At 48.3% G+C, this 60,948-nt stretch overlaps 1 protein-coding gene and 2 pseudogenes across 1 annotated transcript; 1 reads left to right on the forward strand and 2 right to left on the reverse strand.

Moving 5' to 3' along the window:
• Positions 1 to 29,174: 29,174 nt before the first annotated feature.
• LOC149326228 (uncharacterized) lies at positions 29,175 to 32,520 on the forward strand (annotated as a pseudogene).
• A 1,426-nt stretch (positions 32,521 to 33,946) lies between these two features.
• Positions 33,947 to 34,544, reverse strand: LOC149326229 (uncharacterized; annotated as a pseudogene).
• A 15,205-nt stretch (positions 34,545 to 49,749) lies between these two features.
• LOC149326230 (G2/mitotic-specific cyclin-B-like) lies at positions 49,750 to 58,933 on the reverse strand. The gene is made up of 5 exons (XM_089564507.1): positions 58,803 to 58,933; positions 58,461 to 58,563; positions 57,002 to 57,144; positions 50,214 to 50,322; positions 49,750 to 49,854 (listed from the first exon to the last, which is right to left on the reverse strand). Exons 1-5 carry the CDS (start codon positions 58,931 to 58,933, stop codon positions 49,750 to 49,752), a joined length of 591 nt encoding a protein of 196 aa, XP_089420633.1.
• Between the last annotated feature and the right edge of the window lie 2,015 nt (positions 58,934 to 60,948).

Below are 60,948 nucleotides of genomic sequence, written 5' to 3' on the forward strand. Positions count from 1 at the left end.
TGCCCAACATCCATAAGCTGTACGCATGCAGCAGCGATGATGCATGTCTGCTACTGCACGAGTGACAGCTCCTCCCAGTGACATGGCTGACGATGGCAACACAATGCAAAATGCACCAGTGCAGCAACACGTTCCCATTGTAAGTATCCAACTTTTGGTTTCATTGCTCAAGTAAGTAAAAGGGAAATATGTTATTGCCTGTGCTAATTGTAACAATTTTGCCCTGTACTGGATAAGTTCCCCTGTTGATTGAGGCAGTGAATAGAAACATGCTTTATTGTGGTTGTTTACACAGGAAAATAGTGAAATGGGAAACGGGTATAAAAGCACAAAAAGAAACAAAAATATTGCTAAACACATCCCAACACATTTACTGTTTAAGATGACTGTGCCCTAAAAAAGTGCATTTTACAATCAGAATGATAATGATGCATGTTTCCAGCCCAATGCTAGTAGAAGTAAAGAATCATGCCACATTAAACGTCATGTACGGAGGGGCATTCCTGCAGGTCAGCATTGCTTGCTTCTAGAAGAATCTATTGAAGGAAGACTTGGCACAGCACAGATTTGTACGCTGTTACAAATGGGAGAACTACACAGTGATATCGCGTTTCAGTGAAAGAAAAACTTGTGCTATAACTACTGCTTTATATATGACTACTTGTGAAAAGCGCATGAATACACAAAATATTGAATAGAATTTCATTTAAGGTTGTTAGTCTTTGACACAAGAAGTGATCGAGCCTAAAGATTTTCCTCTTTAGGCTTAGATTGGTGCATATAGCCCAAACGGTACAAGTTAAAGTAACGAACAATGGCACACGAAAGGATCTCATGCATGCAGAGGAAACCCGCTCACTTAAGTGCGGCAGGCTGTTTAACAAGGCTCAGTGGTATGGTATTACACTGACGTGAAATCTACTCAATGACATCATGTTCTAGAGAAAGACAAAACTGTGCTGTAATTTCTTTGCGGATAAACGGCTACAAAATAAGCCTATAAACGCATCGATTTTCGGCGTTTTATGTCAGCTAACCATTGGTGCTAAAAATGATGGACAGTTTCCCTCTTCCTTCAGGTGGTAGATTTCACATCAGTTCAATAGCACCTAGTGGTATTGAACTGATGTGAAATTTACATGATGGTGTCACATTTTAGAAACAGGCAAAATTGTTCTTTAACTTCATTGTACATAAACAGTAACAAGGTTGGCTTGGTTTATTGGGGTTTAACGTCCCAAAGCAACTTAAGCTATGAGGGACTCCGTAGTGAAGGGCTCTGGAAATTTCGACCACCTGGGGTTCTTTAACGTGCAGTGACATCGCACAGTACACGGGACTCTAGAATTTCGTCTTCATCGAAATTCGGCCGCCGCGGCCGGGATAAAAACGGTAACAAGAAACCTTATAATTACACTTGCTGTTTTGGGCATTTTATGGTTGCTAACCTTTGGTACTAAAAATGATTGTTTCCCCTCTTTCTTCAAGGGCTGTAGATAGTGCGACATACACCGAGTCTTGCCTTTCCTTATGGGAAATGTACCCATTATAGTGGGTGCATTTAGTGAGTACAAAAACACTGAAAATAGAAAAAAGGTGCATCACTTAGATTTACCTTGATGTCCTACTATTCTGATTTATTGCCCTTTTAGCTGCCGCTCAGTCTTGCTGATCTCGAGTTTACGGCATTGTTTTTCAAGCTGGAGCATTTCTTCCTTCAAGTGTGCTTTATGCAGCTCTCTTTTTTGCTGCATGTTGAGCCTTGTGCATGGTTTTGTGCAGACGCCTTAAGTGCATCTGCAGTACAGCGACATTTATCTGTTATATATGTTTCAGTGGCACCGGCACCACTGAGGCCTTTGCAGGAGTTGGTAGTGTCTGCTTCTTTTGCTGATGCGTCTGCACTAGTTGACTCAATGTCTTTAGATCGTTTTGCTCGCAGTAGTGTCTGTTCCAGCTCAACATTGCTCCTGTTGAGCTGAATGGCCTTGTGAAGGCTCGAGGCTGGCTGTGCTGGCCGGGGCGAACATGCAGGCTGAGGCATCACTGCTACTGCTGCTTGCTGCCCCGCTGTGGGCGGAGCTGCTTGATTTGCTGCTGCTGAGGACTGCCCTGCGGTGGCCGTGACTGTTGCTCCTTGCCCCCTCTTTGGCTCTTGAACTGGCGGCGACCGCCCTTCATGCCGGCCTGATGTGTCATCCTGTTCTTGGCTGCCTTAGTTTTCGACTTCTGAGCCCATACTTTGCCATCTAGTTCTCTTGGGTCAAAAAAGTAAAACATCCCTGCATCCACTGCGTCCCGTGGTAGTGCATGATCACTAAAACCTCCATGAGATTGCTGTCTTGCTGCTACTCTGGCTCCTCAGAAGGCCATGATATACACAGGACGCCGCAGCCTTCGAAAGACCTGTGGGAATAATTTGTACTTTCTAGTTGTTGCGTACAGCAACAGGAGAGTTTAGGCTGCTAAGACCACTGGCGGAAACGTATTTCTGCTAGTAGACGAAGCTTCTGTGCGCAGACCAAATTTTTGTGTCTTTAGGTTGAAGATGTGTTATACATGAAGTGGTTTAACACAGTGAGCTTGCGCTTTCATTTATCTTTCTTGATCGCCTGCATCGAATCTCAAAAATGTGGCAGTTTCACAGTTGGTACCTTTTCCTGATAAATTTGCTATTGCTACACAGGATAGCTGCTCATAAGGCACACTTTGAAATGTAAAAAGAAAAATCTGGCTTGTCCCCTTTCTGTGTGCGTGTGTGTATTTGTGTTGTCCAGTGCTGTCCTGTTTTAGCAAAGGTTGCACCACAGCAACATCAACAAAGTATGTAGCACCAATTGGCACACTGCAACACCTCTTTTTAGTCATTGACATGATCTCTGTGGGTAAGTGCGGTTCACTGTGCCGAGGAAGCTATTATGCTCAATTGGCTAGGTTTGCAGCGTCTGGGGTGCCCTCCAGCACGGAAATCCCAAGGGTGATGATGCCTTTGAGAGCCTCTAGCAGGGCTGGCAGCTTGTATTCATCGCGACCTGTCCCTGCACAGATTCTCAAATGTTTCAGGAATTTCACACAAACATACTATTAAACGCTTAGCATTATGAGCCGTAAACTATGAAATCCCTGACTCAGTTGTCACAGCAAATATACTGTACTGTACACTTTATTTATGTACATTAGTATGGCACATGCAACAGCCATACAGAAGTTACTCACCAGTGATGCTAATTATGCATTTGGAACGTCACTTTGTGATTTTTGCTTGCTAACAGTTGCTTGTCTTATGCTGAGTGCCCAATTTTGTTGAGTGCCTTCTGAGTCTTTGAAATTGGTTGTTCCCTATGAGTACTCCTCAACCAAATATTGCTATGTATGTTACTTTTCTACTTTCTTCAAAAAACAAAAATTCGTTTTTCGTCCATTTCTGTTCAATAAACTTTTCCTGTGTATTCTGGAGCTCTAATGTTGTGTTCTGCTTCATGTGCATCGACTGCCTGGAGTGTCAGTCATTGGTCACGCGCTTTCAGTGCATCATGAATTAAGGACAACAATTGGCTTAAAATCTTGCTACCCAAGATCACAAAAAGTAGGTGGTGCAAGTGGAAGAACCGCTCGGAGAGCTTATTATTGTTGCGAGGCGCGCTTTGCTGCCTTTGCTATTTTCTGAGAGATTTACGGAAGGAAAAACAAGACGCTTATTTCTTGCAGTTTACAATAAATAGTAATCATAAGCAAGCACGTCACATCTAAATTTTAAACCTTTGACGTCAGAATCATTGCACTTCGGCAAATAAACAAGAAGTGTAAAGTGTACTTATTCCCACAAATATTTCGTATTTGCCGGAATGCAGGAACGTAACGTAAACGAGAGAAAAGGCTTCCACCGCTCTCTGGATTGCTGGGTTCTCGTTCACGAAACCGGCGTAATTGCATACGTGCGTACGACGCGGCTCCCGTGTAACCGCGGTGTCCAAACGCTGGAGCGATGCATACTCATCTTATTTCAGACTCATGCGAGTGTGTGGAGCTCTAGTCCAGATCGCCCGAACAACGACGAAGCTGCAGGTGCATTCGAAAGGGAGCAATGATTACAACATCGAACGCAACGAATTTTCTGAATGAATCCCTTGAACGCCACTTAAACAAACGCTCGCTTTCTGTCCTGAATGCGGGTTCAGCAAACCGCATGTTCTGCACTCAATCGTAAGCAGTGTCACTATTGCCTAAAACTTCCACGAAATGGGCTGCGGTGATCGCTAATGCCGCAGTAGTTTCACTACAAACAGAACAGATGTCAAGAGCACTTACCGGTTTGCCACTCGTGGCAACGACCGCGCTGAATGGCCGCCTTTGCTTCAGGTTCTGGGACCTTTTATGCGAAGCATATTACTAGAGCTACACTACAGCCCGTCGAGCGCGGCGGTGGAGCTACCATTGACCTTTAGCGTGACCACGTGACACCACGTGACAACATGACATCACAGCAGCGGAGAGATGGGCTGCCGGCTCGCGCGGTCGGCCGCGGCGGTGGAGGCTCCACATCAGAGGCGCGGCGGCTGACCACGTGACAACATGACGTCACAGCAGAGGAGAGATGGGCTGCCGGCTCGCGCGGTCGGCCGCGGCGGTGGAGGCTCCACATCAGAGGCGCTGCAGCTGACCACGTGACGCTACAGCAGCGGTATAAAGCTGAGCTTGCCTCGCTCTCCGGGCACTTACGAGGCGGCCAGGTGTTGGGATGCCGCCTAGAAGCAGGGCTGATTTGAACGAGAAGCGAAAGCTTCAGCGTGCCACAGAGACCGATGAAGAGCGGGATGAACGTCTGGCTAAGCGGCGTGCTCAATATACGGCTCGGCGACAACGTTCTACAAAAGGAAAACCATGTATTACCAAGCCTAGCCATCAATATGCTTCGCATCTGACTAGGCTTAACCTTAGCTAAGCCTCAGCCATTTTTTTTAGTTATTTTGCTTTCGCCTTTGTTGAATGGTGCGAACTGAGATTTTCGGCAAAGTCTGCACATGCCTGCTCGCGTTTTTTTTTCTTTAGACAGCCGAATTGAATGCACTAAACAAGGCCGTAACTCCAGTGTTTCGTCCTCACTCCAATACTTGCACCTGAGTCGCTTGCGGGGCGGTTGTGAGGCCATGCTTAAACGCTACAATTTTCGCGAGAGCCGCTGCTCAAAAAGCGCGGGCAACGCGGCAGTGCAGCCGAGTGTTGATATTGAATCGGGTTTATCTATTCGACAGCGCGAACGCCTGTCGCAGCAGAAACCTTCTTCCGGCACATTCCCCGTCTCATTCCCTGTCGGCGGCTACGTTTCCCGCCTAGATACTAGAAGTACCTACCGTCTGCAGTAAGTCTGGAGTCTAGTTCAGTTTCATCGATTCGTGCAAGCGCCCTACGTCTGCAGTAAAGTCCGGACAAAGCTTCAAATAAGACGAAATTCGGATATAAGTCTGGACTTAGAGGCTCGCGTTTGTGCAAGCGGCCCCCGCTCCCAGTGTTCCCGGAGGCCCTGCCCTACATGCCCTGGCGCCAGGCCTACCGCCGTGCTGTCCAGGGCTTGGTTAAAATGGATATTCCTCCGCCTGCAACGCGCCCCTCAAAGGCGCAATGCTTCAATGTCAACGTGCCGGAACCCGTTCCGGCGGACGACATCATTGACGCCATCGAAGAGGTCGTCGGTGTCCGGGGCCGCCAGTATCTGCAGCACCGGTTTCAAGGAACCCATTTTTAACTAAAGCAGCCACGTCACACCAGGGCTCGCATGGTGAAGCTCGACATGAAGCGGGTGGCGCCGAACTTCATCACCGTCGCCGCGCACCGCGCTATGTTGGAGTACCGTGGCACGAGGAAGGTGCGAGCCCGTTGCGGCGCGGAGGGTCATCTGGGTGCCGCCTGCACCGCCGCGAGTTCCCGCCGTTGCGCCGCGTACGGCCACTAGACGGACTCGTGCCAGGCGGCCTGCAAGTGGTGCGGCGGAAACCACGTTCCGTAGGACTGCACCGCACCGCATTCCCAAGTGCCCGCTCTCGCAGGCCCGAAGCGGCCATCCAAAGCCCCGCTCGAGGGACCCCGGTTCCTCGCCAAGACGCAGTGGACGACACCGCGTCCAGGACTACCATAGTTGACGACTCGGAGGACTCCGGGTCTCCTGACACTTCAGACAGACGAGGCGGAAAAAAGCCTCCTCCGAGGAGGTCGCGAGGGTTTCACCGTCGTCAACCGCACTGTCCGACGTGGAAAACCTAGAGGCTGCTTTGTTGTGCTCATAGCCAACCCCAGCCCGGAAACCCCAGCCCAGCCCAGGACGGAGACGGAGACGGAGTCGTCGACTATCGAGCCCCCCTCCTTCCCTACAAGGATCCACGCCTGGTCCACTCTATCAGCCAAATAGCGGACCTGCTCAGGGCAGCCAAAGTGCCACAGGGCACCATCCCCGTAGCATTCCCTCCAACGAACACCAGCGCCCCGAAGACACAACGCCTGGGCCCCCGAGCGACCTGTGTATGCCCATTGCAGCAACGGCACGAGGCTAACGAGCCAAACGTCAGCGCTCCTCACCGGTAAGGGTGCTTTCGTCGAAAGTCACCGCTGCTCCAAAGAGGCGAATACAGCGGGAAAGGATGAAGTCCAGATGCACTCCACGGGTTCCGACATGTAGCAACCATGGCTCCGCTCAAACACCCCACCAGCCTGCTCGGCTACCCTATCCTCCTCGTGTGCGCATTTATCGCGGTGGCTGCATTAGTGCCACGCGCCCGGCTCGCGCCGATAGCGACCTGCTCCCGTCAACATCAGCAGCGGTTCGACGTGCCTTCATCGACGTTCGATGGACGCGATAACGGACTGGTACAGTGTGAACGGCGTTGTGGGTTGGTGCATAGACGACCGCGTCGATGTGTTCCTTCGGCATATGTCTCCGTCACACGTGCTTCAACCGTCACACGTGCATAAAGTTGATGAAGGAACGCGCATGTGTGAGTGGCGTGTGCAGTATGTTTTCCATGTACCAGAGTGCATTGCGCTCATTACGGCAAATGCGTGCCACCCGAATTTTTGCGGCGGATTTGTCGAAAGCGGACACTTCGCGAATGAAAAACAAGCCGTTATAGACATGACGGCTACGGGGCTTACCTGCAGCTACCCCCTTGGGTTCTCCCTTGCATTGACCAACGCCCTCCACCCGGGACCATAGCATGCGTCATCACCCCCGACACACCACACGGTTTATGAGTCGGTGGGCACTCACCCTTCACTGCACCTTCGCCCCGCGGATTGGTGGTTTTGTTTCTTTGCCTAAAGATGGCTGAATTTCACTTTGTTACCTTTCATGTCAGAGGTTTTCGACATACGGGCAAACAGCGAGAAGTTCTGCGCCTCCCTCGCTCAGTAGGAATGGACTTGCTTTATGCAAGAATGCACTTTCTGCACCCCAGCAGAAGTGTTATCATTTCTTCGGCAATTTAAAGTCGACGCTTTTCTCTCGTGGACCACCTCTCGATCAGGTGGAATTATTCTGGTATTTATCACAAACACGTACAGCACGAGAGCACATTGCACTTTTGGTCGCTATGAACGCGCCATAATTAAGGATATGTTCTCGGAAAATCGAAAAACTTGTTTTCATGGTCAGGATTCTGGTTCATGCGCCCCTAGTTCACAAATCTGCCACCACGCGCCGCATGAAGTTGAGCTCCTCCTTCTCCTCTTACATTCCTCCTTCCTGGTTTGGGAGAGAGATGCCTTCCCCTTCCCCCATTGTCCACTTTGTGTGTACTCCGCTCACGTGAACTCAGCATTTCGGGGCCCCGGCTGAGATTCTTTTATTCTTTTGTCACTCAGCGTGTTCAAGGCGCGCTGATTGTGTGGCTCCCCTACTGCTGGGGTGAAAGAAAAGAAGCCGGACCGTGGCTAGTGCAGTGTACGCATGCCGTCTTCGTCGAAAAATTGGTCGTGGTTTGGCACTGCTAACTACGAAATGTTTTGCGAAAGCAAGTTTTTGCATGTGGACACCAACGCCGCGTAGCTGTTTTTTTTCGTGACTTGGGCACAGATGAAAGTCGTTGAAGGCGACGAGACGCAAAGCACAGCGTGAGAGTGTGTTACAGTTTAGCACGAGGCGTGATCGGCTGCGGCGAGAGCATAGTGCTCTCGTGTACAGGCCAGCGAGACTGATCTGTTTGCACTGCCGCGGGTTTCAAACTCCGTCGCGTCAATATTTCTTTTGTTTGTTTGTTAATTTGTTTACATAACTACGTTACAGCGCTGCTATATCGCTGCGGTTGCGGATGCTATGTTGCAGTTGCTATGTTCTTGGCACAAACTTACATTTATAGCAAGACCTTGCTCGGGATTTACACACCGGACAGTGCTTTCGTACTAATAATGCAAGTCTGCATACAATACAAGGAATACCCATAAGTTCCAAAAGCCGTTCACAACTTCGAGACAAGGAGAATGCCAAAGCGGCTGATAAAGACAACCTTGTTGCTGCGATAACCAGACAGTGGCGCCCTAAAAGCCCGGCAGTTGCTCTCATTAACACCATCGACAACTTCTCTAAAGTATGAAGAACAAGGTAAATGCGCATACACATTCCGAGAGAAAGCGTATCACTAAAAATTAAGAGCCTGGACAGCCATTAGGTGCACAGTGAATCAAACGAAAAATGGAACCTAAGAAACTTAAGAACCACGCAAACAGATTGCTTTGAGTCGCGGGAAATTGAGGTAGTCTAAACGCACAATTTTGTCCCTAATTGCGTTCAGCACATGTTCTACGTAGTACGAATGATTTTTTGTATTTACAAAATTATTTCCATATCAGTTATTTGGATTTTTCTGTGAGGAAATAATTTCTGCAGATCACTGTCATATCGACTAATCAGAAACACATGTCGTAAGCTTAAAGCCCAGTTACAGCGTGAACACCTCAGCGTACATGAAGTAGTGCGGCGAGCAGGCACGTAGGCGGGAATTTTTTTCGAGAGCGGCCCGGGGTTAATTTTGAGGGGGGGGGGGGGGGAGGGGGCTTCGATAGGTGCCTTGTAGGCAGTTAAAAATATAATACTGCCCTGCCCGCATCGCCTAAAGTACAACGAGCTTGCCTCAAGACGCAGAGGAGGGACTGATTGCCTATAGCAGGACAGATGTTACCGCATGCTATACCCGCCACGCAAAACTGTTAACGAACAAACTAACGGCCGCATAAGCATTAGTGAAAACACGGCATTGCGGATTTGTTTTCACTTTTTTTTTCTTTTTGCTCGAAGAGGCTGCAGTCATATGGGTCCGTCAGTGTACGCTGATCTCGTATGGTGACCGGATACATGCAGCAGGACATGCGGCGAATTTGGGGTATTTCACATCTACGTTTAACCTCAGTCTCCATGTTTTTTTTATTTCTCCGAAACGGAGAAAGACAATATGCATCGCGCCCGTGTCCTGCATGAGTGCAGTATTATGGAGATAGCTCTACTGAAACGTGTATCCATTTTCATGAGATTTGCCGTCGCATATATGATATAGTTTGATGCGCTTACACAGGAATAGCGCTTGCATTCACGCACCTTTTTGTTGACACTCTTCGCTGCCTTTTCTGTGTGTGTGTGCACGCACGCACGCACGCACGCACGCACGCACACACACACACACGCGCGCGCGCGCGCGCACACACACACACACACACACACACACACACACACACACACACACACACACACACACACACACACACACACACACACACACACACACACACACACACACACACACACACACACACACACACACACACACACACACACCTAACAGCTGATATGGGCCTAAGAGCTAGACCACTGATAGGCCTCCACCAGCACTCGTGGAGCCTTACCAGCGGTTAGGTGTTGGATCGGCACAGGACGTGATGCTTTGCAAGTGCAGGCGTCTCTCTTCTGATAGTGTACTCGTAAATAAGAAATTCGAGAACGCAACACGCAACCAGATCCTCCGGCTGTGTCGCTTTCGTCATCTACAAATGATCTGTAGAGAAGTGGACACCCTGCTCCATGCGACTGGTTTCTTGACACACAGGCATAGGACACGTGGTTTCCGAAGCTTCCAGCAATTACGTGGCCGCAGAAAGGTCTCGCTCCACATGGCAGTGGAACAACAGCGACCTGATGCGATCGATTTTTTTTTTCCGGTGGTGAGGCTTTCAATCTTAGTGTTCGCCTAGGTCCGTCTTTATGTCTGGCTAAGTACAGGACAGGCTAAGTACACGCCAGGAGCAAAAACGCAAAAAGGCGTCAGCAAAACCTTGGCCAGCATTCTCGGAAAGGAAGCGGTGGAAACTGGGTACCAGCCGGACATCATTATCAGGCGCCTCCTCCACTGTTCCGAAGACCCGTCGTCCTACAGAAAACTGGTTACTGGTTTCATATAAACACATCACAGTCGGTTCCGGGAGCCGGGGAAGTGAGTCCAGTCAACTCCGCTGCCGGGGGGGGGGGGGGGGTTGACTCGTTCAATCCCAACGGAAAATAGCATGTAAACCGGATAGAGACGAAGAGTCGGGTTAGCGGGAGTGAAGAGGATGTAAACAGTGTGACGCCAAAAAGGTGTGCCCCGATGGGCAAAATCGTCGACTTTCGGTTCTGAACCGGTTTTTCTGGTGCCGAGCGCTCCACCGCCACCTTTGTCGCCCGATTCGAAACGTCGCGCAGCCTTTCTTCTCCCGGTGTGAGCCTTCTCGGTACGCCGCAAGTTTTGCCCATCGGACCAGAAACACGTGCGCTGATGACGTAGGCCGGGAGAGGTCTATTGCGATCCTATTTTTACGCTTGAGCCATCGCGCCTGCGAGACAGCTGTGCCGTGGCGCAATCTTGGAGGCTGCCACTGCCCTCACCGCTGCGCTGCTCGACGCTTGGTGTCGCTGCAGTTGAACCGGTCTCGACTCGCTAAAATCTAGTTATGTAAACACGCAATCGTCGAGTCGGGCTGACCTTACACAACTTGACCCCCCGATTCGATCTACCGCAGTCCGGTTCATGTAAACGAGGCTTAGGCTGGGGACACCAACAATATGACGGAAAGGGTGAAGCAACACAAAGCTTATGTCAAGCAAATGAACAGAAGCGCAGTGGCCGTACTTCCCAGCCATGCCACCACAGGGGCTACTTTGACGGAACTATTGTGCTGGAAACAGAACCAAACTGTGCAGAAGCCTTCTACTTGAGTCATGACGGAGGAGAATGTTGAATGTTCTCTGGGAACCACTCCCTTTTCTACATCCACGGTTTAAGCTCCGTGACCCTGCGGTCGACCTTACGTGGGCTTAAAAAGCCTCCGCAACGCGCCCGCAGTCGCACTTTCAAGAAGTAGTAGTAATGGTTTACTGAAAGAAAAATACAGAAAGAAATCACGAGAGCTGCAGCCGGCGGAACTAAAGTCGCAGGGACAGGATAGCGAGGAAAAGTACGCAGGAAAGCGACCGGCAGAAGAGACAGGGAAGCTTTGTACACAATTTACAAAATACAAAAAAGTATCAAGTTCGCACCGCTCGCGAGCTAGTGCCTAAGCATTGTTGTACACATTTACGACAGGCGTAAATTCACCGCATATTCAAGGCCCCGTGCACGTAGCGTCCTGTCGCTAATGGACAGCGCGAGCGGCGCATTGTGCAAGTGGCCCGGATGGAGCGCCCAGCTGCCGCCTTAAAGCAGAAACAGAGCCAGTTTTTAAACGTCGTGTTATCCTACAAGAACTTATTTGGCTGGCGTTTACTTCTTACTTAAATGGAAATTACAATCATAAAATTTAACTTGGATTTGCCTCTTGGTTGCAGCTTTGGGAAAAGGCGTAGCTTCCTGCACAGCAAATGGCAAATTTGTCAGAATAGTTCACAACATGCCGTTCTATGAACTCTTCTTTATCGCTTCATAGTTTGCACACACTTTTTACATGAATGAGGAAATTAGCAGCGATTACGGCAATGGCAAAGCCCTTAGCGATGGCGAACGATCGAATAATTGGAGGCACTTTAACAACCTAGAAGAAATGTTGTGAATTACCACACTACGAATTGTTACACTGGACAAATTGCCTAATGAGCACAATGAGTTAGTGAAACAAGCACGAAACGGAGCACCAGGTTCCTTGCATTGAAAGCTGCAGTACTTGCAACATGGGCATCTGTATATCTACAGATGACAGGAGTACACTAAGAAACTGAACTAATTCGGCTTGATTGGGCTTGTACCCCTACAGAAATGGCTTTATTGTAATGACGAAGAAGTGCCCGCGCGGTAGCGGGACTGCTCTCGGCGAGCGCGTGCCTCCTGTTGGTGCTGTTGGAACCGCTGACTGTCGGTGAACGCCGTTCCGCGCTTACTGCTTTGTGCCGTGCTGTGTTTTGTGGTATGTGCCCCAAAAAAACCATTACAAGTGGTGGACGTGGACTCTGATCCCGTCCTGGAGCTGAGAAACGGCACCGTTACCACCCAAATGCCGAGGGACACAGCACCACCGCCGCCGCCATCGATACCGCCCGCACCTGTTATCTGCGCTGGCATGCCTCGGCAGCGGGACCCAGATGTCTTCAGCGGCACCGGCGACAATGATGTGGAAGATTGGCTGGCGTCTTACGAGCGGGTAAGCACGCACAACCGCTGGGACGATACCATGAAGCTCAATAACGTCATAATCTACCTCGCTGACGTCGCCAACCTCTGGTTCCGCAACCATGAAACGGACATCACCAACTGGTCGGCTTTCAAAACGAACTTCGCGGAGGTATTTGGCCGTCCTGGTGTGCGCAAGCTCCGCGCTGAACAGCGCTTGCGAGAGCGGGCGCAGCAGCCGGGTGAGACGTTCACCAGCTACGTGGAAGACGTCGTAGACCTGTGCAAGCGCGTGAACTCTGAAATGTCTGAGGCCGACAAAATCAGGCACATTATGAAAGGCATCGACGAGGACGCCTTTCAAATGCTTCTTGCCAGGCAGCCCGACACCGTTGCCTCCGTCATCAGCTTGTGCCAGAGCTACGAGGAGCTCCGCAAGCAACACGTCCTCGCTCGGCGCCCTATACGACAGGCTGAGGTACTATCCGTTGATGCTGTGGTCGCTGGAGAGCCCCAGTTCATGCAGGAAGTGAAACGGTTCATCCGTGAAGAAGTTGCACGTCAACTCGCGCTCGTGCATGGCGCTCCAGCTTAGTCACCAGCACTTCCGCCGGCCTTTCAGCAGACCATCCAGGCACAGGTCGTAGACGCCCTGCAGAGCGCGGATGCCGTGCCACCCGTCCCTCAACAGGCAGTGGCTGCCCCGCTTACCTACGCCGCCGTCCTGTCCCGCCCGGCTCCTCATCCCTCGGGGAATTTCTCCGACGACAGCAGCTCCGCCGCCTTTGGCACCGCGACCTCTTCAGTCGTATCGGGTTCCCGCCCCGGCGCCGCACACGGCGCCCCTTCCCTACGGGCGCCCATGGCGCACTCGCGACAACAGGCCCATTTGTTTTGCCTGTGGCATTGCCGCACATGTCGCCCGCTACTCCGTGTCAGAAAAAGAATGTTTGGTCATTTTGTGGGCAATAACCAAATTTCGACCATATCTCTACGGCCGTCAATTCGACGTATAGTCACCGACCACCATGCTTTATGCTGGCTGTCGTCCTTGAAGGATCCATCAGGCCGACTTGGTCGTTGGGCTCTGCGCCTTCAGGAGTACGACATCAATCAATCAATTAATCAATCAATTAATCAATCAATCAATTTTATTTCCTTAAAGACCCCTTTTCAGGGGCATTACATAAGGGGTGGGTACAACGTATGGTGAGACAAAGTAATCAAGCGTTATGATGATGACAAAAAAGCTGTTAGCTCTGCGTGCTAAGTTCGCGGGACAGGTTATTGTTGCAATGTCAGCGGGAAGGCCATTCCAGTCCGCTGCGGTGCGTGAAAAAAATGAAGCTGCGAAGGTGACGATGCGTGCACGTGGACGGCTGATCTGGAGTTGATGGAGAGTGCGGTGAGATATGCGTGCCGATTGGACCATGTAGAGTGCAGTTCGTAGATGGCTGTAAAATAACTTGTGAAATAATAAAAGACTGGCTGTGCGGCGGCGCAGCTCGAGGGGCTGTATGCCTGAAAGCGATTTCAGATACGTAACGCTCGTGGTGTAATGATATGAAGAATGAATAAATCTGACTGCGCGGTTTTGCAAAACTTCTAATGCGTTGGTTAGATAAGCTTGATGTGGATGCCAAATGGGTGATGCGTATTCTAATTTCGATTTCACAAGTGCTTCGTAAGCTAATAACCTAACATCCATGGGCGCATCGTGGAGATGACGTTTTAGAAAACCAAGGGATTTGTTAGCTGAAGAAATGATGTTAGTTATATGCGTTTTCCAGGAGAGGTCAGCGCACAAGGTTACGCCTAAATATTTGTATGATTCTACTGGCAGCACGGGAACGGAGTCTATGTGATAGAAGGGTACGAGCGGGATACGGCGGCGATGAAAAGAGAGTACGTTGCATTTGTGAGGGTTAAGCTCCATTAGCCAAATTTTACACCAATCCCGAATCTTGTTAAGGTTGTTTTGGAGAGATAATTGATCAAAATTGTTATTAACTGTTTCATAAATAACACAATCGTCAGCAAACATGCGAATTTTACAGGACACATGCGAGGGCAATCATTTATGTATATTAAAAACAAAAGGGGACCTAGTACGGATCCTTGAGGGACGCCAGATGTTACAGGAAGGAAGCTGGAAGTGTGTTCATTTGCAAAGACGAACTGAGTGCGGTTAGTTAGGAATTCTTTAATCCATGCAACAACATTAGGATCGATATTAATGTTAGATAACTTGTACAACAGGCCTTTGTGGGGAACTTTATCGAAAGCTTTTTTAAAATCAAGAAATATAGCGTCAGTTTGCAGGTTAAGATCTAGGTTGGCATGCAAGTCATGAATAAAAAGGGCTAGTTGAGTGTCGCAAGAAAAGCCTTTCCGGAACCCGTGCTGCGCAGGATGAAAAAAATTGTTCGAATCCAAGAAGGCAATGACATGGGAGAATATGACGTGTTCCATTAGCTTGCAAGGCACGCTTGTTAAAGAAAATGGGGCGATAATTTAATGGAGAATTTGTGTTACCGGATTTGAAGACTGGAATGACCTTCCCATTTTTCCAGTCACGAGGAAGTTGGCCAGAAGAGAGTGACTGCCGGAATAGCAAACATAAGTAACTGGCACTGGTGAGTTTCGTATTCTTAAGAAATTTGGCGTTGACATTATCGAAACCGGCCGAAGATGAAAGTTTCATTTTATCGATTAGTGACAGAATTCCCGACGCGTTAAATTCAACAGGTGACATAACATTATAAAGAAAAGTGTTTGGCACAGAAAAGGGGGCATCGTATTCATTAGTGAACACTGATTGAAAGGCAACATTGAACATGTGAGCACACTCTGCATGACTAAGCACGTCTCCCGCTTCATTTGTGACACTGATATCGCCTTTGTGTTTTGGGTTGATGGTGTCCCAGAATTTTCGAGGATTAGTGTGTAGTATTCTGGGCAAGTCTTTGTTAAAAAAGGAACGTTTGGCGTTCCGAGCAGATGAATTATATGCCTTTTCGGCTGTGTAATACTTATCCGTAGATGTTTCTGTTAAGTTATTCGCAGACGACTGTGTTGTGTTTAAACAAATTTCATCCGAATATGACCACAGCTCTGTACAAAAAGCAGTTTCTGCCATTGAAGAATGGTGTCTTAAATGGGCTATGGAACTTAATAGTGAAAAAACTGTTGTCTTACGTATAACTAGAAAAAAGCCTCCAAGTTTGCTGCCTTACCTTATTCGCGGTAATAGGATTTTGGAAGTTGAGAAATATAAATATTTAGGTGTAACACTCGACAGTAAGTTAAAATGGTCGTCACACATTACTAATATTTCTACAGCCGCATTGAGAAAGCTATGGGTTTTACGAAGAAAGCTAAAAACTGCCCAAGCACACATGAAAAAATTGGCTTACGAAACTTGTGTGAGGTCTTTACTTGAATATGCTTCAGTCGTTTGGGACCCGTACTCGAAAAAGGACATAATGGTCCTTGAAAAAGTAAATAGGAAAGCGGTTAGGTTTATATACGGAAAATACAAAAGGGAAGACTCTCCATTGCAGTTAATAATGTCAAATAACATTCCTACACTAGAAGTCCGCCGAAAGATTAATAGATTGGTATTCTTGTTTAATAGTTTAACAGGTAAAAATAAACTGAAGCTTCCGGAGTGCATTAAGCGTCCTCTAGTGAGAAGGACTCGGAACGTTCGTGAACAGTCACTTACTCCCCTTTTCGCCAAAACTAACAGTTTTAAATACAGTTTTTTCCCTAGAACAGTGCAAGATTGGAATTCGTTACCGGAATCTGTTTTTTCCTCGCAAAATTTTTCTGATGCGTTAAATCGTCTACTTACCTGCTAATATTGATTATATGTATGTTTTGTATCCGTGTGCTGCTGATATTGTATAAGTTTATTCGTTTGGTTTTATTCTTTTGGTATCCGTGCGCTGCTAACATTGTATAAGTTTATTCTTTTGGTTTTATTCTTTTGGTTTCCGTGTGCTGCTAATATTGAATAACTTTATTCTTTTGGTTATGTAACATTGTATGTTCACTCCTGCTTGGGCCAAGCAGTGGCCTGCAGTATTATGAAATAAATGAAATAAATAAATAAATCCCAGGCCGCCTGGATAGTTTTTGCTTTGGCTGCGCGAAAAAGACGCTTCTTTCTATTCTCCAAACGTTTTAGCGTTTTAGTGAACCATGGCTTCTGTGAATTCTCTCGGAAGGTGAACTGAGGAATGAACTGATCAGTTAGTTCAGTGGTTTTCTTCTTAAATATAGTCCAATTTTCTTCGATAGACCGAATATGAAAATTAGTTTGGAAAGATTGAAAGAAGGCGTCCAGTTCGCGATTAATCTCTGCGTAGTCACCCTTATCGTACAAACGGATCGTCTTTTTGAAAGTTTGGTTCCGAAGCGGAGTTAAGGCTATATCTGTATGAATTACTTCGTGATCGCTTATTCCAGGAAGGATCGTGACTGACTTAACACTTTCGGGATGACTGACGAGTAGTAGGTCTAATATGTTAGCGCTCGTTTGTGTTATTCTTGTTGGTGCCGAGATAACTTGTGTAAGGCCAAAGTTCAGGCACACTTCTATGAAATTTTTGGCTTCCACCGTGCCTGATGCTGAAGCAGTGTTAGTACTCCAGTCAATATCCGGGAAATTAAAATCACCAAAGAGAAGTATATGCGACTTTTGATATTTAGCAGTAAGTTCACACAGCAAGTTATTAAGTTTCTCTGAAAAGTCCGGAGTACAATGCGGGGGCCTGTAACAAACATCGAGAAGAACCGACTGAGGAGGACTACGGCAAAAAAGCCACATTATTTCAAGATCAGACGAAATGGAAATGATGGAAAATAGTAAATCATTAGAAAAACCAATGAGCACTCCTCCGCCACGAGACCCCTGACGGTCCTTACGAAAAAGCTTAAAGTTAGATAAGTCTGCCAGGACCTCATTGTCGTTAATTTCGCTAGTCAGCCACGTTTCAGTTAGTACGAAGATGTTGCTATTGGACGAACGAACAAGACTCGAGATTTCTTCCCGCTTAGAAATGAAACTGCGGACATTAGTAAAAAGTACGGAAAAAGAAAGAGTAGACTGAGGTGATTGCCGGGACGCGGGCGCGGGGTGAGGCTGTGGGGTGCTTTTTCTAGATGGCTACTATGATATTTCCTTAACAGTTTCCGAGGATTCGTCATAAACGTACCATGCGCGACCGATAAACAAGGTTTTGTAGCTCAGTTTATAAGCTGTAGATTTGGTTTTTGCAAAGGTGATAAGCTGTTTTCGGGCCTTCCTAACGGCAGGCGAGAAGTCTTCACCGGCGCTATATGCAGTATCTTTGAATTTTTTTCCATTGGACAGAATTTCCAGCTTAGTCTTGTGGGAGTGAAATTTTACGATTATTGGTCTGGTTTTGCCAGCTGTGTGACGGCCGAGGCGATGGGCGCGCTCAATATCGTTTGAATCAACTGTTATATCTAAGGTAGTGGAACAAAGATGGATTACAGCTTCCTCAGATTGTGTGTAAGTTTCTGCAGGGTCATTATCAGGGATACCATAAAATATTACATTGTTTCGACGTGACGGGTTCTCAGCGTCGTCAACACGAGCCTCAAGGTTTTTTATGGTTTGGTTTGGTTTATGGGGTTTAACGTCCCAAAGCGACTAAGGCTATGAGAGACGCCGTAGTGGAGGGCTCCGGAAATTTCGACCACCTGGGGTTCTTTAACGTGCACTGACATCGCACAGTACACGGGCCTCTAGAATTTCTCCTCCAAAGAAATTCTAGCCGCCGCGGCCGGGATCGAACCCGCGTCTTTTGGGTCAGCAGCCGAGCACCATAACCGCTGAGCCACCGCGGCGGTCAAGGTTTTTTATATGAGCACACATTTCTGTTGTCGCTGTCTCCATCGAGTCTAGTCGCGACTGCAGCTCAATAATAAGTTGGTTTCGTGCCTCAAGGATACACATGCGTGCTGTTAAGTCTGCGATTGCCGTGTCAGTAGATTGCCCTGAGAGAACACTCTGAGAGAAGTGTAGATTGCCCGGAAGACAGTTTCTTTAGCTCAGCAAGCACGGTTTCAAAATCAGGTCCCGGGTTTGTTTCAATATCCCCAGCCAAAAGTAACAAGGATCGAACAACCTGAACGCATTCAACACCAATACAGACACAGCTCTGTGGGCTCGGTAGCTGTAGTAAGAGATAATTGCTAGTTTTCTTAGCAAATAGACTGTAGAAATTACCAACCTGCATGAGGAAGGCGAAAGGGTTAGACTGTGCGGTTGCACAGCCACCGAGCCCACAGAGTTGAGCGGACGGGCGTTGCTCCTTTATAGCTTCCGCTGTTGATGTCGCTCGCAGTTCCGCTTGCCAGGGGTAAGGCAGTGTCCAGTGCTGCCCGAGGGGCGCTCCGGGAAATGGAGAGATGATGGCTGCGGTGTTGCAGCAGGGGCTGTTGTTGTTTCTGGCGTCGGCATGCGTGGAAAGCACTGCGGTTCCAGGGCGCGCAGACAGCACGGCGGGGATGGCCACGCGAACGATGAACAGAAAAAAATCGGATGTGAACCTTGACTGAAACCTACAAACTGACGCAATATTCCTGAACTTCGCGAAAGCATTTGACAAAGTACCCCACAAACGCTTACTACTAAAACTGTCCTGATTAAACCTTCATCCTAACATATTACAGTGGATAAGCGAATTCCTGGCTAACCGCACCCAGTTTGTTAACGTTAATAATCAAGCCTCTAGCTCTGTTCCGGTAACATAAGGTGTCCCGCAAGGATCAGTCCTTGGTCCGCTATTATTTTTAATATACATTAATGACCTTCCAACGCATGTCTCTTGTAACGTCCGTATTTTTGCCGATGACTGTGTCATCTATCGCACCATCAACAACGCCTCTGATCAGTTCGCCCTCCAGAATGACTTAATCAGCGTACAGGACTGGTGTAACAACTGGCTCATGGAACTAAACCCCAATAAATGCAAAGTCGTGTCATTTCCCCGAAAACGTAATCCTGTCCTCTTCTCCTATAAAATCTCGCACGTCACGGTAGAATTAGCTCAGACTTACAAATACCTCGGAGTAACATTGTCCGATGATCTAACCTGGAACCCGCATGTCACTAAAATCATATCATCCGCTAACAGAAGCCTTGGATTCTTGAAACGACATCTACGTCATGCGCCACAAAACCTAAAATTGCTTGCCTACAAATCACTTGTCCGTTCTAAATTAGAATACGCCTCTGGTATTTGGAGCCCTAACCAAAATTATCTAATAAATTCCCTAGAATCAGTACAAAATCAAGCCACAAGATTCATACATTCGTGCTATTCATATAATGTCAGTATATCAGCACTAAAAGCAGAGGCAGGATTAACATCCCTGGCTTGTAGGCGTCGTATTACTAGTATGTGCTTGTTTCACAAATTTTATTTCAGCTCACTTCGTCGTCCTCCCTGCATCAATCCGCCGGCACGCATTTCCCTCCGCATTGGTCATCCCCTTCAAGTAGCCCGGCCATGTACGCGTACAACTACATTTGCATCGTCATTCTTTCCACGCTCAGCCAAGGACTGGAACAGCCTTCCACACGACATCGCCGCAATCACCTGTCCATCAACATTTGCGAACTGTTTAACTGCTACCTTTAACAGCAAATAATATTTGTATCTTACGTTTTTTCTTTGTTTATTTAATGGGATTTTTTAATGTAACCCACCCCCTATGTAATACCCCCAATCCTGGGGGCCTTTAAGGTAATAAAGTGAAGTGAAGTGAAGTGAAAGGGTTAGACTGTGCAGTTGCACAGCCACCGAGCCCACCTCCAAGTCATCCAAGTCATCTACCGTTCCGGACGCAAGCACTCTGATGCCGACGCCCTCTCCCGGTCACCGCTACTTGCCGACGATGCGACCGTCTCTAGCATTGAACCCGTGGTCTCTTCGTTACGCCCTCCAAACATGCATCTGGAGCAGCGCAAAGATGCCTGGATAACCTCTCTCGTGCATCTCCTTTGCGACCGCACTTCACATGCGCACTCCCGCTGCCTTCGTCGTCAAGCCCGCCACTTCTCTCTGCAAGACGGTCTTCTTTATCGCCGGAATTACATGCCAGATGGTCGAAGATGGCTACTTGTCATATCTCGCCACTTACGCACTGAAGTCTGCGCATCTTTTCATGCCGAACCCCAGAACGCTCATGCTGGTCTCTTAAAAACCTACACGCGACTTCGGCACCGGTACTACTGGCGCGTCATGTACACCTTTTTACGAAAGTACATTCGCTCATGCCTCGACTGCCAACGCCGCAAGTCACCATCGCAGCGCCTTTCCGGACCATTGCAGCCTTTACCTTCCCCTGCACGTCCATTTGATCGTGTGGTCATCGACCTTTATGGGCCTCTTCCGCCTTCTACTTCTGGTGACCGTTGGATTGTCGTCGCCGTCGACCATCTTACGGGCTATGCCGAGACGTCCGCTCTTTCGGCGGCTACAGCCAGGGACGTAGCGTTTTTCATTCTGCGCAATCTCGTTCTTCGCCACGGTGCTCCTCGCGAGCTTCTTAGCGACCGTGGCCGCGTGTTTTTATTAGATGTTGTCCAGGCGCTCTTACAAGAATGCCGCGTAGTTCACAGAACAAACACGGCGTACCATCCTCAGACGAATGGGCTGACCGCAAGGTTTAACCGGACGCTCGGTGACATGCTCACCATGTATGTCACTCCTGACCACTCCAACTGGGACCTCGTACTCCCATTTGTGACATACGCCTATAATACCGCCGTCCAGTCTACTACTGGCTTTTCGCCATTCTTCCTTCTTTATGGACGCGAACCTACCTGCCTGCTTGACACCATCCTCCCCTACTATCCTGATGCTTCCGACTGCTCCCCTGCTTCTGAAATAGCCCAGTATGCCGAAGAATGCCGCCAACTAGCCCGATCTCTCACGTCCCACGATCAACATCTTCAGAAAGACCGCCGTGATTCAGGTCAACCCTTTGCCTGTTTGGTTGCTTTGCCTGTTGCTCCCTTGTTTGGCTATGGGTCCCTTCTGGTCCTCCTGGCCTGTCGTTCAAGTTCCTCACCAAATATCACGGCCCCTACCGTGTTGTCTGCCAGAGCTCCCCCGTGAACTACGTTGTGGAGCCGTTGACACCCTCCTCTGACCACCGCCGCCGTGGCCGTGAAACCGTTCACATCAGCCGTCTCAAGCCCTACCACGAACCCGTGATGTGTACCACGCCGTGAGTCGCCAGGATGGCTCCTCCTTCGCCGGGGGCTATTGTAATGACGAAGAAGTGCCCGCGCGGCAGCGGAACTGCTCTCGGCGAGCGCGTGCCTCCTGTTGATGCTGTTGGAACCGCTGACTGTCAGTGAACGCCATTCCGCGCTTATTGTTTTGTGCCGTGCTGTGTTTTGTGTTCTGTGCCCGAAAAACCCATTACATTATATTCAATAAAAAGACTACAGAGGTACACTGATTTCAACGCATCCCTGCTGCATTTTGACCACATCGCCTAAACTTTCGAAGAGCTATTGAGCTTTGAGATGTAGCGATTAATGGGCTAATACCTAAGTATCGTGGCTTTGTATTGTTAATGAGCACGCAATTCCACTATCACTCATCCTCAAATAGCCACTGTATGCGCTTGCAATAGTAAATGTACCTGTCAAGCCCCAAAGTTCCCTTATAATCCTAATACCCATACATGGCGAGCGCTTTCTTGTAGCGGCCAATGTTTGTGTGCTTACATCCGATGGGGACACTTTTGATAAAAGCGCACATTCATACGACATGACTTGATCTCCCTAAAGCAAGCAAGAAAAGCGTAGACGGGCGCCTAGCCAAACGCACCGAGAGAGGGCGCCACTCGTTTCTTGCCGGTGCTGAGGATGCAGGATGAATAGAAAAATAGCCAGGGAAAAACTTTGCCTCTTTCAAATGTAAAATACTTTACATCTATTAAAAGACGGGACATTTCGCTACCTAAAGCTCCTAGAGCTCGCCGATATATTGTAAATCAGGGCAGCGGGAGTGATCAAGTGAGGACAAGTGGGGTTTCTTTCGAGACCTCGTCATACCATATCTCATCGCGCAGGGTAAACGCATTATGCAAGCCACAGTGATGGAACTTTATTAAAAGAAACTTTATGAGGCATTTAACCCTTCAGATTCAGAGCTCGCTTGTAACTGTTATGCGTGACGAGATATTGACTTCTTATTTTTCGTCGCCATTCAGTTACGCGCCGCCGCGCCGCCGGCTGTCGCGAGATGGCACGACCGGTTTTCCGAGGCGCATGGGCCGTAATCCTGGGGACCTTCTAATAGTGGTGCCTTATCAGATTAAAACAACAGGGCGCTGTCACTCAGGGTATGATTCTGTCTAAATTACATCTCCACGGTCGGCTTTTTATCTGCTGGACTCATACACCTCACATCGTCTGCAACTGGCAATGAGCACAGAATGCTTTTTTCTACAGGGTATACTCGGTTGTGGCCTTCATATGCACTAGCTGCACTTAAAGATTTTGCCTCCAAATGTGAGCGAACGCTCTTTCTTTGTTGCCACCCGTTTTCAGATATCCTACTTAGCTCTACAATGTTTTACTCTGCGCTTCAAGGAATCTTCCTTCCATCCCTCCCCCCCCCTCCAATTTGTGGTTTTCCCCAGCACGCCTAATCGCAATCTCCCAAGATCTTTTCTAGTTTGTTCCTAGCCCCCATTTCATTCGTGACCGTAGGGAGTAAAATGCCATTCTCAGGAGGAAATCCAGGAGAACCGTAAAGGGCGGCAATCTTTTGATAAATCTGTAGCAAAGGTCCGAGAACAGGACGGAAAAGCGGCCTTGTTTTTGTGCATCTTCCCTCATTCGGAGACAGTGATGACATTACAATGCAGTTTTGATGATGGTGATAGTTGTTTTTTTTTGTCGCAGGGGCAGCTTCTGCCAAACAGTGAAATGACACAAGGTAGTTTTAATCACACAGGGTGGGGTCAAAGACCCATATCACAAGCATTTCACCCGGGATAAGCCGAACACCACGCAGGGGAAAGCTTGTACCCATTGAATTACAGGTGGGCCCCCGGCGGCACTGGGGACCGAAACCCGCGCCTGTCACACGTGAGGCTAGAGCTCATATATCATCCTAATGCAGACTTACAGGGACCCTGAAAATTTTGATAGCCATGTTGTGTAGTGCAACACATCTGTATAGGTGGTCATTGCTAACATTCAAGTCAAATTTAAAAGCTCTGCTTGTGCTTTTTTAGTTTACAAATAATTTTTTGAAACTTACTACTCATATACTCGGATGCAATTTGAGAACTCCGCTGCTTTTCCCGGTTAAAGGACCTCCTTCGAGCCAACGCCATCGGACGATTCTCATGACGCTGCTATTGTGACAAAGCAGCGAGTGTTAGATGAAGGGGAAAATCTCTTCCCTCTGTGGTCCAGGGATAGAGAGTTCTCTCCATTGTGGCCCAGCTCCCTTTATAGACACGGTAGCAGGATCATGGGAACCAGCCGACGCCATTGGATGGAAGGGGGTCCTCTGACGGGGAAAAGCGCACACCATTGCACCTTTGAGTTCTATCCGACTATAGTAGCTCGAAATGTACTAAAGCGACGCCTCATCGCGCATTAACTTTCCCCTCGCTCGGCGAAGCTTCTCAGTCGGCGTGCCTTGGTGGCGTGGACGGGATGGGAAGGGGCGCGGAGGAGTGCAGTCCTGACCTGCTTCCTCATTTTTTATTGCGTAAGCAATACTGGGCCAGGTTCCGAGCCGTCGCGTAGCGACCGGCGGAGGCCACGGTTGACCTACATTGCGTGTTCACGGTTGACCTTGAAAAGAAAACTGTGTCGAGGCTGGGAATGGAACCAGGGCTTTTGGCGTTTCAGGTGGAGATGCCACAACTCCGTAACGAAGGCTCAGGGTTTGAGCATGAATAAACGCTCATCTAGTGAGTGCATGGGTTTCATAAATAGAACAAAAAATAAAAATAAGAAAAGAAAGAAGCAAAACAAATAAAAGAATAAGAATTAGAAATGAAACAGAATAAAGATAAGGAAAAACAAAGTAAAATATGAAAAATGAAAAAAAAAAACTACTGCGTCAGATTTCGAGCCGTCGCGTAGTTCCCGGCGGTGGCCGAGGTGAAACAGATGGAGCGCCGTTGCGATAGCAACCGCTTCAGCCGCGCTCCACCTGGCTCCACGCTGCCAACGCAACTTGGCCGGTTTAACCAGAGCTAAACCTTAGCTAATTTTTTTCTGGCGCTTCGGCGTGCATGATTTCACGGGGGCTGAAGGAGCATTGTTTTTAATCGTCAATATCTTCGGTTGTAATGAAGCTAGCTCAAAAACTTTGCGGCAAGGTGACGAGGGACGGAGTACATATCGCTCGAAATCTTTTTCTGGCGTCAGTAAATATTATTTAATGATCCCTTGCGAATTCCGATAGCGATTTTGCTTTAAAATACGTTATATTTTGACGCACAAATGGCACCTGAGTGATGCTCGGAGGATAGCTTCTCAGACCACCGCTGCCTTTTGATCCAGCATATTTTAATTTTGCAGTCCCTTTAATATCCTGCATACATGTGCATCACCCATGTCACAAAAGTTCACCAATCAATAGCCTTATGCTGGCGGGACAAGGAAGAGCTCACTTGACAGTGAGATCCGAGGCAAAAATGTTGCAAGTGTTTCAAGATCCTGACCAATCACCATACGAACGACCAAATATTACAGCGAAGAGTTTTCCCTCCTTTGTTTCTACACTTGCTGGTGCTTCTAGCCTGCAGTAGTGCGTTAGCAAGGCTCTTTGAAAATACTGAACGATGCTTACCTCTTGCATGAACATGTTGTAAGAAATGTCTTTCACATATTCAGTGCTAAACAGAGGCTCCTCGTCGCCATCAGCATCAATATCCGGCACCCCCGAGGCAGTGTGGATGTCGCGGTTAACCCGCGCGAAGTGACAGGATGCTTGGACGGTTTCTTCTCCACGGTGATGTGTTCCTCCTTTGCGATCGGGTGCACCGTTTTCGATATTGTGTCGCCATATTTCGACCCCTACTGCATTGTGAGAGGATAAAGAAAAATCACAGCACATGCGCAATTAGTAAACTGCGTAGCACAACAATCTCTTCATTGTACTTGAATCAAGGCGCGTTCTGCTAACCTCATTCGTTTTACAGAGGCCGACTCAAGTGGGCCGACTTACTATTCATCGTTTGGCGGCAAGCGCTTAGCTAAAGCATCTGTAAAATGTGCGATACTCTAAAACAAAAGCATCAGCCAAAATTTAGGCACAATGTTTATCTCACAGTCATACAACACTGAACTAGCTGAGAGTGGTTATATACGACGTCGACAATAAATATTCGCTGGTCCATCTTGTCTGCAATGCAGGCGTTAAAATATTACGAACACTTGTAATCTCCGTGAGCTTAAATAGGCCCTTAAGTAGCAACAAGTGTTTTATGGCATGCAATTAAACTTGGATTATACTGAACTAGATTATACTGAAATGCATAAGAGTAGCCGGCTTCGATGTGCAACGCGGAAATCCCTAAACAGGTTTTCGTAACATGTGCACTGAGAAGGGTAAAGACATTCAAATATAATCAAGCCCAGCTTTCCGGGACATGGCCGTTTAGTTCGGCAGTGCCACCACGGGCCGCTTCGCCCTGACCTCCTCCTCTCTCTTTTATGTTCCCTTTCCTGCCTCGCGTAGCCGCTCGCGGGCACACGGGAGGGAACACCGGGGGGGGGGGGGAGGGGGGGTTGGGCGGTCGGGTGACCCTTTGTTCGGAATACCTTAAACACTGTGGGAGGAGGGGGGAGCAGGAAGGGCTCTGCGGGAGAAAGAAAAGTACCAATGCGGCGTGAAGCCTTCTCTGCGCCTAGCAAATGCATGCTCAGTAGTCGGATACTGAGAAGGACGCCTAGTAGGAAGAGAAAGAGGGGACAGAAAGGGCAAGATGATTGACGGGCTTGTTGAATTGCTTGAGGGGGCGAGGATGCTTTCCCCGATTCTTTGAGACCAGTTGTAAGGTTTCCAAAAGGTGTCTCCATGATGTAGAGAAAAGAAAAAGCTACATCGTGGTAGAAACATGACGCAGTGGTACACAGTGTGCCGTGTCTCTCCGGCGCCGCATTTTTCGCTACACACGCGCTATGCTACACATACGCACGCCCACCCGCACGAACGCAAGCTAGAGCACCGAAAGCACACGTAGCGTGCGTCTGCATATCTGCGCCGTGTCATGTCGCCTATTGAGAAAATATTGCACTGGAAATATGCGCTGAATTTTGAGAAAACAACTGTAATCGCAAAACCAAGAACAAGAATGTAAGAGAAATATTGTTATCCTTATTTATGGTGACAACGACTGAGGAATAAGTGACCACGCTGTCTGCCTCACCGACCAAGTAAAATTATAGTAACAGAAATCAGAGAGTGAAGGAAAACGGGGAATTCGTTTCCTACACTCCGGCCATGCGATGAGGTGATACATTTCGTTTTTGTGCGATGCTGTTCACTTGTGGCCATGAGTGTATTGTTCAAGCGTGTATTAATACAGGCATGCATTTCGAGGCTACACCTTCGACTTGACGCAAGAAGTCACCCGAAAAAAAAGTACATCTGGAATAATTTTAAGTTTCACGTGTTTCTAACCTTTTTTAAGTGCGCAACCGTAAAAGTGTATGGCTTAGTGAACAGCTCGACTATTACCATAAGTCACCAGTGCATGTCTCTAGGAGTTATTTATACTTACAAGAATTAGCGTTCTACCCTGAGCGAGCGGCGGGAAGCGACTGCATCATGGCAGAAAAGCAACACGAAAAGTCTAGAAACGGAGGCAACAGACATAAACACTAAATGGATGACCAAGACTCTACAGTAAAACGGAGTTGGCGACATGAATGTGAACAGAGGAGGAATTAGTAGTCCGAAGAGGCGCACTTTCGCCTGGCTCAGCAAACGCCACGACAAAGCGACAGCGGGCCGGGGCATAAATTTACGCTGTCTGCGTACCATAAGCGTAAGCGTGCTTACGTACGTTAAACGCGGGCGCATTCTCACTTTTAGTTCAGCGTATGCTAGCACAGAGGCAAAACTAAACTCAGCATATAGTGGCGCCATCTGGTTGTCAGGTTGGGAACCATTACTACAGTGAACTAGAATATTGGGTAGTGTGCTTACTGCGCCACGCCTCCATAGGCCGAGGTGAAGCCGCTGGTGTCGACATTTTTTAGTTTCCCGCTTGTCCTCTAGGTACCGCCGCTGTTCGGAACACTGCAAGATTTACAAACTTTGGTTAATTGCTGTGGAGACGAAGGAGACACTCTAGGATTCAGTTTTAGCGCAACTAAATCAGGTGTGATGATTTTTAACGATACAACTGATCAGGCGCTTACAATACAAGGCCACGAAATACCCAAAGTGGCCGAAGGCATTCAGGCCCCGACACAAAAAATTAAGGATTGTAATATGAACGGGAAGCGAACAAACTGAGAACAGTGACAAATTTTTTACATATGTTCAGGCTAACAAAGTAAAAAAACGTCTACGACACCTCAAAACTGTAACGCAGACAAATAATCAAATGGTTGAAATGCCCCAATTACAAAAAGGCCCTGTTTCAGCTAGAGAGTTCAAGGTTATCTTTGAAATATTCTACTGGGAACACTAAAAGATTGGGGAACACTTAAGCTCCGCCTGAAACGAATGACAGGACAGCGTTAAAAGCCAGTAACTACTTCTTTCCTTGCAACTTTAAAATTACAGTCATTAGTATGCATCCGTACGCACACTGTGCCACAAGACACACAATGTCTCCTTTAACTAAGTCGTGCAAACGTGCCTCAGTGGTAGCAAGTCTGACCAGCAACCCAGAGGTCAGGGGATCGATTCCCGAAAAAGTATTCAAATATTCTTTTGAACGTAATTTCGCTTTACGTCCTCACATGTGACAACGGCCTCTCGTTCTTTCGACCAGCGTTCTGCAAACGACGGATGTCAGCCTCACTGCGTTTTTGCAATGAGGCAGCTGCCATAGTTCGTTTGAAAAAAAATGCGAGAAAACAAGGCTAGCAGCCAATTTTGTTGAATATTCACTCGAGCAATACTGCACGCCATGTTTGGCGAAACACGTAGCGCGGGTGGAAGCAGGCTCCAGCTTTTTAGAGGAGGCACGGGAGCAGCAAAAGTTCAATTTTGGAACCGGTTTGGAGCAATTGGTAAGCTATTTCGGTGCACTTTTGGAGCAAACTGGCGACATTTAAATGCGACTGAGAGCAGTTTTGTTTGCAACGGATCCCACAGGCCAGAATTAATTAAAAGAACTGCAATAGTCCATATGAAAAACTGCTTGATCATCTGCCAACATTGGGCACCGGAAGTCCGGTCTCCATCTTGGTTGCGGCGAGAGTTGAGCTCGCAGCCTGTACGCCGTATTGAGAGTTGTTTGCATTTGAGCGAAAGTTTTTACGATGGCAAGTCCTCTCGTCACATACCAGCCGCTATGCATTCCGAGTCGGAGCAGCTCAGGTTGGACGACGGATTTGGCCGTCGTTCCGCATATTTCGGAGCGCACATTAGGATGGCTGTGCGACCAGAAAGTCCCCTCTGCTCGACAACGCAAGAAAGCGTACAGCTTTGCCATCGAGGCCTACTGTTCGCCGTCATCGCTTCGCATGAAGGCTTGTGACTTGGGGTAAGCAACTTTTTGCTGTAGTGTTGCTATAGCGCTCTAGGCGTACTCTGCGAACGGCGTCTGACGGCAGCCTTGCCCCGGCGCTCTGTACTCTTCCATTACACGCGCACGCACATTCGTACCTCGCTCATTTGATATGGAAGTTCCGTCGCAACCGAATAGTGGGGGCTTCTCTTTCTTCGTTTCAAGGAGCGTTTGTGGGCGGAAGCAACAAGCTCGAGTAACGTTATGTTGATAAGATGAGGCCGGTTTCTATATGTTGAAGGGGCGGACGCCGAATCGCCGCAGAAACATTTTGCGAAACAGACGCACCGATACTCGATCGAACGGCCGCGTGCCCAGAGCGGTGCATATTGCCTTGCAAATCGGTTCTCGCAGCTTTCTCTCACCCGTCGCGGCGGGTTAGTCAGCTAAGGCTCTCTGTGGCTATGTGCGAGATTGAGGGATCGAGTCTCGCTCGCGGCGGCTTCGTTTCGATAGAGGCGAAATGCAAAAGCGCCCTTGTACATTTACTTGCGTTCTAGGGCACGTTAAACAACCCCAGGTAGTCTAAATTAATCCGGAGCACTCCACTGCGGCGTGCCTTGGTGGTTGCGACACCCAAAGCCCCAGGATTTGTTTTTTTTTTTTAGTTTCATCTCGTGATTTTTGGTGCGGTTACGTTACCTATACAGAAACACCCAGAAAAGCGTTTGATTGCTAGAACCAGTTTTAATTGCCGCTTTAATCATGAAACAAACAGTGGCCGTAAGGTCTTTATGCAAGAGTTGTATCTTACATGCATTGAGATGTCTTTGTTCTTGGGCACTCTCCCATCAGTGCACATACCAGTGTTATAGGATAAGCTTTGAACTTCATGAGTACCACAGCACTACTCTGGATTTTCTTTTCAGACTTAGTATCGTCCACGTGGATTGCACATGTTTCCGAAGTCAAAAGAAAAGTGGCCGTCCCTACAATGAGCAGCTGTCTTTTCACATTGCCGCTGGCGTGCCTCGTACCACTACCTGCGAGTGCCCAGCAGGAAAGAGTGGAGCCTGCAGCCATGTCCTTGCAGCAGTACGCCTGCTAGCCCTGTTGAAGCAGAAGGGATTTGCAGAGCCACCACCAGAGCTTGCCTGCACAGAGCTGCCTCAGCAGTGGAGACGCCCAAGACAGAAAGGCATCAAGCCTGCCAGTGTCCTTGACGTAGACTGGCGAGCCCCACGGGAAGGCGGTGCGCAGTTGCCAGTGACTGCTCGCCTTTTGGATGCAAGCTTGGACTACCAAGACGAAGCTAGCCAAGTAGCCGCAATCCAGTCACTTGGTACAGAGCTGGAGGCACTGGGCGACCTTCCTTTTGCCGCTGTCTTGCGGGACGTGCAGGTTCCACTGGTGAAGACAAAGGCAGGTCTTGCTCCAGTAGACTCGCCATTGACCTACCAGCAGTCGGACAGTCCGCATGATTTCAAGACTCTGTTGTCATCAACCATAGCCCCTGGTGCAGGCACCAGTTGTGCTGTCCCACGACTGCAGCTTTTCTCTGGTGCAGTGCCGCACACATTTCCTGCTGTTTTCACAGCTGACGAACAACAAATCCTGATGGTTAGCACATTAGTTGTTGCTTTCGTTCACTGCATTTACAGGCTGCTTTTGCAGGTTCGCCATGTGTTTATGGTAGCAAAAGTGTTATTTGTTTGTCCAGCATATAGCGAGTGCTTTTTACATATGACAGTAAGCATGCTTGTTGAAATGCTTCTGCTGTCCTAACTGTGCATTAGTGCTTACTGTCTATTTACATCCAGGTCTGAGTGATTAAAAGCACATATTGAGCACCATGTCTGGTAAATATTTAACATTCGTTGACGAGTCCTTGCTGGCACTTGCACACCATCTACATGCCAGGTCATGGAAAGTGTTGCTATTGATCTTGTCAAAAGGTTTAAAATGTAACCTGCAAAAGTTCACTGGCTGTGATAGCACCATCCAGGCTGCAAGGCCATTTAGTCTGGCGATGGGCATCTGCTGTGATAGTGTTCAAAGCATGCATGTCTGACTATACTATACATTCAGACCTGCTGCTCTTAATCGCTGGGCATAAAGTGCTCTTTATCTCATGAACTGGCTCACGGGAACGATTACTGTTTAAAATATTCTTGTCTCCTATGTGGACAGCTAAAACTGCTCACTTTATTGACTGATTCACAGCCAGCTGCATGTTCTTGCTCTTTTTTTTTGTTGTAGTTTCCGGTTTTTTATTGGTGCAATTTGTCATTCACATAATGTGCATTGAAAGTAATGAACATCGATCAGAGCTCACCTAGCTGCCATATTACTTTCGACGAGTGCCAGGGGCAGTCATACAGGGTAAAGAACCAGCATGGGGACCGGAATTTTAATATGCTTATTTACCAACCATAGTAGTAGCCATGCTAAGCCATGCAATCAGCCCTTTGCTAAATGCACTGTAGCTTCATAATTCACCAAAAATACCAGTTGGTGGTTAAAGTGAACCTACATTTCGTAATGAAGCAGCACTTCTCTTTGACTAGTTGTGGGTGTGTACTTTCCCTTTACAGCCAAGATTGACCATCAGTTCATAGCTCGTGTTTTCTCTCAGAATGAAGTGCTTGAGAATACTAAGCCGTGAAGCATGCCGCATGTTTGCACAGCCAACAGTTCGAACTTTCTGTTGCCATGGTCGTGGCCAAATACTGTACAGTGATAATTACGGTGCCTGAGACACAGGATGTTTTATTTCTCCTGCCCCATCCCTTGTAGATGGTCTAGTGTAAGGTGGTGTCTTGTTAACACTTCATAGAATAGGCCAAAAATTAAAATAACTCTGCAGCATGATATAACAACACAAACAGTTGTGCGGCGGCTCACACAAGGCATGAAAGATGTCTGGCTTGCAGCGAACTGTGAAAATTTCAGTTTGGCCATTGAATCGATCAACATTTTGCATGCTGACATTAGCGTCATCTGATGCACTTTTACGAGTAAAAGTCGAAATAGGCTGGATGTGCACCAAGCAGGATTATTGAGAACTGCTGAAAATCAATAACGTGCAGACTTGCGTGAAATACATAATACTGTTTTTCTTTCCTAGCACCTTCAGCTTGCTCCTGAGGAAGCCCAGGACCTAGAAGCAAATACCAGGAGCAGGCCCTGAGCGACAAGTGGCACTCAGCACGACGACACCGCCTCACAGAATCTACCTTTGGCAAGGTCATGAGGCGAAAAGAATGGACAGAGAAAGGTTTAAGGAATCTCTTGGACCCAAAAGATCTGTCCCGGGTACGGGCTATACAGTATGGAAAATAAACGAGTCTGCTGCAGCGGAGCGGTATGCCACTACAATGAGAGCTGCAGGACACAATGTGACCCTGCAATATTGTGGCCTTGCTGTGCACCCTGGCTCTCCATGGCTGGGTGCAAGCCCGGATAGGTTGGCCTTTGACCCCGAAGAAGGCACCTATGGTGTCATAGAGATTAAATGCCCTTACTCTTTGAAAGACAGTGAAGCTGACACTGTACCTACAAAAAACGTTTGTCTTGAATTTGTTAATGGTGCACCTCAGCTCAAGAGAGATGATGAATATTTTTATCAAGTTTTAGGACAGATGGCTGTCACAGAATGCAAATGGGCATACTTTGTTGTGTTCTCAGAAAAGTGGATGGCTGTGGAGCGCATTTACTTCGAACAAGGGAAGTAGGACAATGTTAAGTCACAGTTGGATGAGTTCTTTTTCAGTACTGCTCTGCGTTACTTCGCTGCTCGCGACGCTGCTGTCGTGTGAGAATTCTGAGAATGTGTTGTACTGAAATTGCATTCATCTATGGTTTGACGATTCGTTTTTCTAAATTGTAGTGATGTACACATCTTGCACCTAGTGATTTTTTGTATGTATGGCTTCCTTTGTATAACTGTCCATTCCTTATCTTGTCTTTTGATCACCCATTGTATATTTTTGCATTTCCTGAATAAATAAAAGAAAGTCACACGAAAGCTAATTTTAAGAAGTAACTCTTGTTGAAAGCAGGTTTTGTGGTATAGAATGAAACGGTTGGTTTTTGGCCTAGTTGGTGAAACATATTGTAGTGCTGAATAGGGGCAAGAAAAAAATTGGAAAGATGCTCACTTATTGATTTCTTGAAATTTCATCAGACTAACAGAGGCATGCCTGCATAGTCTGCAAGCCTACATTTTGTGGCCACTTCCCAAACAAAACAAGCCGAAATTCCTAACACCATGATGGCACCAGCCCTTTTTAAGAATCAAAATTTTTATCATTCATCTCGGTGCTAAGTGATCGCTTTCATGAGTGTGACCCATCAGTAAAGAACGGTAAATTTAGTGCATCACTGTAGTTTCTCTTTATTACACTTGTTTTTTGTACAGGATTGCACAGAATCTGTTGTCAAATTACTCTAGTCCTTGTGCCCTCTCCTGATTGCTGGGGTGAGGGAAGTTTCTGCACCTGTGCTATCTTGCTGCATGGTTTGAGGCAGCATTTATAGAGGTCATCCTCTAAGTTATTCACACATTAGTTATGGTGGAAGTGCCAGCTGTTGCGTGCTTGGTTGTGAAGGTTTGCTCAAAGGGCTTTGAAAGTTTGTGAGAATAGCAGCCACAGTCCAGATTTGATTGATTATGGGAGCCAGTGTGAGTGGGATCGGCCGGTAAAATATATGGAATGATTTGACCCTTCTTATTCTCCTTTCTACACGGATCCTCAATGAAGCAATCTCCTTAGTTTCCCTGACTTGTTGTTCAGACAGGGCATTCCTGTGCAGAAATGGTGGAATGTTCAGCTTCACATTTTTGCTTGCCAAAAGGTCCTCAATCAAGAATCCCTTGTCTGCCATGATGGAATCATTTCTGTCTAACTTGACGTTCAGAAATCCACTTTTCAGTACGGCCTCCCTGTCTGAGATAGAACCTGTGTAGAGCTCTGACACAAAGCTCACTAAGCCGTTTGGTGAAACACCAACGAGGCCTTTAAAAGTATTTGAAGACTTGTAAGTAGAGTAAGAGCTTGATTGGAAAGAAAGTGAGGAGGGCACCTCACACTTTATCTCTGTTGGATCCAAAATAACCCTTGTTGTTGGATACGTCCTGAATGCTGTAGGCATTGTTGCATCTATAACAGCTCTTGACACCCAGAGTGGTAGTTTGCAGAGTCTTATGTACATGAAGTTAATCCATGACACACATATGCGTGACACTGTTGACTGAGTGATCCCAAATCTGTGTGCCAGGTCATGCTCGAAGAGGCCGAGACGAAGCCTTACAAGTACGAGGAAAGGCTCATTCTCTGCTGTCAGCTTCCGCGGTCGGCCTCCGCTGGCTTTGATGCCAGCATTTCTGAAAACATTACTCTCATTCTTTCCGGGGTTGATGTAAGTCATCAATGCCAGGAAGTGCTGGTATGACGGTATTCCTGTGTAAGCAAGAAAGTCCTCATTTGAGTGTTTAAAACAGTCAATGCAAAAGCTTGTTCTAATTTCTTTTTCTTCAAGACGTGCAGCGAGGCGGCGATTTTCTTGCAGACATAGGTGCATATCCGTCTTCGTCTGGGGCAGCTGCTCCTGAAGGACTTCACATTTTTACTACAGACTGCGAGCAGGGCACTTTTTTCTTATTTCTTTTTTTTAAGCCCAAACTAATATCTGTCTGCCTCGGGGAAGCGGCCTCACGGCCGGCCGCAGGCTTAACCGCCTTGCGGGACGCCGGGGGATGGGGGCCTAGCACGACCTCGGAAGAGTCTGGCAAAAACCGTCGATGTTGAGGAGTACCGGTGGAGTAGGCCCGGTTCATCTCACCCTAAGCCATGTTCTCGGTTAGTGGCCCGGTCGCCCGGCCTTGAACACTCTCTCCTCAATAGGAGAAGAGCAAGGTAGGGGAGGAAATAAGTGCATGGATGGATGGTGGGAAGCACAGATGGGTCCCCACGGAGGTGTCAGTTCCGAGGCCGCTGACGATCTGAGCCTCTACTGGCAGGGACTATCACACATACTTCCGGTGTCTGAAAAACCGCGAAAAGCACTCGATGGCGAGTAGCCGGCAGGTTGGAAAATCCTCCTAGTGTCGTGGACGAGCCCCAGATAGCTACTGACCCCGTGTTAGGTTTTCTTGTCTCCGACAGTCGGAGGCCGTTGCGCATGGTGGGTGGTCGGGCATCCCGTGAGTGGGGCCGCACCATTGGGCAATCTCGATGCTCTCCCTGCCCTGGCCAGGCAGGCCAGCAATGGAGTCGAGACAATCGAAGGATCAGAGCAAAAAACTCTCTGTCCCCATTCCCCTCCCATGTCCCTTTTCCCTTTCCGCTACTTCCCAGGGGAGGTCAGGGGAGCCTCCCCGGGCCCGCTCTCTCCGCTGTGGGTCGCTACAGTAGCTTATTCCCTTTTACTTTATTTTTTCACCCAGGGGTGGCGAAATTACAATTTGTCTACGGGCCTATTCTTTTATTTTCCAATTGGGTTAAGCCTGTTGTGCGTACGCGGTGCAGGCAGGGGCGTATTATTTTTATTTCCTTTTGGTTGCCCCAACCTAACAAATGTCTATTTCATTGCCCTGTGTGGCAACCACACCTTTGAGACGTTCCACTTCATTGACAGGCTCACCACTACTTAATAAACAGGTTGTACCAGAAGCAGGTGGACAGCTTTCAGTGCCTCCCTCTTTTTCATGCGCTTCAAACTCTAAAGCTGCTGCAGATGATCGATCAGTAGACTGGTCACCAAAAAATCCTGCTTCACTGTCTTCTACAGCCGGTGCTTGAGCAACAGATGGATCTGAAATCTCACGTGCCTGTGGAGAGGCACTTAGTGTCCGCTTCTTGGGTGACTTGCGAAGCTGTTGCTTGTCGCCAAAGCTGAACACACTGGGGCAGGCTGTATCTCGCAGTAAGTTGTTGCCGCTGAATACACCGGGAATAAAATCTGATGGCAGGAAATGCCTTGAACACACTCTTGTGCATTTTGTAACTTGAAGTGTTTCCCTTCGTCACGCTTGATGGCGATGATCCACTTTTTGTATAATGTGGCATCCCTTGGGAAGCGATGATATGAAACCAAGTTTCAAAAGATTTACATGTAAGTAAAACCTACATCAACAAATAATTCATCAGTAACCCATATGTAACCCAATACATGACTACTGTGACCTGCGCGCGACATTTAAAAATACTTCGGACAACAAACAGTTTTACTGCAATGGTGCAAGTGTTTGTTACCAGGCTGCATATCCGTCAAGCGGGCACCTTCGATCGCGATTTTTCGCGATACGGATATTGCGATCGGCCGCAATCGTAGGCGATCGTGTTGTGCGCTAGAGATCGGCAAACTCAGTGCGGTTCGGTTAGTTGGACCACAGCGATCACGATCGGAAGTCCCCGTGTGCCACCGGCGCGATAATGTGCGCCCATCGCTTTATCCGCACTATCCGGCATCTCTACCGCGGCGCGATTAATGCCGAGCGAAGCATTAATGCAGTCCTTGTAACCACGGGCTTACAAGAGCGAGCGCCATGTCACTAATATTCACAGCATCTGAATTTGCTCCAACGACAAGGCTGCTGCCACGGCCGAGGGTAAACAAAGAAGGTCCGCAGACAAACACCGCAGGGTTGACGTGAGAAAGAAAGGAAGCCTTTCAAAACTTTCACTAACATCAGTTAAGGTACAACACGTTACTTCTCTAACAGGTGAAGTCATTTGTATTTAACTCGAGGTCATCTTTTTTCAATGAGACGACTATCAATAAGGGTACGTCCGATATTTCCCTACCTGTCGCGCACGGATTACGCGTGTGTGAAAGCAAATACCACGCACCTTGTTAATTACCGCCTGGATCCTTGGGTCCTCGCTGTTTACACCAGGGGACACAGCAGTGCGTCGGCATTTTCGCTATATGATGTGGGTCGATCAGCGGATGACCAGCGGTTTGTGAATCCGCGCGGGCCTTGCGCAGTCTCCGCTTACCATAGAGTAATGCCAGTTATGCCACTTCCTCGCCTCAACCAAGATGGCAGACCTAACTCTCAGCTTGTAAACGAGATGGCGCTGCGCATTTCGCGTATGGTCTATTGTTCTGAAGACATTTGCTAGGGTTCATGAAAAAAAAAGACATGTGAAAGCTACTACAAACAGTAGTTGCAGTACATAAGCTGTTATTAATTTCAGTTCAGAAAAAAATAAAACAACAACATAGCGGGGACAGTTTTAATTGTATTAAACCCAGAGCATTTCACTGAAAACACACCATACATGAATATGACACAAGTGGTAAAGCATTAGCCGAGACGATTAACGTAAACTGTTTCAGACTGGTTTACTCCTGGATGTGTAAGAGAAAAGGGAGCAATCGATCAGAGGTGGTAATCGGCATGCAGTAAATATAATGACTGGACACAAAGTGGACTAGAACTGGCTACTGCCATATAAATAAAATACAAAGACCTTGCAGTTAAACATTAAAAGCAAAAGCAGCAACAAGTATCTTCTCGCTCACCACATAAATCGGTCTGATACCGAAATTTGTCCCACTGAATTCAATTAATTGCGTCATTCCAGTGAGAAATATAAAGAAAAATGTCCTGCACTGTTCGCCCGATTCTGCCACTCAACACTGCGCAGATAATTGGAGCGACAGTACTCGCTTAGTAAACTTTAAAGCCTTTCAGTTCTGCATAGCTTTTTAATAGCCACAACCAAGCCGTCAGAAGAGTGAAGCAGAATGTTGAATATGCGATGTCAGCACCAAAAAAAAATAATCAATGCCCGCCAGAAGTTTGTAATTCAATTGTTAAATTAGCTCCGGCAAAGAAAATTATATTCACGCGCTATTTACCCGGCCCACTCGCGCTGGTGGTTGCTTTCCAATACAAGGTGTTCGGAATCCTAAAAAAGCGAACCGCTGGTGGTTCGGTTTGCCGCTAGTCAGCCGGGCCTTTCGCAAGGACGCAGTTTTAGCGCCGTATTATCTCCACTGGCTCCTGACTGCTGGCACTGCGATTGTATCTTTGCGCGATTATTACTTAGTGCGGCGCATGCCATCCCGCGGGGACGGGGGCTACGAGTGGGGGGGTGGACGTATGTGCGACAATGTAGCGCACATACGCTAGTTATGACCTTTAATGAGTTTTTTTAACACGGGTTCGCGAAATCACCGCCTCTCGTTTTGGAACCCTAAATTACCAACCCTAAAGCTTGCTATCTGAGGTGAGTTCACAGTGCCGGCCGCGCTCAAGTTATATTACCAGATAATAGCTGAAAGTACTTACTTTTACTCATGCTTGTACAAGCATTCCATGACAGCCGCGCCGACCACCACGAGCGAACCCAAGTGTCGATGCGAACGCGGTTGCGTCCGTTTCGTAGCGAGCACCCGGTGTTGCCCAAATGACAATGCTAAATTTGGCTCTGTATACTTGCAAATGGCGTAAATTGCCGTCTAGGCGCAGGAGAACAAATTGGCACGGCACTTCAACCCTGCGTGCAGCTGCCATCACGTTGTCGGAAAGGTAGTGCACGTGCTCCAGCCAGTGCCGCTGAAGCAATGCGGTGTCCAAGAATATGCGGCCCACGAGGTCGCGTGGCGACTAAAGTTGGAATGCTGACACCTCCTAAGGTAATGTCAAGTTTCAATGACGCAGTAATTATTAATCCAGTATGCGACATTAAACGTCGAGAGGAAGACATGCACATATTTCTGTAGCCTAGTAATATCTCTCACTGGTGGGCCGGTGGACTCCGCTACTACGTCTTTTGGGGGTTAGAGTATGACGAACAATGATACCAAGGTGCTCACTTGTAATTAAATAGCTCATGCTTTTTTCCGTGGGCTTTATGAGCTGAAACACCTCCAATGCCAACGATAATCAACAAGTATGTGAATGCTTCAAAAACAAAATCGCCGCAGGGCTTCGACCAGCTTTTAGAAATGAACGATATATTCTCGGCCAACAAATCAAAGCTGCAAAATCAAATCACCCAAATCACCGGTAGAAAGAAGGTCTCCGTGTTGCAGGTTCAGCCACGATCCGCCGTTCTTCCACGCCGACTGCGCAGCCGTCGCGAACCGTCTGTTACGAAAGACTTGAAGCCAGCAGCGTTGCTTGAAAACTGCGGACTCCAACGCACGGCAAAGACGTCGCACCTTGGACTGGACTTCACCCCTTAAATTGTCGTCACGTGATGTCGCACTTCCGGTCCCTGTCTGGCCCCGCTATTATGCTGCTGAATTTAGCACAATGGCAGCCAGTAGCAAGCGAAATACCCCACAAATGACTAATCCCCTTATCAACACGTCGCCCATCCTTGGTCCTGCTGGAGAAGATGGCTTCCTCTCGCATTTTTTTTTTTCTGAGAGAACTTCTTTACAATGAGGCCGGAACACCGGAACACAGAGAAGTAGCCTACAAATGACTAATCTTTTCAGGAGGACACAGGAGCGCAATAAAAGACATGGACATAGAAGTAGAGAGGGACGAGCGCTACCGTGTCTTTTATTGCGCTCCTGTGTCCTGTGTGAATTCACACCAATTAGCACAAATGTCTGCTTTGCTACAGTTAATTTCCTGTGTCCTCCTGAAAAGTTATGAACCAACACGCCAAAATACCACTACTACTGAAATGACTAATCCCCTTATCAAGATCCCTTCCATTCTCCCTCGGGCTGGACAAGTTGACTTGCTTGCTGGCACTTTTCTGAGAAGTCCTTTACAATGGGGCCAGTTTACAGCGAAATACCACACCAATGACTAATCTCCTTAACAACACCTGCTCAATTTTCAGGTCTGCTGGACAAGCAGGCTACCTCTATCGCATTTTTTCTGAGAAAAGTTCTTTACAAAGGGGCAGTGGCCTCACTTTGGGCAAATAGTTAACAGCCGTGCTGTGTAGTTAGACCACGTGGGCGAGTCATCTGTGTACAAAGCAGTGCTGTAGGTTGTCAGCGCTGCCGTTATTGCGTTCACTCCTCGACTCAAGGCTGCAGGCGTTGCAGGCCGGATCTCACAGCGCTCTGTTTCTCTTTTTGTCTGATCTTGGCTTCGTGCCGTTGGGCTGCTTCAATTGGTACCGGTCTTTTCGCTTGAGATATACACTGCATTCCTTGGGTTTATCTAATGAAACTTAAACGTCTTCTGTAGCGCAGCAGGTATCGTGACTCGTCCGCTGTTTTCGGCAGGCATGCCTAGCACATGTTCAGATCTTTACTAAAGAATGGCTCATTCGTTGCATTCGCTTTGCTTTTACAATAGCTAATTCAGAGCTCCGTGTTCGTGCCACTTACCTAACTCCCCGTCGGGCTATGCACTGAGATCCGGTGATAAGACAGGGAAGAAAGTATGGAGGGCAGATAGGGTGCCTGGATGGGCCAAGTCAGCGTAAGCGCGGGCATCGATGCACCCTAAGGTCAGCTGCACCCTTTGGGCAGTGATATAAGAGATGTGCTGGTGGCATATCCGAGATAGTCTTAGAGAGCCGTCAACCATTCTAGCACCTGGCACCAAAACAATTAAACGGGAGCTAGTAAAAACAGCGCGGAGACTGACACGATAAATTAATACTCTGTGCAGAAGTGGGCCACCCGGATCCCCCTTGCACTAATAAATAGCATTTCTTTCCACGAATAGTAGGACAACATTTATCAAAGGCTGGAAGGGTGACCTATCGCTTTAAATGAACTATGAATCCCTTGATTTTTCTTAATTAAATGTCGAAAGGAGTGTCAGATGGTGTGGAAATGTGCATTTGTTTCGACACAGCGACGTTTCCGGCCTCAATTTTTTGGATTGACACATTCCTCACCTGTAGTCTTTGTGTTACGCGTATCGGTAGGAATGCTAGAAGCCTGTTATGAAATTATTCTGATTACTAGAGGCACACAGGAGTTTTATCTTTGAAAGTGGGGTCGCCTTTCTTAAGGCTCGGCAATGACTACTACAGGCGACCATCTATAGCTCGGTATTCCGTTCAACTAGAGACCTAACGTGGTTGTATATTTCGAAGGAAAGGTTAGCATTGTGCCAAAGAGACCAAATGTTCCACAGCCTTCCAGTCGGCTTCAGAAATATGACATCGATTGATAGGAATGATCATTGTCAAGCGCCCTCCGCATCTTCCGTGGGGACATCACAAAATAGTAATTGTACAGAAACCACAAAAAAGAAACCTGAGAGAATGGTATGCCACAGGAGTTGCAAGTCTGAGTTCAACGGAACGCTGGTGTTCCTGGGAGTGGTTCTTGGTTTCCCCAAGCGCCTAAAACCACGCATACTTCAACCCCCCACCACTGTTAGAATGTATTTGTTGAATGCAGGCAGTTTAGATGTGCTGCTAAACTGTATTTGGGCATTTTATTGGCGCAGTATATTTCGGAGTTCTTTTTTGGAATGTGGAACAGGCTTAAAGGGGTTAAAATGAATCCTGCTCGTTTCAAGACAGCCCTCGAGGAAGCCATGTCATCTTCATGACTGCCACGCAACAGTCATTGTTAACAGCCGTTTATGCGCCCGCCCCTCATGTCATACGCTGCCTGCGGACCCTTGCAGTTCAAATAAAAACAAAAGGAGATTGCTAACCTTAAATCAGCCATGAAGGAATAATTCATGCAAGCATGGGTTCAGAGTGGCTTTTTGGCCTGGTTTCTTGTTTTCCGGCCTTCATCCTATATATGCTGTAGTCCCTTTATAGAATTCGAGTTGTGAGACAGCACTCATGTGTGTGTTCCGCTTTTGTCTGCATCTTGTTCCAAGCTTAATTTTTCAAAATAACTACATAGGCGCCGTATGTGCGCTGTGCTTGGTACCACTATGATCGTTCATCTGTGGGGCCACGTGGAACGACTGCCCAGGTGTTTCTTAGGAGTCACATGTCGAAGCAAGAGGCATCCCGATAAGGAAATGGCTTGCATCCTGCCTTCTATCGGAACAAATTAAGCCGTGAATCAGTGGACCAGTGCACCAGAGACAGCAAAGCATAGAGATAAGATCTTTCAAGATCGTGGCGACAAAGTTCTTTACGAACTTGATAGCGGTGGCCAGTGTCTTCCATTTATGAAAGACATGAGAGCGCAAAATGGCAACACGGACGAGTAAGGGAACAAGCCGTGCGCTGCACTTTCAACAGGATTTATTCAAGGAAGAACGATTATATAACTTCTGCCCTTATCCATGCTCTTAATCGCAGTTGGCACACAACGTCCTGTTCCCTTACTCGCCCATGTTGCCATTTTGCTCTCTGATCTCTTTCACGAATATGCACCAAAAGCCGAGCTGCAAGTACTTATCTGCCATTTATCTTTTTCCTGCAGCCCCAGATGTTTCCCTAAACACTTCGTCAACGGAGGCAGCTTTGTCTGTCAAAAAGACGTATTATTTTCGGCTACAACTCAAGACCGCAGAGAATATTTTCCTGGTCACCCTTCCAGCCCTTTTCAGCCCATGGCATCGATCGATTCTCATCACTCAGCTACCGTGAGAGTGTAGAGACCGGCGCCACAATGGAGAGAAGGCTCTATCCCCAACCAGAGAGCTAAGAGATTATCCCCTTTTACATTCCACTCCCTGCTTTGTCACATATCAGGGTCGTGAGAATTGCCCAAGGTACTCCAATTATCTGGAAGGGGGATTTTGACGTGGAATAGCCGCTGCGTTCATAAGTTGTATCCTACTATACTCCAGTCCTTCCTGAAATGAACCGATATAGCTGTCGGGGTGAAGGAAGCAAAGCCCTTTCATAACTTGACAGTAACACCGCTCTGTTTTTGCTGTGAAGCCAACACGCGATCTTCTACCCCCTTTCGTGCCTCTTCTCCGTGGTCCAATTAGTCCTCCGCTTTTCCGGACGAAAACTGGTCCTCGCCTTTCACTGCCTATGGAAGAACGCGCCGCTTGCGTTTTTCTTGCACCTTAATTTTTACTTGGCGCCATTTCTCTCCTTAGCATGGTGGAGGGAACTTTCCGCACTGTTCTTTCTGAGCTGTGCGCTAGTGACAGGCCGTTCTTCTGCTCGAATAGCAGCGGCAAGTGGCCTGAAAACGGCTGCGCAGTTTCTATGACGTCACAAAGAAAGCGCGGTGGCTTCCGCAATAGGCAGCGCCTCTACAGCGTTGTCGGCGAGGAAACGCGCATGAACTATTAGTCCTGTTTGTCATATACCTTCATTCAAAAATTTTTCTTCTTCCTTCTCGCTTCTCATTGCTTCTGTGGTGTTGCTGGCGTAAATTGTACATTACATGCTAGACTTGCTCACCTCGCTTTTATTCAGTCACTACAGCAGTATAGACACTGCCTTCTCTTGTGGACGCAGATGCCTGCTACCGATCACACTATTCGTGACTTCGTCAAGATCCATTGCAGAGTATCTCTTCTTTCCAGCTTGCACTTTCATGCGCTCATCGGTAAATGAAATCCGAGAAACACAGGCGTTTAAAAAGCATTTCTGTGAGGATGTGGCTATGCGCTGAACAAAAATTTCTCCATCGTTGTAGCGTGGGGCTAGATTCGTACAGAATGACGATGCAACTAAGCAGTCAGTATTTGAAGTGTATATGAATTATTAATTGTGTTCAATGTCGCGAAACAACACGTGACTACACGCGGTACCGTAGGGGAGGGCTGCCTATTAATTTATGCAATCTGCGGTTCTTTAACACGCGCTGACATCGCAAAGTACAGCGGAGTTTTCGTATTTGGCCTCCACCTAAATACCGTGGGATCAGGAGCCGAACGACAAAGCCACTGAACCACCTTGGCAACCCTATAATGATTAAGATTAGTATTGAATAACGCAGCAATAATGTGCACGCAGTACATTCGATGCATATGCATTGAACGCTTTAGCGACTTCTTGACTTCTCAAGAAGACGCAAAGCAAGCAATACCACGGGCCGTATTCTATAAGCGGGCATTTTGCTGTTGTCCATTTCGCGTCCATTCAGTCCTCCGTAGTAACTCTGATACACCTGCAGCTTTCAGGGGTCTGGGCCAAGTGACCTGTCGTTGGGTGGTTGGCGACCGTATCCTACCATTGCCTGAGGTCCGGTCATCAACTTTGTCATCGGCCGGCTCACTTGCCATAGACGCTTGAAAGCCACAAGTATATCGGAGCGACCATTGACAAAGGACCGAAGAGACGCGAAATGGAGCACGGACCCGCGCGGTGGATAAGGCGCTCATCTACTGATACGAAGTACCCGGGTTCTAACCCGACCGCGGCGGCCGCGTTTCTAGGGAGCAGCGATGCTGTGCCGTGCGATGTCAGTGCCCGTTAGATCCACAGGTGGTCGAAATTATTTCCGAAGTGCTTGGCGTGAAGTCGTAGAGGAATCATGCGGCACCCACTGAAAACCTCTCCCCTCGCAATGTACGGCGCTGGAATAGCAGATGGCGCAAGTGGCGGACAGCACACAGCTTTCGCCTCGCAGTTCTCGTCCTGTGTCCTTGCGCTGTTTTTATTACAAGACAGCTTTCGCGTTTCCGCACGTGAGGAGACTTAAGTGCCCCTGATAATTTCATTACAGTGGGCTTGGAATGGGGTAAATGGACCTGAGAACCAACAATTGCGCAACAATGCACTGCCTGCAAAAGATGTGGCGGCGTACTATCAAGGTAAGAAAGTTGTCACGGAATGCAAGGAAGAACTTCCATTTTTATTTCTTCAGAAAGAAATGTCAGCATCGCTAAAATCGATTACGGTAATTGCACTCTAACGGCTTGTAAATCAACTGAGAAAAGTGAAATGGCATAGTTAATTTCGATTATCTTGAAGTCTTCTAATGGTTCGGTGATCCGGCGACACGTTGCGGAACAGACTGGACACTTCTTCGGGACTATGTGGTTTATTCACGAGCGCTCATCAGCGACTTCTCTCCGAGCCCTCTCTCAGACCTCGCCCGGTCTCCGCTCCGGTGCCGGCCGGTCTCTCCGGAGTCTCTCAAGCTCCGATCTCCAAGTCCCCCTGGTCCGATCTCCGGTCTCTTCGGTCTCTGCCCCGTCTGATCTCCAATCCCCAGCCGGTCTCCGCCGGTCTCCCCCCCGGTCCGATCTCTCCCCAAGTCCCATTTTCGCGCCAAAAACTCGCCCTTAATACACTTTCCCAGCATTCTGGGGACCATTTTTGTAACCAATAGGAAATGCGCTTGTCAGAGCCAATCAGAAGAATTTCGTTCAAACTAAAGGAGCCAATAGCACGCCGGTGCTCGCGGGGTTGTTGTTTACGCGAGCACCGCGCGGATTCCACGAAGACGTTACGCATTTCCGCTTGGTTAGAGCACCGACACACACAAATACAAAAAAACACCAGCGGCGGCACAGGGAAGGCAAACTCAGCCCGAACCGCGCTCTCCCCCCTTCGCTGCTCGTCTTTGGGGCATCCCGTCCGTCACGCGGTCTGCAGTCAAAAGCAATAAATTTGCACGCGACCACCTCTCGAAGCCCCAGGGGTCCGCGCATCGGCCGCTTCTTGCGGCCCGAACGCGGCCTTGCAAGGACGGGCCTCCCCCTTGCGGTTAACCGTCGTGGCCGCCATCTGCCGCGTTTGCCTCAAAACAAACCCATTTCGGCGGCGCCGGGATGGCGGCTGCACAAGGAGCCCCGACAAACAGCCAACACACACAAAACCAAGGGGGCCAGGCTACCGGCTTCGGGGTGCGTGCGCGATGGGTCCCTGAGCCGCAACCCGGCAACTCAACTCCTCGTTACCGAGAATGTTGTGCGTACACTCGCTGTACGCACAACACAAATCACGTTACAACAATAAAAAGTATGCGGAGGAACATACGAATCAAAACATACAGAAAAGCTCAATGATAATACATTCAGCTACGACATCAACAAGAGACACTCGCGTCTTAACAACAGTCCCGACACATCTTGCACCCTCACAAAGGCAATATAAGAGAACAATACTTCCCCCATGCAGCGCTAATGACAAATACATTCCAACTTATAACCAAGACACATCATTTTCAGGGCACTCGAACAGTCTGTAACATGCAAACGACGACAGTTCCAAGCAGTTCATACCACATTGTCTGTAATCACTGAAGCACAACGGAAAAACCTACACAAAGTTTTCGCACAAACATTCGGCCATGTCCATGTCGATAGTCAACAGTGAGTCCTTCCAGCTCTAGATCCTCCACTCCCACCTACTGCATCCGCGCTTACTCGAGCATTTTGTGTCAATTTAGTATGAAGGCTAGGTGTGCAGCATATCTAGCGCATGACACCCGATCACAGCATGCGAAGCAGCTAAGTATGGAGTGGCCCTGGCCAGCGCGGCCGACGATTTCAGCGGTGTCCTCCCGGGTCGAACACACGCACTTGTCTACGAAGAAACATCGGTGTGGCACAGGCAGTTCGCGCAGAGACGATACTCCGTTTTCGCCGTGGTCTACCTGACTCACGATCCTCGCCGGCGGTCAATGCACTCAGACCACGCGCCATCACGATGGACAGAGCCATGTTTTCTTTGGGATTCTTCATGTTTTGCATGCTCAACTGCGGCGGCGTGTTTACGCCAGACGCCTTCCCCTCGAGTTGAATAGGCAAATGCACGCCAGGATCGTGCCGTGATTTGGGATGCGCCGCAAACTTTCGCCGTGTTTCCGTGATCTGCTCACGGTAGATGACACAGACAGTGTCTCCACCAGCTGATCTCCGTTCGTACGGCAATCTCTCCGCTGTAGCATTGCCTGTACCTGTGTCCGCTGTCTCAGAATCAGCTCTAGTCAGCTGCGACACCTGCTCCTCTGGCGACACCGCCACCACTGAGGTCGCTGTTTGAACTGTATCATTGGCGCAACACCCCCGCCACACTGTTTTTACATCGATGCGCAAAGACTGTTCACAGTGGACACTCGCGCCTGGCGATTCGTCCGTATCCGCATGCTCATGCGGTTCGACGCAAATGTCTTCCTTTTCCTCACGCGTGTCGGCAACCTGGACAGTTTCGACAACAACCTGTACGTCACCCGGCACGCTCTCAGGGCTCATCTCAGTACCGGCAGGTAGGGACTGCTGTTCTCTTTCAACCTCGACTGCCGACATAGCAACATCCGGCAACTCAGCGCCTGCAATCTCTGCATTGTTTGCCGGGACTTGCGCTTCGCCTGAAGCGCTCTCATTGCATACCAACTTGAAGCCATAGCAATTACCTAACACCTCTTTAACACCGATCAGACCCTGGCTGTCATCTCCTCTACCTGGAGGGGGTATTCGGCTCTGAACTCGCTCCAGCAGTACCGCCGGCTTCTGCGTAATTCGCTCTTTCTGGAGAGATTCTTGCATTTCCTTGTACTTTTCTTTGGCCACCGCGAGCTGGCACTCGAGAGACTCCAGACTCACATCGTCCAGTTCATTTTTGAGATAACCATCCCGGTTGGACCCAAATGCGCGCCTCTCGCAATGCCCACTCGAACACCTCAGCGCGGCCATCACCTGCCGTTCCGTTGGCACGCTATCAGTTTCAACCGGCCTCATGCCGTCGCAACTTGCCTGTTCATCTGATGCATTGCCCTGCTCCTACCTGGCATCTCCTCTATCTGAAGGGGGTGATCGCCTCTCAGTTCGCTGCGGAAGTACCACCACCTTCTCCGCACTTCGCTCTTCCTGGAGAGATTCTGTCATCTGCCTGTACTTTTCTTTAGCCATTGCGAGTTGGAGCTCGAGAGACTCCAAACTCACACCGTCCAGCTGGTTTTCGAGATAACTACCTCGCCTGGGCCCCAACGTGCGCCCTGCGTAATGCCCACTCGAACACCTCAGCGCGGCCATCACACCTGCTGCTCACTAACCCAGCGGCTCGAGCGCTACGGAGGCAAGCAAAATGGGAAGGGGGACTCACTCTACCGTCGTGTCGGCGGCCATGGCTTCTGCGGCTCCCTCCGAGTCTTCTCACTCAGATGCCACCTCGTCCTTTCCAACGCCTGCAGCACTCTTGCTCGTAGGCCTCTCGTTGCCTCCTCGATGCTCCTCAGAGTTGCAGCGGTCTTCCTCCAAGGACACTCCTCAGCTTCCGTCCCCTCTTCGCCTCCAACAGCTCCAGAGGCCTCGCACCAGGATGTCGCCTCTTTTCGCTCCAAACAGCCTCCAGGGTCTCTCAACAGCAGCCCGCTTACTTTCTCCGCAAAGGGCGCCCAGGTGTCGCGATGATCAGCCGCAGCGCTGGGGACTCTCACCAAGGCGTTGCTCTCCGCTGGTGTCCAATTGTGCCCGTGCCCGTGTCCGCTCCGCAGAAAGCCGCCGGAATCATCCTGTCGACTGCGCCAGTTAATTTTCGATGATCTTGAAGTCTTCTAATGGTTCGGTGATCCGGCGACACGTTGCGGAACAGACTGGACACTTCTTCGGGACTATGTAGTTTATACACGAGCGCTCATCAGCGACTTCTCTCCGAGCCCTCACTCAGACCTCGCCCGGTCTCCGCTCCGGTGCCGGCCGGTCTCTCCGGAGTCTCTCAAGCTCCGATCTCCAAGTCCCCCCCGGTCCGATCTCCGGTCTCTGCCCCGTCTGATCTCCAATCCCCAGCCGGTCTCCGCCGGTCTCCCCCCCCCGGTCCGATCTCTCCCCGAGTCCCCTTTTCGCGCCAAAAACTCGCCTTTAAATACACTTTCCCAGCATTCTGGGGACCATTTTTGTAACCAATAGGAAATGCGCTGTCAGAGCCAATCAGAAGAAATTCGTTCAAACTAAAGGAGCCAATAGCACGCCTGTGCTCGCGGGGTTGTTGTTTACGCGAGCACCGCGCGGATTCCACGAAGACGTTACGCATTTCCGCTTGGTTACAGCACCGACACACACAAATACACAAATACACAAAAACACCAACGGCGGCACAGGGAAGGCAAACTCAGCCCGAACCGCGCTCTCCCCCCTTCGCTGCTCGTCTTTGGGGCATCCCGTCCATCACGCGGTCTGCAGTCAAAAGCAATAAATTTGCACGCGACCCCCTCTCGAAGCCCCAGGGGTCCGCGCATCGGCCGCGTCTTGCGGCCCGAACGCGGCCTTGCAAGGATGGGCCTCCCGCTTGCGGTTAACCGTTGTTGCCGGTATCTGCCGCGTTTGCCTCAAAACAAACCCATTTGGGCGGTGCCGGGATGGCGGCTGCACAAGGAGCACCGACAAACAGCCAACACACACAAAACCAAGGGGGCCAGGCTACCGGCTTCGTGGTGCGTGCGCGATGGGTCCCTGAGCCGCAACCCGGCAACTCAACTGGCATGCTGCACAGGTCACTGCTCGAGAGGCTTTCAAACACCGATAAGGTTTCCAGCCTCTAGGCCCTATAGCATGCAGCAGCACTATCAGCAGTATTTGCAACGTCCTATCAGCAGTTCGCAGTTTTAGCGGCGTCAGCAGACTGGGGTGTATTCGGACGTGACAGCATGCTCATAAGTAGATTCCACTTGCGATGAGGCCAAGGTTCGACGCCATGGTTTGCGAGAAGCGGCCGACGTTGCCATACCAGTCTACCTTATACTTCTCGTACGGAGCCTGGAACAGAGCACAAAACAAAACGTTCAGTCTGTGGTGCCGAATTTGACAAACACACGCATTAACACAGGTGCTCAAACTTTAATACAAGATCAACGATCTCATCATCAACTTCAGTGTACCATAACCAAAGATTCAGCAGTAGCGGCTGCAAAGACACACGTCATTGAACATTTGAATGAAGAACATTGTTATTCTATAAATTGCATTGTTATCGCTTTTTGTGCATTCAATTTATCTCCAATCTCCAGGAAAAAAGCTTCCTTTTTAAAGGCACAACACTGCACTAGTTATCTTAGTGCCAATACATATGGGAACGCTACATCTCTGCGCCGAACAAATGGCAGAAATATACGCACATTGTTTTCACTTTCAGCTGCGTCTAGGGTGAGCTTAGCCATACGTCTTACAAATGGCCGCAATTGCTGTAGTGAATAGCCGCTGTAGTACACCATCTTCCGGTCCCAGCTGCAAAAGACAAATGATGTGCTTGGCACTCACGCACGCTCTTCACACTGGGCTTCAATAACACCCCAAAACCCAAAACAGCAAAATAGTTTAGACAGATGAACTAGTTTGCACTACTTAAAGAAGTAGTGTAAACTGACTTCGTAACTCCCGGCACGGAGGCTTACGTTCATTTTTATAGTGGTGCGACAGAGAATACCCATAGTCTACCCTAAGGACAGCCAGCCCTCTACTGGGGGAAAAATTCGATTTAAATTTGTTATCTTCACACTGGGAGAACCCGACCAGGAGCGGGCAGAGAGCACATGACGTGTGCACCGATATGTGGCACGCGCACGTAGGCGTAGATGTTGGTGTTCGTGGCTATCTATTATTAATAAAAATAAAATGGAAGGAAAAAATGTTGCTAACCGCGGCGTCTGCCATCGTAACCTGAAACACCTAAGCTGCGGCTAGCGGGAATCAAACGACTGGGAGAGGGAAAGAAAATTCCCGGGACCGCAGCGGTGACGAGAATGGCATTTCCAAAATACTGAAAGCTGATATGGAGATTACTTACGCTCAGTTACACGCATCTCGATAAATAAGGAGCCGAAGGGTAACACTGTCATAACCCTCTACAACTAACGGCTCTACAACGAAATTTTCGCCTGTCTGAAGTATTTGTGATTGCTCTAGCAAACCATATGTAGCAATGTAATCGCTTCCCCTATGTAATCGCATATGTAGCAATGTAATCGCTTCCCCCTATGTAATCGCATATGTAGCAATGTAATCGCTACCGTTACATGCCGATAAAAGGTGTCTTGAACATCCTTCCCATGAGCATTTCACACGGTGCTCTGCCTGTGACTTCATGTGGCGTGGTTCTGTAATGAAATAAGAACCGCGAAATCTGGGTTTGGAAAGATCCAGATCCACTCTTCTTGATCTTGTTCTTGACAGTCTGTACGACGCGCTCTGCCGCACCATTCGAAGCTGGATGGTAGGGAGGCACAAGCATGTGACGTATTCCATTACGTGCCAAGAATTCCAAGTACTGTTCACTTGCAAAGGCAGGCCCATTGTCGGAAACTATAAGATCCGGCAGTCCATGCTGCGCAAATGTTGTTCGCAAAGCATTGATAACAGCATCCGCTGATGTTGACGACACTGGAAAAACTTCGACCCAGTTTGAATAGGCGTCAACAATGACCAGGAATGTATGACCCATGAATGGGCCCCCAAAATCAACGTGAAGCCTTGACCAGGGCCTCTGTGGAAACGGCCATGGCGTGTGCTGAATGCGTTGAGGTGCACGCAGGTAAGCTTGGCAGGTTTCACAGCTCTTTACACTCTTAGCGATGTCTCCATCAATTCCCGGCCACCAGATGTGGCTTCTGGCAATTGTCTTGCTTTTCTCAATGCCTGGATGCCCTGCATGAATTATCATTAGGATTTTGGCTTGCAAAGATTTTGGGATAACAACTCGGGAACCCCACAGCAAGCAACCTTCGTGGAGGCTGAGTTCGCTGCTCCTTGCTGGGAATGGATTTCCTTCTGGTCCTGCTGGAAGTTTTTCCCCTCGCAGGACAGCAAGAGCTACATGGCTCAGGAATGGATCCTTTTTTGTAGCTTGTGCCACAATGGCAGGTGACAACAGTCCTGGGTATGCTTGTTCAAGCATGAACATTTCAAAAGGTGCAGGTAGATCCACGTTGTTTGCAGGCAACGGCAACCTACTGAGAGCATCCGCATGACCTAAGTCCAGACCAGGCTTGTACACAAGCTTGTACTTGTATGCAGAAAGTTTCAATGCCCATCTGACTAGTCGTGGTGATGCTTGCACTGGAATGGGTTTGTCATCATTCAGTAATCCTAGTAGAGGCTTGTGATCCGTATAAGCAGTGAAAGGATTGCCCCACAAGTACTGGCGGAACTTTTCCACACCAAATACAAAGGCTAATGCCTCTTTGTCGAGTTGGCTGTAGTTTTGCTCTGCACGAGACAAACATCTGGAGGCAAAAGCAATGGGCAGTTCTCGACCATTAGATTCTCGGTGTGCCAAAACTGTGCCGATCCCATACGGAGAGGCATCTGAGCTGAGACACAGTGGCTTCCCTGGGTCGAAATGTACTAGGACTGGGGCGGATGTTATTAACTGCTTCACTGCATTGAATGCATTTTCTTGCTCTTTTCCCCACACCCATTTCTTCTCGTTCATGAGAAGTAAATGCAAAGGGCGGAGGCGTCCGGAAAGGTTTGGTAGGAAACGCCTGTAGAAGTTCACAAGTGCCAAAAAAATTTGAAGCTCCTTGACGCCCCGGGGTGCAGGTGCATGAAGGATGGCAGATACCTTGCTCAAACTTGGAGACAGGCCTTGTTTGCTTATGATGTGCCCTAGGTATTCAACTTGTCGAACGAAAAAATGACACTTGTCGAACTTCAACTTAAGTCCAAAATCACGAAGTCTAGATACGACAGCACTGAGGTTGCGAAGATGCTCCGAGTCATTCGAGCCAGTGACAAGGATGTCATCGAAATATACTACAACATGTGGCAGCCCTCGGAAAAGGTTCTCCATCTCCCGTTGGAACAAGGCTGGTGCCAATGACACGCCAAAAGGAAGACGTGTATACTGGAATAATCCCATGTGTGTGGAGATTGCAACATCCTTTCTAGATTCTTCGTCAAGAACTATTTGCTGGTAGGCGTCCCTCAAATCCAGCTTCGTGAACTTCTCACCTCCTGACAGCATGGCCCACAGATCCTCAATTCTTGGAATTGGATACTTTTCCATCACAGCTACTGGATTAATGGTAATTTTGAAATCTCCGCAAATCCTGACGCGTCCATCCTTCTTGGCCACTGGAACAATTGGTGCAGCCCAAGCTGAAGAAGTGACTGGCTCCAGGATGCCTTCCCTCTGTAGGCGCTGAAGCTCTTGTGACACCCCATCCTTCAGTGCAAAGCGCAGTGGCCGTGGCTTGAAAAACTTTGGTACAGCATCTTGTGGAACATGGATTGTGGCTTCTGGACCCTTGAAAGTTCCCAGGCTCTGCTCAAACACCTCAGGAAACGCTTGAAGAAGGTCCTCAACATCAGAAACAGCATGAACGTCTGCTTCCACGCGAGCAATCTCAATGCCCAGTCGTCGAATCCAGTTCCGGCCCAGAAGTGTAGGTGAAGGTTCCCCAGTCAGGAATAAAGGTAGCACTGCTTTTCTGTCACGAAACTGCCCTGTGACATCTACTCTACCTTGAACTTGTGTGAGCTCACCCGAGTAGCTTCGCAGGAGTACACCAGAGGGCATGACAGGTACTGACGGTAGAAGCTCCTGAAGACGATTTTTTTCCATGACAGAAACGCTCGCACCGGTGTCCAGCTCCATATAGAGCGGCTTACCGCAAATGCTGACTGTTACGGTGAAGGGTGGTGACGGCGCGACGGTGTCGACTGGCCACATGTCAAACACGTCGGCAGAAACGTCGTTGTCAACACTGTTGACTGGATGAGTTCCAGACGAAGTTTTGCGAGCCGGAGGCGCGGACGCATGTAACTTTGTGAATTTTCCCTTCCGTGGCGAAGCGTGCTTTTTCTTCGAGTTGCACACTCGAGCAATGTGTCCCTGCTTCCTGCAGTAATTGCACGAACTACTAATGTGCTTGCACACAGACGCGAGGTGCTTGTCCCCACAGCGGTAGCATGTGACACGCCCTTTGATGCCGCCACTTGATAAGTGGGAAGCGCATTTCGGCTTGAGCTCGCTATCTCGCCGGCATCTTTCTTCGCAGCTTCCATGGCAAGTGCAGTTTGTACAGCGTCTTCATACGTAAGGTCTGATTTCTCGAGCAGCCTCGTCTGCATGGCTGTGTCGTTGATGCCGCACACGATGCGGTCCCTCAACATGTTGCTAAGCTCAGTTCCGAAGTTGCAATGTTCAGAGAGGCTTTTGAGCGATGCCACAAAGTTACTGACTGTCTCGCCCTCCGCGCGAACACGCGTGTTGAACCTCAAACGCTGTGCGACAGCAGATGGCTTGGGGCAGTAATGGTCACCAAGAACAGAAAGAATTTCTTGCAAGGTTTTGTCTTGCGGTTGGGCGGGCTTCACGAGATCCCGCAAGAGAGCGTACGTTTTCTGTCCACAACAACTAAAGAAGACTGATTCTCTTTGGCTTCTGCGACGTCATTCGCAATGAAAAAAGCTTTAAGGCGATCAACGTAGCAAGGCCACGCATCTCCTCCTCCTCCGTCGAACGCTTCGAGGTTGCCGAACATTGGCATGACGGAATTCTTGCGCGTTGAACTCGTCAGAACAACGAAGAACTCACGTGCGCAGAAGGGGCGGAGGAAAGATGAACTTGAACTTGAATTTTTCTCCTCGTCGCCACTTGTAACGAGTTAGTGGACCGAGCAATGCAGAGAGGCGGACCGGCTCGGCGGTCGCCGTCAACGGCTAGGCTCGAAGAAACGGACGATGATGCACCGCGCTCCACTGCGCAACGAACAACAGCTCCTAGAGCTGTGTCCTTTTTATTGCCTTGCTGCCTCGCAAGTTCTATCCCGTCGGCACCGGGTGGCGCCACAAAACAAACATGGAACCGAAACTGCAACAGGTGTTCGTGGCTATCTATTATTAATAAAAATAAAAACGGAAGGAAATTATGTTGCTAACCGCGGCGTCTGCCATCGGAACCTGAAACACCTAAGCTGCGGCTAGCGGGAATCAAATGACTGGGAGAGGGAAAGAAAATTCCCGGCACCGCAGCGGTGACGGGAATGGCATTTCCAAAATACTGAAAGCTGATATGGAGATTACTTACGCTTAGTTACACGCATCTTGATAAATAAGGAGCCGAAGGGTAACACTGTCGCAACCCTCTACAACTAACGGCTCTACAACGAAATTTTCGCCTGTCTGAAGTATTTGTGATTGCTCTAGCAAACCATATGTAGCAATGTAATCGCTTCCCCCAACAGTTGACTACCTTAGAGAGAGCGGTTACGCTTCAACGAAGCTTTCCGCCGATTCTCAACGGAATCGGAATTAATGCGCAATATTAATGTGCAGAAGCTTCTACCAACGGCTCAAGAGCTCGCAATCGAGGGTGCCACCCAAATCTCTTGGCGCGAGTCAGCTTTCGATTAGTCCGTTCACTTCGTTGATGAAAGCGGGACGGGAATCAGGTCTATGATGATTTTAATGTTAAGGTACTGTGTCAGCGTTTAACAACTAACAAGGTCAGATCTTTTATGAATGTGCTGTCGCCCAGCGTACAGGTGTACAGTCGCCGTCAAAAGTAAATGGAAGGCGACATTGTCAAAAAATTTATTTTCTTTAAATCTAAAGCATAATGGTCCATGTTTGTTGGTGCGCAGTGCAATTCGCAATATCACAATTAGTCAGCACATATATATTCAAGGATGCATGAATAGGGGATATTCAAAATTCCGCAAGTGCGCTTTCCGCATGAGAATGTTGCCCAAAACAAGATGGCTGACCATGCGTTTCCAGCTGAAACGAAGCAAGAAAGACTGGTTTTTTGTTTGATTCTTCCAATACACGCCTCTTGCATTCTATCCACACCTTTAGCGCCTGTCCTGTAGCCCACGTATTTCCTTTATAGCGAAGTCGGCCATCTTGTTTGGGGCAACATCAATATGTGGGAAAGCACACTTGCGGAATTTTGAATATCCTTTATTGAGCGGGCAATAATTAATTTTTTTTGTTAATATTGCCTTCCATTTACTTTTGACGGCACCTGTACAGGCAGCGCCGTATCCGTACTAGTTCTTTTAGCCCTTATTTAACCAAGCCCTTACCCAGTCTTCGGTGTTCGTACAGCGCGATAAGCGATCGACACATCAGCAATATGCGCAGCGTGCTGTTCCCGTGTGCACCAGGGCTTTCCCGCTGATACGATCAGAATGCTCAGAACGCCCCCATGTTGGCGCACTTTGAACAAACAATTACGGACACAGTATATAGCGAATGCACATCACCCGTGACCGTAACTCACAGATCCTACCACCATGATTATCTTGCAGCTAAAACATCAGCATAATCTTGATTCACCCTTTATCATCACCATAATCCCTTAATAAAATCTAAGAACGCGGCGAGAAATCCCGCTGACAGGAGGCCCTGAAGCCAACAGCATCGACTGATTATCGTAACATGGCGGATAATCCGATTTGACAGAAGTACCCGCCAGTAAAATGCTATTTCACGCTAAGGGATTATTCGCGACGTCATGAGAACCGGTCGATGCCATTAATTGCAGGTCCTCTTTTAAGGGCATTCCTGAGTTATACACTACTGTATACATACAACCAGCCCGTAATGCACCCAGTCCGTAAAAGGGCTCTGCTAGGACCCAGCCGCGCATGAAATAGCCCGTATATAACTAAATGCTCGTGTACAGACGAGCCCCCTCAATTCATGGGTAGAGTTGTGCTTCCCGGTTTTCCTTTTTTTTTTGTCGGAGCTTGAACAGGCACACGACATCCTGACAGCGCAGCATATCACACAAACTTTTCTTGGCATTAATTCTGATGCTCGACAGCCCCATGCAATAACGGCAAGAGCGGGTGTCATGTTCGATTTTTTCTTTTGAGATATGAGATGCTAACCGCTGCCTACCGTTTTAAGAACAATGTTAGCCATTCCACTTTCATCGATGGACGCGGCTACTTACCATTCCTTTTGCCTCCTAAGAAGCAGCAGCGCACAGCACAAAGGTGCAGCAGCCTTCCTCGAAGGCTTCAGCCAAGCCATGTAGTAGTCGAGCATACAGACCTCGAGGATGTACATGGCTGTTATTTCTTGTAATTGGCTAGCCTGTGCACGGGAGCAAGAGAAGTGGAAGCCATGAGATCAATAATCCGAAACTATGTCCACTTCAAAAGGCAATCATTCTTGTATCTAAATATGTCCATGGAAGTAAAATTACTACATGCCAAATGCATCTAATTTAAACAAGGGTTTGAGCTTAGAGTTTAATATTAGCGATGTCAAAATATTCTTCTGTGGCGTCAAGAGTAAAAAGAAGAAAATTTCCTACAGCCAGATAATCAAGTACGAATACTTAAGTCTTTATTGTTACGAAGCAACACGTAAGAAAAAGAAGAGCAGGATTACTATGTCTCAAACCCCCTAAACGTGACAATCTACCAAGTAGAACTTCTCTGAACATATTTCTCCTCGTCTGATGCTGGGAAATAGTCCACTGCTGGTACACATTCAGCAAATAAAAGGTTATGACGCCACGCTGATCATGGACAATAGGCTTAGCTTTTAAGATATTTTGTTAATGGCAATAACTGCCAAGTTTGGCTGCTGATTACACACACTTGCGCTCTAGGTAAAACTACCAAGAATGCTACGAACTAAGCGCAAAGCCGAACTGGGTAACTTCGAGATCGTTTCACTTCAAATTGCCGATCGCAGTCGTTTTCGGGGTACATGCCAGGAGTTTGCATGTGGTGGAGGGAAAAGTTTTAAATGCAATTTTTTCACCACACGTAAGTTTGGCCGCCGGACAAACATAAACTGACACAAAAAGAACTATGTAAACGAGATTTACTAATTTCAAAAGTTGCCGGAGTTGTTCTGAGTGCCCCCTCAAAGAAAACTTCAGATGCTCTAGACGTGCTTTCGGGAACAGTTCTCAGTGCTTCTTGAAGACGCAAGATGCTCTGTTATCGCCTCGACTTGCTACGCGGTGGAGTGCGCCTGCAGAACTGGAAAACACGTGATGACTACTGAATGTAAAAAACCATTTCTTCATTGAACCAACATTTGCTCTGTCAATTTAAGCTACAATTCTTTGGTCGCACAAATTAACATCACGGTGCGCAGCATTTAGGTGTTTGTGCTTCAGCTGCCCGGCTTCAAATGTTCGCCAAGGAAACAGACATGACTACTGCCAATTAATTAGCACAACAGCTCTTATGCAGTGACACCAATGAGAAACCAGGGCAGTGTCTGTGCTCTGACTCCTCTTTTCCAATAGGCGCCTACCAAACCTAGACGTGAACGTCACTCCACAATACACTAGGCGTCTATATTTACCGCTAAGGATAGTAATTAATCTGCAGCATGCCTACTGACCCTGCAACGGAAGGAACGAAATCCAGTGTAAGACCTGCACTAACCTGAGCAGCCTTGCAGTTTCGACGCAGGAAGTTCACCGACAGGGGACGTGCCAGGGACCAGTCGACCGCCCGCAGAATGTCCTTCTCCACCTCCCATACATCGCTACCCCGCCGCGGTGGCTTAGTGGCTATGGTGCTCGGCTGCTGACCCGAAAGACGCGGGTTCGATCCCGGCCGCGGCGGCTGAATTTCTTGAAGGCGAAATTCTAGAGGCCCGTGTGCTGTGCGATGTCAGTGCACGTTAAAGAACCCCAGGTGGTCGAAATTTCCGGAGCCCTCCACTACGGCGTCTCTCATAGCCTCAGTCGCTTTGGGACGTTAAACCCCAATAAACAAACAAACAAACATACATCGCTAAATTGGAAATCTGAGATGCACTCCATCGTCTCCTTGAAGCAAAAAGGAAGCAATGGGTCCTGCGTCTCTTCAAATTTCGCCGCAAGGAAGAGGGCTGCAATCCACAGCCTCCTCATGTTGCCCTCGGCTATGATGCGCACCTGTACGAGGGGAAAAAAAATTGGACCAGCAGCCGCACAAAACAGTCACATGACATTCCGCATTCACAGCTTCCCGCGCAGTTGCACACGCGCATAGGTTCATCGGACGCAGTGCACATGCCGGAATGTAGCGCCCGCAAAGCTGTCTGCTCTGCTCGGAACTAAATATATCAAGATACTCGATGCTCAGGTGTACAAGTGTGTGAAGCTGAAGATGATGGCCCTGTGTTGCCGCACGAAGTCCTTAATTGGTTATTCGAGATTACACTCAACAAACCACGTTGTGCTACTGAATGGCCGACGAAATGGTTCGAGCTAAAGTTGAGTTCTAAGATAGAACGTTAGTTTTCTCAAAAAGCTCGCTTGTCATCATGCTGGTGTCTGTACATAATTAAGACGAGCGATTGCTCAACTCGTGGTGGAACTGCATCGATAGTGCAGTCTACCTACTGCATGAGCAGACTAAAGCACTTTTCCCACTGTAATCGCAGCTTGCAGTTGAGCTGTCATTATGAGCCCAAGGCTGCAGCAACAAACAGTCAACTGCCTCTTGGTTTCCACCCTAGAGAATTGTTTAATTGAATTTCGCGTACTGTGCTCTACCGACTGATCAACAGCGGCAGCTATTCAGTCATGTTCTTTTGTGTTCACCACCGCCACCCACATCCATAGGGGCAGTTGTAGTAGCACATGTAGGTGTTTTATTACCGGGAGTGTAACGTCGACGTGATCTAAAAGTAAGGGTGAAAGCTGTCCGGTAAACCTCCTATGCTGCCTCCGGCATCAAGACTGCCATAACCGAGGCTGTTGTTAAGCTATTAAGCAAACAAGGTTAGGGAAATGAGGGGCGCATTATGAGAAAGATGTGAAGGAAACCAACAGTGACCGAAACTAATCAAAGCATAGAGGAATACGTATAGATTTTTTTATTTTTAATTAGTGGTGTCATACGGCGGGAAAGCAATAGTGCAATTATTTTTGGCTCAAAAATAATTGATTCAATGCACAGGAAAGAAACCACTGCATGCCGATGGTGGGATCCCATCCCGCGACCTCTCAGTTTCGCGTAAAGTGCCCCATCAACAGGTCTACGGCAGAAGATGTCTAATCTATACTTGGCGGCACTTACGTCCGTGTAACCTAACCTATACAGTGCTCACCAGCGCCACCTTCGTTCATAGCGGCGGACGTAGTAAGTCCGGTCAAGCGAAAGTATTGCTGAGTCTGAATTAATTTAGAAGCGCATATATTTTTAATAAAATGTAAAATATTAGTATAACAATAGATATATCCCCAGACCAGCCAACGGCAGTCTTTCGTTATTTTTTTGCCATTAACGTTTTTGCTATCGTCAAAAGCCTTCCGCATTGGTTTTCTATGGCAGTCCTACTGCCCGATAAGATCGATGCAAGCAAGTTAAAAGAAAGATTTTCTCCCATATCAAAGGAATGGAGCTTCAATATTTCCATTACTGTATCTTGCAAATTTCCACTTTTTGAAATTTTGCTCCGAGAATGTTGGACGTGTTTTGAACTCGCAAGAAAACGCCCAATAGTGGCTGAGGTGATATGTATGTACATCAGTTTCGCATGGTCTTGCCACTTTGGCCACGTTAATTCTGAAGTTCTATTTTATAGCACTACAGTATCGCTTTAGGCGCTGCTCAGCGACAAGCCAGAAAGGTAACGGTAGGAGCATCACCAACCTGCAAATAGTGGTCCACAAGTGACACAGCCAGAAACAGCGTCTCTGGCAAGAAGTACAGGACGTTGTGGGTAGCAATCAGGCCGTCAATATGCCGGGCCCGTATCGAGGCATTCACCTCTACTTGCGATCTCAAAAACATAGGTCGGATGGGCCAGTTGACCTGTAATGAAAGAGGACATTCTAAAGCACGAACTACAAGCATCAATATTCAAGTAGGCAATGGCACGTCGCATGCGTGTACGTACAAGCAACGTTTAGCTAGGTTCCAGCTCAGAGCTAAACGA

This window comes from Amblyomma mixtum, chromosome 10 (assembly GCF_055824585.1).
Source record: "Amblyomma mixtum isolate Tamu chromosome 10, ASM5582458v1, whole genome shotgun sequence".
NCBI lineage: Eukaryota > Metazoa > Arthropoda > Arachnida > Ixodida > Ixodidae > Amblyomma > Amblyomma mixtum.

Bases quoted from the DNA above. Each gene is read 5' to 3' on its own strand.
- LOC149326230 (XM_089564507.1), bottom strand. From the start codon at position 58,933: ATGAGGAGGCTGTGGATTGCAGCCCTCTTCCTTGCGGCGAAATTTGAA. The intron at 58,564-58,802 runs GTTTGTTTGTTT...GCGGCGGGGTAG, and splicing joins CAATTTAGCGATGTATGTTT to CGATGTATGGGAGGTGGAGA. The intron at 57,145-58,460 runs GTTAGTGCAGGT...TCCCGTGCACAG, and splicing joins GAAACTGCAAGGCTGCTCAG to GCTAGCCAATTACAAGAAAT.